The sequence below is a fragment of the Alexandromys fortis genome, unplaced genomic scaffold (assembly GCF_014885135.2).
Source record: "Alexandromys fortis isolate MF-2015 unplaced genomic scaffold, M_Fortis_MF-2015_v1.1 scaffold_3, whole genome shotgun sequence".
In the NCBI taxonomy this organism is placed as follows: Eukaryota; Metazoa; Chordata; class Mammalia; order Rodentia; family Cricetidae; genus Alexandromys; species Alexandromys fortis.
The window spans coordinates 32,906,302-32,978,390 of record NW_026067909.1 but is presented as its reverse complement, the minus strand read 5'-3'; positions in this window follow the sequence as shown (position 1 = coordinate 32,978,390).

Here is a 72,089-nt window from a genome sequence, read left to right as displayed (position 1 = left end):
AAGACCAAAACCACTATTGACAACTTATGCTGGAGATGTTGTGGGGTAAAGGAAACACTCCTGCATTGATGGTGGGTGTGCAAGCTGGTACAGCCCCTTTGGATATCAGTTTGGTGATTATTCAGAAAATTAGGAAACAACCTACATCAAGACCCAGCAATACCCCTTTGAGTATATACCCAAAGGATACTCAATTGTGCCACAGAACATGTGCTCAGCTGTGTTTATAGCATCACTGTTTGTAATAACCAGAACCTGGGAACAGCCTAAATGTCCCTCAACCAAAGAATGGATAAAGAAAGCGTGGTACATTTTTCACAATGGAGTACTACACAGCAGAGAAAAATAATGACATCTTAAATTTGCAGGCAAATGAATGGATCTAGAAAACATCATGATGAGTCAGTGTCCACATTATTAAAGCAGACAGATTCTTTTTTTTTCCAGCAGCCAGCAACTGTCCATAGCTCCTCAGCTGGAGGTCAGGACTTGGAAGTCATTCCCCCTCCCATGCTGGAATTGTATTCTGACTTAGTCGTGTTTACCTCTCCTGCAGGAAGCCACAGCACAGCAAACCAAGTCTATGAATGGAACAGACTTGTCGTATAGAGAAGGCCATGTTTTACTATGATGACAGTATTTACACTGGTCCCCAACCTGAGACTCTTACAATCTCTGCACACCCTCTTCTGTGATATTACCTGAACCTTTGGGCAAAGGGGTGTGAAATAGAAGTCCCATTTATACCTGAAAGCTCCTCAGATAATTCTCTGCACTTTGACCATTTCTAAAATACACAAGGGAGCTTTTCTGATGAGGACGGAGAAATGCACTCATTTATGGGTACAAAGATATCATTTACAGAACTCATTTAATACTAAGCTCATTTGATAAAATAATAATAGTAGCAACCCTGGGAGCCTATGTGCTCCCCAGATACAAATTGTATGGCAGATTTAGAGAGCCAGGTGTACCTTTCCTGCTTTAAACCCAGTCACAAAGTAGTTGGTAAGCCCATAGCATTCTTGTCATCATTGAACCCATGGGCATGGATTGCCAGGACTGTCACTCTGTAGCTTGATGGATTCAGAGCTGGATAAGACTACTGATGACTTTTTTCTTCCAGAAGATACCTGCCTAGCACCTTCCAGTACTATGGACGTTAGCAATTTAAGGTGTTCATATTAGTTCTTTGGAAATGACCTGGAAGCTAAGACAGTGATGACCTGTGAGTTCGGGAAGTTAAGAATCGGCAGGAAGCAGGGCATTAGTGACTAGAGGACTATGGGTATCTCAAGCATAGGGAAAAATGAGATATGACTGGAAATAGCTAAAGATGTTTAGGAATAAAGTCAGGTCAGTAGTTAGAACACTTGCCTTTGTCATTCAAATATAGAGTTCACATGGAAGATGATACCAACTAGAGAAAAGAAAGGTCAAAGGAAGAACTGATCTTAAAAAAAAAAAACAACCCTTTTAATGCCAGATATTTTTAGTACAGAGGTTAAAGGAATGTGCAATGGGTGTGTTATCATAGCTGCTTTGGTAATAACCTTCATAATTTTTGAGTTTAGCACAGGAACCTTGCTCAAGTAGCCTGGGTTCAGATGCATCTGAAATCTAATTCCTGGACATAGGAAGTTAAACAGTTCTAAGAGAAAAACTACAGTGTAACCCAGGCGAAGAAGCAAATGGAACAGCAAAGGTGTTAAAAAAAAAGATGTATATATAAAATGGACATCAACGTCTAAGATAGACAGTCACCTGGCATCAAGGGAAGATAGGTTTTCTTCATAAAGTTATGCAATCTCTCAGTATTTACTTTCTATTTTTGCTTAAATTTTCTTCTTGACTACCTACCTTGTCCTCTCCGAAGACCTCAGTTTCATAACTTAGTGAAGGTCAAGAGATCCGTAACACTGTTCATGGCTGATTTCACTCCCTCTGTGACAGCACAAATTCTCCCATTAGAAGGATTTGCTTAAAATCTCAGATGATGGAAAGCATCGTTGCAATTGAGAAACTGGGACAAAGCCAGCTGAAATGAAAACAAATGGGCCTTATGGGAGCCAATTAGATTTTAAGTTGCTAGTGTGATTGATGACAGAGAATGTGTTTCCAAAGACAGTGGTGGCATTTGGTTTTTGGCAAAACTCGTTCTCGTACAAGTGTCCTTGACACTCCTCCAGGTATTCTCTTCTTGGAGAGCTTTTGATTTGATTTTAATCTGTTGGTTATAAAAAGTGTCTTCCATTGATAGAAATAGAAGATGCAACCTTCACTCCATGCAAGCACTACTCTGCCCTAAGTAAGGTGTCTTAGTTTTCTGAGGTCACTGTGCTTGAGAAGAAGTGTCTCGGAGCTGGAGTATAGCACCTAGAGGTCTTTCTTCAAACATCTCACTCTCTAGAATGGTTTCTGGCACTGGATACAGACACACTAGTGATCAAGCCACCAGTTTCTCTATTTTTGCTAATAACTAAACTATAAAAGGCAGACTGGAGAAACCATTTTAGTTGTCTGCTGATGGCTTAGCTGAGGTAGGTGGAATGTTAGCCTTCACCGAATCTGCACATCAATCAAAACAGAGTTGTTCATTCTGAGCTGATGACTGATGCTGGCTGTTGCCTGAGACACCCACTGTGGCCAGTAGTTAGAGTATTTACATAAGACTTCTCAAAGTTTGTTTGTCTTTCTCATAGATCATTGAAAGGCTCCAAAAATGAATGTCCTGAGACAACATCAGAATCATATAACATTGTGTTACCTAGCTCTGGAATTCACTTTGGATCATTTTGACCTTTTTTTCTAACATAGAGCTGCTTGTAAGATCTACCCAAGTTTAAAATTTTTGAATATATATACACACAGACGCACTGGTATGTATGTGCACACACATGCATACACACTCCATCTATCTATCTATCTATCTATCTATCTATCTATCTATCTATCTATCTATCTATCATCATCATCATCATCATCATCTTTCAATAAAAGCAAACCAGAAAATCAAATCATAACAGGTGTATATCCATGAGTATATTGTAGCATCCTTTTATGTGTAGTACCCAAGATAGAGCCTCCATATAAGCAAAGTTTTTAAGGATATAAATCTCTTCTATAAAAATGCAAACAGGCTCTTCTTTGTAGAGAGCTTTATTTATCTTGTAATAGAAAGACTTCCCATAGGGTAGCAGAGTAGTAATGAAGAAGAGATTTTATTCCTCCTCTGCTCTGGATCTTGGAACAGGAATGTCAAAATCTGTTCAATGATTTAATTGTCATTACACATTAAGGAGGAATGAACAGGTTTCATTTCTCTTTAGTTCCAAGATTTTGAGGTAGAAAACACATGCTGAAGATGCAGCACTGAGCATCTGCATCCATGCAGAATTTGTGTACCTGAAGATGGCCTGGGTGGCAGTCTCCTAGACTGCAGGCTGCTATCGCATTACAGACGAGATTCAGTTTTCCCAGAATGTACTCACAGAGATTCTCACAGCCCAGTTCCTCACAATTTGGCTATATATGGAAGTTCAGATTTCACCCACAAAAGTGCATGTCTGTATTGCTTATAGTACACACACTGTGGTAGTACTTATATCAGCCTTTGAAAATTAATACATGAAACTGTGTAAACCTTAGGGAAGAGTGATGGTGTAAATTGCATAGAAGATAGAAATATAGGATTTTGGCCAGAATTTAGACTGTGGCATTGTACGTGTTTCACAGAAAGATACCTCAAGATATTTCACCTCCCATGATCTTTCTGCAAAGTTAAATTTATGTTCCTATTAAGTGTCATTTCAAAGGTCCCCTCACCTTGAATCTTAGTGTGATGATGCCAGTAGCCATGAATGTATACACTATGACATTCATGGCTCTACTCCTGAAAGTCAATACTTATCTGTCTGCTTTACTTCCTGGAGACACCCACTTGGTAATAAGAACACACAAGAGTAACTCAAGGAGCCTTGATTTGGAACATGTACATGTATCTTAATGAACAGCTAAACTAGTAAACCACGTCCACTGCCAGACCTATAATTACTATGTGCAGATGTGAAGTTTTCCACCTACAGGCTGGCCCAGCTGAAGAAATGTGTAGGAGAACTGAATGGCTCTCTTTCTGAATCCTTTGACTCACTAAGGAATTATGAGATATCTGATTAAGGTTACATTCTGGCTCAAAGATTTGTTCTGACCTCCAAAACTGCTGGAGAAAGTAAGTTACACACATTAAATGCATGTATATATGCATTTAATAAACATGACATATACCATATATCACAGTATTATATATATAAAACAAATACTACATATACTACTCATATATTGAAATCATATACACTCTTATATGACTCCAAGTGACAAGATTACAAACTTTAAACAAGATACACACACACAAACACACACACAAATACACACACACATTGAAAAGTAAGTTGAGGCAGGGACATCAATAAATGAATGAATCTTTGTAAGGCAGACATGCATTAACTGTTCCATATTATTTTAATTGTTTGGCTGCCCAGTACTCAAGCCAGGGGCTCCTACTTTCTGAGCTCTAACACTTTTAATACCGGCTATACCAGTATTCTAGATAATTCACTTTAGGCAGAGTGCTCTTAAGAGGCCCTCAAGTGTTCCCATGTTTTCAGATATAGTCTGTCTCTTAGTTATGTCTATTGACATAACTACATAGTCACCTTGAAGTCTTTCTCAGAAATGCTTAAGTTATAACAAGTGAGCCTCTTACATTTAAAATCTCAAGTTTTGTAAAAGTCTAGTCTAGAACGTATTTTTGTTTCTCATCATCCTTCTTAGCTTCTATGAACTTTCTTTTCCAAAGGTGTTGCGTTTAGATGGTGCAGCCGGATCCCCCATTCACAGCCTCCCCAGAGAACTCATGTGATGACATTCACAGCTGTCTACCCCCAGCTAATGACTTCCGGGTTTATGAACGAGAACTGATCTACTACTGGTAATGGCTTCAGACCAAGGATTTCGGCACAATGAATTCATCCACTAAACTTGACAGAGAGAGAAATTAAATTATTATTTAATCTATGCATTTTTGTGTTACTAAATGATGACAAATATTTTCAGGGTTACTCTACAGAATATGACCTCTCAGAGTCTTTTATGCCTTTGTCTCCTAGGGGTTAATGTACTCCATAGGATGTTATTTTATTGTTCTCTTTGACACCTATGGAGCCCAATACCATAATTCTAGCCGAGTTTTGATCGTCTTTCCATTGCAAACCAAACACATCTAATCCTTCAGGGAGCTAAGTAGTGACTATGATTTTGGAAAAAATAAAGATAAAAAAATTCAGAGTTATTCTGTGACAGGTCAAAACACTGAATCATGCTTGCTTTCAGAGTGTACTTTTGTCTTCTGCTCTGAAGCCATGCCATATGCAAACTTACTATATAAAAAAAGTATCAATCCAAAATGCAGTGACAAGAATCACACAATCTATATAATAATGGTCACCAAATGTGAAAAGACACGGATAACGTATCTGGAGTCAGCAAGTGAAAATATTTGGTCAGTAAACAAATAAATGTCAGAAATAAAATCTCTCCATATGAAACGAACATAGTTGACAAAAAGAAAGTGAGCCTTTAGAAAAAAATTAAAACCCAAACCTTAGTAATAAGGGAGGATAGGAAACAAAATACGTTTGACATCTTGGAAAAATGTGGCTACTTTTTTCAGAATCACTTGTCAGCTTGGGCTTTTGGGGGAATTGTTCCAATAGCATGAAATGGGTTTCACGTAACCAACACAAATAATAGGTACAGTTTGTATATGAGAGAAAAATACAGCATTATAAGACATGGGTACATAGTACCTTTCCAAGAGAACAGACCACAGGATCTCTGTATATCCACATCTGCGTTCACCTGGGCTGTGCTGGCTAGATTTATGTCAAATTGGCATGAGCTAGAGTCATCTGAAAGACGCAAACTGCAATTGGGAAAATGCTTCCATAAAATCCAGCTGCAAGGCATTGTCTTAATTAATGATTGATGGGGGAGGGCCTATTTCATTGTTATGGTTTCATCCCTGGGCTGGTAGTCCTGGTCCTGGCTGATGAGCAAACCAGTAAGCAGCACCCCTGCATAACCTCTGCTTTTACCACTGCCTTCAGCCTCCTGCCAAGTTTGGGTTCCTGGCTTGAATTCTTGATATAAACAGTGATGTGGAAGTGTAAGCCAAATAAACTCTTTTCTAAGTTGCTTTGGCTATAGTGTCTCATCACAGCAATAGTAACACTAACTTAGATATGCATATTTATGTTTGCAGGTACACTGGCAGGCACATGCTGGAGAGCAACCTCAGGTGTCATTCCTCAGGACACCTCTATTTTGTTTATCTATCTATTTATTATTTATTTATCTATTTGAGGACATATCCCTTTTTGACTAAGTACATTAGGTTGGATGGCCAGGGAGTTCCAGGGTTCAGTTGTCTTTGACTCCCCAGTGCTGCTGACTTTATACGTGCAGACTTTTATACCTGGTATTTTTATGTGAGAAAAAATGACCGAAAAGGGTCCTTATTATTGCACATTTGGCACTTTACTAACTGAGCGTTTTTTCTAGACTGTCTTTACCAGTTTTTATAAGTTGTACAGTATACTTTAATATAATTAAAAATAGAAGAAATACTGATTCACCCTTGGTAACCTAATATAGACCTTTATATTACTTTAACCAAATAAAACCTAGGAAAATAATTCATCATAACTTTGCAAGTGAACTTGGATTTTTTTTTTCTAAAATCAGTAGACTGAACCTCCAGGAGCATTTTAATCTCAGCCTATTGAAATTTCAATAATATTTTAAGTACGGAACAATTATAATTCCCTCCTAAATCTTTTGAGTTTGTGCACAGGGAATATAAAATGAAACTGCAGATAGTTCTCAAAATTGGATTGGTCTTTATTCTGCTCTGTAGACCAAAGCCAAGAAGAGCTGAGCTTCTCAACCTGAGTATTAAATGATTATGAGGATATCTTAACAAAATAAGAGAATAGGAAACCACACGTCTTTCCAAGGGTTAGACATTATGCAAATGCATTTCAACTGTCCTCTTATTGCAGAAATACAAAGACCAAGTTGAGGTGGGGAAGGAAATAGTGGTGCAGTATTATTTCAAATCAAGAGGGTGCCCTCAAACCTATTACGTCCATTTGTGTGTGATGGCCTAGCAATTGCCTCATTGTTTTTTTTTTTTTTTTTTTTTCCCCCACACAAAGCTACAGGAGGGAATGTTGAGGGGTTGTTGGTTGGTGACAGAATCTCTGGTTGAAAATATTCTTTTTTTCAACCCCCTTTATTTTGTGAGTAAACACAGGCCCAGGTCTGAATCATTGTTACTGAATGTACGACAGACAAAGGGGCACTTAGCCCTGAAGTTAAAATCTTTTTATAGGCAACTGTTCTATTACAATTACTTTGACTTACTCCTTATAAGTTATCAGAGACTTATAGTTCTGGAAGAAGTAAGGACAATACTTTATACTTGGCTTGGTGAACTGAAGGAGTGATTTGATTTCTTCAGCGGCAGACTTTTGTGGGATTTCACAGTTGTTCACGGGATATTATTTCTTTCCACCTGCATATAAGCTCTCTGAGAGTGGGGAACTTTCTCTCCACCACACTTGCCATAGAGCAATGCTCAACAGAAAGAATATATTCAATGCATTCTTCCTGAATTACTGCATAATATGAACTATATTGGAGATAATGGAGATAATAATATTCATCTGAATGACACAGGTCAGAAGAATAAACACAAGTGATTCCTTAAGACTTCCACTCTTACAGGTCTTTGTAAAGTTATTGAAAAATACTGAAATGAAGTGAAGGATTTGTGTTTTTTAATTCTTCATTTATAGGGAAAAAGAAATAACAACAATACTAAATGATGCAGGTATTACAAGTAACCATATAATTGACAAGGTGTATAACTGGATAAATTTGAAGTAAAAAAAGAAACAAATAAAAAACATGCAAATGTGTATAAATTTTTGATCAACAAAAATCAAAAGATTCCAGAATTCCAGCAGGATTTGTATTTTATTTTTCTTATCATGGTTTGTTCTCAATCAAGTGAGAGAATAGGATTTATAATAAAGTTGTTCTAGTATGGTATTAAATTGGGAGAAATCTAGTATTAAGAATAGTCAGCAGACAATTGATAATTTTATAAGAGTAAATCAACTGACATTAATAGATATTTAACAATATAAAAATAGGTATTATGTCTGAGTGAAACTCAGATGATGCATATATTTCAGATCCACTTTAGAATTGTGAAACCTCACCTATCTTAACCCAAAGGATCGTTCTTCCTGAACCTCTCAAATGATGAGGTTATTAGTCCTCTCTGGGTTGTTACTCTTTCAGTATTTTCAAAATGTCACAGCTGAGACATTTTCCTGAAATTTGTTCCCTTAATATGTTATTTAGCAGGAAACTTTTCAGAAAAAGAAAAGGCACACATATATACATACAGAACACACTCTGTCTTCTCTCTCTCTCTCTCTCTCTCTCTCTCTCTCTCTCACACACACACACACACACAAACACACACACACACACACACACACACACACACACACACTTGAAGCTTTTCCTGCAATCTAAATGGTGCTTCAGATCTGAAAATGTTACCATGACGCCCAACCAAGAAACTCACTGAGAAGGAAAGACAACACACCTAACTGACCATGAAGAAGGCTCATGCGAAGCTAAGGAAATAACCCTTTCTTTCCATAATATGAAATTGTATACCTCGGGTCATCTGAATAACATATTTTATTACCACTGAGTATAGAAATGCAGTAATATGTCTGCTATCCCTGGAGAGCCAAGTTATGGATTAATCTACCAGAGAATTAGGCAGCTGTTCCCTTAAAGCATCCTTCTAGCTTAGGATCAACAAGACTTCATTACTTCCCCTGCTGGTGCTAGGAAAACATTGCTACTGCTGAGGTCTTATCTCTGTTTTTTTTAGAGACTCAATTTCCTGAGGTCGATTTGCCTTGGCAGTCTTTTTAGTTACAAATAGAATCTACTCTGGCCATACTATACATAAGTTGTCAGTTCAACGAAAAAGATGTCTTACAAAACACGACATTGCTTTCAAAGAGTGTGGTCGTCAAAATGAAGCAGCAGGCTAGTTTTAGAGACATCAAAACTACCTGCGAGGAGCTCAGTGAACCATTCTGGTCTGCAGGCAGGTTCTATTCTTCTGAAAGTACATAGTTCTGTCCATCAAGTAAGAGATATCCTGCTTGAGGCTACCGTAAGAAAGGAGCTAGTAATATTCACAGTGTCTGAAAAGCAAGAGTTGCTTTCATAACAGTCTGGTAGATTGGAAGCACAAAGAATAAGACTTCAAAATTGATTTGACTTATGTGGGATGAACACAGTAGAAACTGCAGTGGTTGGTTTAAATGATTTTCAGGTGTTATTCTTGTAGATCTTATAAGATGGTGCCTGGTTGTAAAGACCTAACTATCTCAGTTTGTACAAATAGAGCAACAACAATAATGGATACTTATTTTTAATAAAGTTACAGTAATAATGATTTTTTCTATAAGTGCCCTTAAGGGAAAAGAAATAAATTGTCATACTAGAAAAATAATTAGGAAATTAATTTTCGCCGAGCAGCTAAATGAAACTTCTAAATGGGGAAGATAATGCATTTCTTGACATGGATCTTTAAAAGACACAGGCTGTTGTGGGGAAATTGGTAAAATCAGGATGGTAATCGCACACATAGCCCTCTGGCAATATTTATTGGTTTAATGAAATTAGACAGTTCAGTGTTAGTTGGGAATATCCAACATGAGTTATGGCTTATTGTAATGTAAATAACTTATTAATTAGATCTGCCTCTTTTTAATGAGGTCAGGGTAATAACATGTCAGCAATAGAAGACAATGATAATTAGCCTTCTCCATCAAAGAGAGGTTGACTTACATTAGATTATTTCTTCACAGTAGAGCCTGGACTGGGACAAAGAAGAATGTGCCCAATGTTTCAATCCTCCTTCCTACTGTTATTCTTCTCTTTCTTGTGTATGTTTTATCTTTTAAAAGTTTTAATAGCATTTAGCTAGGAAAAATTTTCAAACTTGGAATGATAGTTCTCATTGTTCATATAAAAGACCAATGCTGTTTTGAACCAGTTGTATCCCATGCAGTGAGAATTACTGAGGCTAACTTTATAAATGAAGAAACACGTAAAAAGAAAGAATAAAATTCCTACAATCAAATCCTAAATATTCGTAATAAAAGAGATCTAATCCCCCATGCTTTCTTCCCCTGGCATTCATGTGAAATAATATATAAGCAATGATGAGGAAAGGAAACATTTAATGGTAGTGGCAATATTAATAGAGTTTCTAAAACCTGTATTCCCAGCTCTCGTATTGATTCTTTTCCTCATCCATAGCATGATCCCTGTGCTGCCTCTTATTCTTTTCAATAATTACACCAACCTTACAGGATTATCAGAATCTTATAGCTTAAACAAAAAGGTAGCTGAGATTTAACTTGTGCATCTAACCCTACGTTATTTAAAGCCTTCACATCCACAGATTAAACCAACTTCTGATCAGAATGAGTCTTTCAAAATAGTTGCTGCAGCTGGGGATATAGCTAGGAAGATGGTCAGGGGTTAACACTCTTGCTGTGAAAACAAATTACCTGAGTTAAAACCACAGTATGTATAAGAGTTGTGCTTAGTTATGTGTAATCCTAGCAGTGGTTTATGACTGGGAGAATCCCAAATAAGACAGACAACCTAGATGAAATGGTGAGCTTTGGGTTCAGTAAGAGTGTGGATTTTTTTTCTATTATGTTTTAAAACAGTATGAGAGAGATGTTGGCAACTGAGAGCCAGAGGCCTCATGGCAGATGGAAGACAGATACACAGACACACCACACAGACAGAGCTTGAGTATGGCGGTCATTGAGAGAAGAGTAAAGGGGAGCGAAGAGAGAGAGAGTGACACAGAGAGAGACAGAGAGACAGCAATCTGCCTCCTCAGAGAAATGTCAGAAAACAAAGAGCAGGAGTAGGTTCTACTTGTCTCCCAACAAATGGACCTCTGTGTCTGTGTACAGAGGTAGGGCACTGCTTGTCATGCGCAGAGGAGTAACACATTGTGCCAAATTCCCAAGGGGCAGTGCCAAGGTGTGCCTGGATAATAACACATTGCACATTTGTTTGCTTGCTTTTTGGTTTCATGATATAGCTCAAACTAGCCTAGAACTCAAGAAAGAGGGAGCTAATACGCTTTTGTTGTTGGTAGGTTTCACAAATGGCTATAACCTTGTTGGGAACATTTGAAAAATAAGACATAAACTTATGTAATAAGAGAAATTCTAAAGTAAATAAATGATCCATGCTTGCTAACTACAAGTTACCTATACCTTCTTGCAGTTCAAGAAACTTCTATACTGTGTCTTCATTTTATACAAGGTAAATCTATTTTTTTTTCCTGAAATCTGAAGTCACATCATGACTTTAGTGTTCAGGGGGGTGGTGTAGTGAGGAGGCAGGCAGGCCTGCTTTTCGTCTCACTGGGCTCCCACATGGTTAGCTTTATACCCGAAATAACAACACACAGATTGTATTCATTTAAACCCTGCCTGGCCCATTAGTTTCAGCCTTTTATTGGCTAATTCTCACATCTTGCTTAACCCATTTCTAATAATCTGTGTACCACCACAAGGTGGTAGCTTACCAGGAAAGATTCAGCATGTCTGACCTGGTGGCTGGTTTCATGGCATCTGCCCCAGAGAAGAGAGGCATGGTGATTGCCTCACTTCCCTCTGCTTCCCAGCATTCTGTTCTGTCTACTCCACCCACCTGAGGGCTGGCCTATCAAATGGCCAAGGCAGTTTCTTCATTAACCAATGAAATCAACACAAAACAGAAGACCTTCCCACATCAGGGTGGCACATTGAATGTCATTCATACTCGAATAGTTATCTTTAAATATAAAGATTATCTCACTATATTGGGAATCCTTGTTTCATCTGAACCAATAGGCTGTTTGTATGTCATTATATTTCCCATGTATAACATGGACTTCATTGTGTTGTCTGTGAGAGGAAAACTTCCCTAAAATTTAAATAAATATAATATCTGTTACCTTTTCCCACACACGTTAGTTTTTTTCAATGTAATTTGGGCTTGTTCCAAAGCCATCTTCTCTTCAACATCTCTGCATGAACACCTCAACTTAATCATGTCAATCATCAAAAGTGAAGCTGAGAATCCCTTCCATATACACACCCTGCTTTGACATTTCCACATTCCTTCTTAGACATCTGTAGCTCACTCCCTCAAGACACTCCCTGGAGTCCTTCTCTTCATAATCAAATTAGCTTCAGGATCGCATCCAAATGGTGTACTTTGTTATTCAAACACCTTTAAAGACCCAATTACATGAAGAGAACAAGATATAAATGTGTGATAATTAAGGGAGTTTACCAGTTTTCCCATCAACTTAATGAGAATTTTTAGATAAATATTTAAAAGGAAGGAACCATCAATTGAAATAGAAGAAAGAATGTTCGCTTTGCTTTGATGAAGCATTAGCAATGAGTTTATAAATGTAGTTATAATTATGTAATTATGTAGCCATACTCTGCACTAAATGCCACTCTCTTCATCCTTTTTATGCAATTATTATTATGGTTTTTACATTTTAACACTCAATAATAAAGATGAAATAGCTAATGGATATGTAGTGTTTCTTATCTTGCAACAAAGGAGACTATTTCTACTTATCAGAAACTAGAAGTTCATGGCCTAAAGAAAATATGTCTGTGCTAAGCACACAGAGAGACAGATACCCAGATTTAATTTAAATACTTGGCTAGTACAGGAATTGCTGTCTGGCAGACAGTTCATATGTTTTACAGTCTGTTCAATCTTCATTTTCAGATCATGCCAGCAGAAATGGTTAGCAGTGGGCATACACACTAGGCCCACAATGTTCTCTCTTTATTAAAGGTTGCAGTGAATGTCAGGAATCAGTCTCATGCTCGCAGATTCTTACCAGAGTGAAGGAAAAAAAAATGCCTTTTGGTTCTTGAGGAATGCAAACAGATAAAGAATCAGGACTGGACTTGAGACGAACATTGTAACTATTCTCATAATATTTTTAATCCTATGAAATTTTTTAGGCAGTTTCCCCTTGTCCATAATTTTAGCCAAGTTTGTACCCTGTAAACCACTAACAAGTCAATGGGATGACCACACTTCAGCCTGCGTTTGCAGGAATGGTTAGAGTTTCATAAACATTGGATTGAAAGAAAAGTCAGATTTCCATGAGGATTTTATCCATTTTAAAATTATAAAATAACGCCCTCCATTTAGATGATGAAGACCACCAACTAGGTCTCACTTTATGTTGCCAGATTAATTGATCTTTATGTGTACTTCAAAATGTAGTTCTTTGTGTCACACCAGNTTTTTTAAAAAAGAACAACTTGTCTCAGGTATTTCACAGCTTCAGCGAGGGTTAGGTCATAGGGAATGCCAGGAGCTCTGTGTGTGTGTGTGTGTGTGTGTGTGTGTGTGTGTGTGTGATTTACTAGAATGGCAAGGGGAGGCTGCAGTGGTCTGTTTTTACAGTTTAGCAATACATATATCATAAGCCTGAAAGGGGCAGTTGAACAACTTAATACAGCACGTGTGCCTTAGGCTAATTAACTTCAAACACAGTTAGCATACACCTGTGTGTCACATGACCTTAGCAGTGCACACTTCTGAGGGAGCGGGCATGCTATTAAGTCTCATCATGATGGAACAAGATGAGGGACTGCGATGAGATCAAGATCAGAATGAACCATACTTAAGTTCTGTATATAGGTCAACTGTTTCAAGCCGTTATTGGATATCTTGGCACTATACTTAGAAAACATTTAAAACTTCCTAGATAATTTGTATACAAAACTATGAAGAAAGTCAATTAAAATAATTAACAATGATAATTTATCTAATGCAAATCAACAAATAGTCCTCCCCATTTTAGAAAAACACACAAAGAGAGGAAAATATGATCTGTTTTTGTTTGTTTATTTGGGGATGTTTTTGAGATGCCCTATCAATAGTTTAGGATGCTCTTGAACTAATAATAGTCTTGAATTCAGCCTTCTGAGTGTTGGAATTATAGGCAAAACCCATCATGCCCTTCTCAAATATGAGAAGATTTAAAATTTCAAAATAAAGCAAAAAAAATGAAGACTAGCCAGTGTTATCATATTGAAAAATATGGGGTGGGGCCTGAGGAAAACCTGAACAGAAACAGTCACAATATACTGATAATTTCAGTAATTTTTTTCTAAATATTGGTGAAAGGCATTGGTATGTATGCAATGCTACAACTTTCATCCTTGAGAACCTTTCTTATATTCCCCTGAGATGTAGTAAAATGAAGGGATATCTTCAGATATTAACTATGAAAAAAATTGGTTTTATGTTTACATCTTCATGTGTATTCTTTAGATAAAACACGGTCAGCTATTGAAATTTTACATTTTAAAATTCCAGAAAATACCTTAAAGAAAAGAAAAACTGAATTGTGTTTCTAATTTCAATTTCAAATTTACTGACTACTTTCCGGAAGGAAAGACAAAAGTGAGATAAAAAAAAAAAAACAGAAGCAAAATACCAAGAATTCGGAAGTTCAATGAACTAAATAACTGAAGTTCCCACCCACAAAATGCTTACTTAAGTGGGGAATAAGAACAGTTCACCAGGTGGGAACCATCCAGAGCCACATCAATCTATAAACAGTTTATAGCTACCATAGCAATGTTTTAACTTCAGTTAAAATTGTTGAATTATACTATTGGATATTACCAAATTGGTAGAAGCAGTAGTTTGAAATTTTAGTTATCAAGGTCTGTGAAATTGAAAACACTATGACATTGGTCTTGTGGTGAACTAATGCTGGATGTTGAAGGAGGGCCGCTTGTTGGTTCCTAGCCACCTGGCTAGCTTAGATCCGAAATAATCACACCGAAACTGTATTAATTAAATCACTGCTTAGCCCATTAGCTCTAGCTTCTTATTGTTTAACTCTTACATATTAATTTAACCCATCTCCATTAATCTGTGTATTGCCACATGACAGTGGCTTACTGACAAAGTTTCAGCATGTCTGACTCTGGTGGTGGCTCCATGGTGTCCCCCTGATTCTGCCATTCTTTTCCAGCATTTGGCCTAGCTTTCCCTGCCTACTTAAGTTCTGCCTTGCTATAGGTCCAAAGCAGTTTCTTTATTCATTAATGGTAACCACAGCATACAGAGGGGATTCCCACATCACCTCTCCCCTTTTCTGTTTAAATATAAAGGAAGGTTTTAAATTTAACATAGTAAAATTACATATGGCAAAACAGGAATCAAACAAGAATTACAGATATAATATTTATATCCACTTTACCTTTTATCATAACTATGGAAAACTATAACTATAAATTCTTCAACTCCATCAAAGACACCAGAAGGATATAATATTATCTAAGTAAACAGGAAGTACATTGTAAGCAAATTCCAAAACTCTGGAATTGACAGAGGCATTTCTCTGCAAGGAGTGTCACCCAAAGATTTCTGTACAATTGGGGCATCCAATCTTCAGCCTACAGGCCCATAGTATCCAGCAGACATCTCCACGAAGCAGGAAATTCCAAAGACATTTCAGCCTGTATTGGCAGTTTGTCAGTCATTTTCTTCTGTGTCCTGCAGAATATCCTAATTATGCATTACATTTTTAAATGAACTATACAAACACAATACATTAACCAAGATCAGAAATAAATATACATATAACAAAATTGACTTTAAATTTGTATCTATAAACCAAGATCCATACCAATGCAAATTATTTATAATTATATCACATCCCCCTTTAAATGTAAACAAACATTTATAGACAATATTTGAGAATATGGGCATGATTTCTCCAATTATAGAAAATATTTGGGAATATGGGAGTCCTTTTTCCCTTTATAGACAATATTTGGGAATATGGGCGTCGTTTTCTTCGGAGCTTCTGAGCCATCTATGCCACTTTACAAGGTGCATTCTGGCTTTGCTCTTTCATTGTCCTAAGACCATTTTCACTTGACCTCAGTAGTGTGCAAGCCTTGTAGTGTTAAAGGAATATGCAATCCCGTGCAGCTGTAGGTTATAATTATTGTATATTCAAGGAGCAGAACATTCAAAATTCATACTTAAGAAAGACGGCTTGTAGTTTGCTATCAAGTGAAGCAGAGGTTATTTGGCTTTTTCTGAGTTTATAAATTACCAATATCAATAACAATATACTCTGGTTACAACACAAATTTCTATACTCAAAAATCTATTCAGAACAATAGGCCATATACACTTTTTAAGGAATTATATACTAAATTGGCTATGTATTTATGTCGGTGAGATACATTCTCTTTATCTCACTTTTCCCACTACTTAAGAACAGAAATTTAACCTAAGTCAAAAAATATGGTCCTAAATCAGCATGATTCCATACCGAAAAACTTCTTATTTAGAAATATGTGCTATAGATAAATATGTAAAATAATGACCACCTTATAAACAAGCCAAAATGCATCTCCCTTTGCATGTAAACAAAATATAGAAATACAGAGGACAAAATATAAAACAAAATGGGGTTATTCTGACCCAGTCCAAAGATGACCAATAACAGCGCGAAGCCACAAAGGCTTTCAATACAAAAAGAAGAGTGGATTTTCATTTTAGCAATTAGCAATTAAACCTCCTAGTAAAATGATATCACTTTAGCATTCTTCATTGTAAGAAGGCACTCACATCAAACATCAAGGAGTCACATAAACTATTAATAATGCACTTGAGTGAACTCAAGTGGAGAGTGTAAACACAGCAGACCATGGCAGCTACTTCCCTGAGTGCGGGCTGATGGCTCTCACAGGACACATGCAAATCAATCTGGGAAAAACAATTCCTAGCTCTCTAGCTCTAACTGTGTGATAACTTTTAAACAAACGGGGTGCTTCTGTGCCATTATTCCCAGTGTGTAGCAGTAATTCACAGTCGAGAGCAAAAGACACAATCATCGAAAAGATGTTTGGATGGAACCGTCTTATCTTCTCAAACTGAAGACAGACAGTGCGGAGCAAGGACAAATCTGGGATTAGGAAAGTAAGAAAGACTGTGGTGCTCCCTTCTGAATTTAGCTCCCTGCCATGAGATGGTCTTCAAATCAGTATGATGCTGTGGAGTAAGTACAGAAGATACTCACCTAAGAGGAAGCTGGGTATCTATGGGACGTTTTGAGGCTGCAGCTGACAGATGATGAGAGCGAGGTAGATGCCACTCTTCATCATGAGCTCTGTCCATTGGACCAATGTCACCTAAAAGTCATACTTTGCCATCACCAAGGCGTTTTTAGTCATGCCAGATTACATCCCTTGCTGAAAGCAAAATTGCAATATAAATCCCTGTGAGAATTAGAAGATCTAGAAGTACATACAAATGAGCTCTTGACAGAGTTAAAAAAAATAAAGCAAAAGATGGACATATAGTACCCTTTTATAATATGTTCTTTAAATAAATATAATTGGACACATACTCTCATGCTCATGTGAAATTGATATATACATAAATAGACAATTTTCATTTACTAGATTGTTTTGGTTCTCATTACAGTGATCATCGGGCAAGAGGCCATGTTATTAGCACTTAGCACATACATACAACTCTATCCTAAAAGGAAATAACTCATCTGCATCCCGGGATTCACTTAAATCACATTTTCCTTATATCTTCTCAACCAAAAAATATGGTAAGAGAGATAACTTCTAATTCTTATTTTCTGGCAACATAAAAACTGCAATATAATAATCCTGAAGTATTTAGTTTACAGAAATTTTTTTAAGTATAAAACAAGGTTTGGTTTATTGTATATTGACAGAACTTTCATTTGCATAATTTAAAATTTATGTGATACTTACGAGTAAGCAAGAAGTCAAATATACATTTGTTGCTTTTTATAATTATTTCTATACTTAGCGCTACTCCATCTAGAGAGATTAGGAAAACAGACAGCATTTTTCAAAAGCGCATGGGAAATATTAGACATCCCTTTAATGAGTTAAATCACCCACTAAACCTTAATCCATCTACTTAGGATCAAAGTGTTCTGATTTTCAACTGTGATACCTGGTTTCCATAATCCATGCTCTTCCTATCTGGTTTCCAGGACTTAAGATGAAGGGATTCAGGACCTGTTAATGCTGTTTTGGAAAGAGATGAAATCAGGCCTTTATCAGCATCTAAAAGGTGGCCTACAACTAATTGGAAATTCTTGCATAGAGGAATTTTCTTTAAATAGCAGGGACTTGAGAGCGGAGGATCTTTCCTCCTTGAACAGCTGTAGAGTTTTAGCAGAAGCAGGGTCGCCCTCTCAAAACAAATGCGTTAAGTGCTAATAACATCAGCAGCTTAACTGATAAAATCAAGCTGAAGGGAAATAAAATAAAAGTGTATGGGCACTGTGTGTGTGTGTGTGTGCACGCCGCGCACAAGCGAAGCTGTAAAATCAGTGAAAAGTAGTCCTAGCCTAGATGCAATTGTTTATATAGGATGTTCAACTTTTCCTTTAATCATAATTTTCAGGACCTTCCTGTCTAATATTAGACAATAGAGTCTAATTGATTCCAGAATTCTTAGAGGTGAATTCTATCAGACTGTAGGTAATACATTAGTTTTATTTGATGTTTAGAGGCAGAATAAAAGGAAATAAAGACAGAAGAGAAGCTTCTGTTATAGAGTACTTGAGTTTGGAACCGTGACAGGATGGTTAGTCTACCTTAGCTTGTTGCTAAGTTCTCAGGTAGGTACAGCAGATGCCATTTAACCCTCGGAATATTGGCATTTCCTGCAAATGAAGCCACCTAACCTTGTGAAGTCTGCTTGTTTTTTTTGTATTTGATATCTTACATTACAACAGTCTTACTAAAGTCAGAAGAAAATCAGGAAGCATTGGAAGCTGCTTGTGTTCTAGACAAAGCCCTGCGTGCCAGCCATGGCTTCGTCTTCTTTGAAGAATTCTGCCTAGGGTACCTATTTTAGTTTTATTTCTGTTAATGTGATAAAATACCCCAATCTCACCCCCCAATAATACAATTCAGGAGAGAAAGAGTTGAATTTTAGCTAACAATTTCAAATTACAGCTTATCAAGTGGAAAATTAAAGGCAGGAGGTACAAAAGTAGATAGTAACTTCATATCCACAGTCAAGAACAGAGAAATGAGTGTGTGCGTTCTTATTTGCACTCTTGCTGCTGTTCCTCTATATTATATCCCACTCTTCACAGTTTCTTATAACATGACTTTGAAATATTGAGCATGGCACCTAAAATGAGTTTAGACAATTTTCAGGAGGAGCTAAGATTGGGCTACCAGTGCCTCTGCTTGGCTTGCAGCATGGTTTCTTTCTTTCCAGACAGCATTTAGGGCTCCTTGGCATCTCCTTGTACTCTTTGTGATTAGAAAATTTTAACCTTGAACATATGACCATATAATCAAACTGTAGCTTCATTTTCCTTCATTTAGGGATGAGTGGTTTTATGATCTCTATCTTTTTTTTCTTTATACAATTTCAGACTGATACAAAGATGAGAGAAGAAAAACATTATTCCGCTAGCTTCTTTTCCAGATAGAGGTGGTCATTATTTTTTGGTTTAGAGGTGAAATTCTTACAGAAATGGAAATTATTTGCTCAGTGGGACTCAACTCAAAACAAATAGTCTGCAATTAACCGACTTTAACAGGGATGGAAGCAATTAATTCCCAAACATGGATGCTTCTATTTGAATACATCATGGAATGGTAGTGCGGTGCTCTTAACTGCTAAATTACATTTTTTAAATACAAAATTCCTACCCTACCACCTTTTGAAGAGATCAGAATTCAATGGTAGGTTATGCAACTACTCTAAAATTAAAGCCTTGCTCCGGATACTCAACATGCTGGTAGATGATAGCTAAACTGCTCTCATTCGCCGCCTCTGAAGACCTAGTACATTAAAATGCAATGTGAAGGACGTGGATTTCACTCCCAAATTGCAGATGTATGATAATATTCCATTTCTGTCGATTCTATGGTATCAATTTAATTTTGAAGTTAATAATATTCTTGATTACAGAGTCCTCTGAAAGCTCTCAATTTCCCCCCCCCTCTCTCTCTCTCTCTCTCTCTCTCTCTCTCTCTCTCTCTCTCTCTCTCTCTCGTGTGTGTGTGTGCACGTGTGTATCCAGGCCAGAATCTAGGGAACAGTAATATAGTAATGTTGTCCTAGTTACTATTACCTCAGGCTACTTTAAAAGGTCTCTATTCATTATGTGCCTTAAGAGACTGATATTTAGTTCTGAAGAGGTTGGAAAGTGGAAGCACAGGTGTCCGATATCTTGCAGGCATCTTCTTAGTTTTGCACGAAGCTGCTTCCTTAAGTGTGTCCTCACCAGATAACAAGCAGAGATGTACGATAAGCTTCCAAATCTTTCAAGTGGGGTACCAATCCTTGCTTTCCTTCCTCAGAGTTTTGCCTCGTAGTATCAAGTTTCCAAATTCAAAGTATTAGTAGAGAATGGATACAAATATCGAATGTAATACAATCTTCTTTGGTTATCTGTTTATAGAGTCATAACAAGAACTGCTACTGTCCCGAATTCTATGTTTACTTTCCATCTTACGGATTTGTCTATTTCTTCCTCATATTTGATACCTCATATTTTTGTGAATTTCTCTCCAGTTTCATTGTCCACGTGTTGTCTTTCCTATAGATCCCTACCTTTGCCCGCTTTGCTCAATTTTTTCATTTCTTTCTCTCTGTGTGATGATTCGCTCTCTCTCCAGTCACCTTGCCTCCAGCTCAACTTGTCTTATTATAGAAAATGGCCTCCTTCCTTTTCTGTCTTTTCAAATGTTAAGATCATCTGAAAGCCTAGGGCTCTGAAAATCTGTGAGGAATATTTGGGGACAAATTATGTGACCTACCTGATCAAAGAAATATAGAAAATGCTCAATGAGGAAATGAATTAATGTGTGTGAACAGTATCACTCACCATGGAAAGTAATTATCTTTCTATTCTACAACCGCTTTCCTATGACGTTGGTGTCTGCCTGTCATTGCCCTGTGTCCTGCAACACAGTGCAATGAAGCTATCAGAATTGACAGCATGGGGCAAACTAGTCCTGTGTAGAAAGTGGGGAAATTGAAATAAAGATATTATATGAATATTCTTTTCTTTTTAGATACTGGGATATGTATTATCAATATACCAGGCAGTCCAGAATCCTGGGTATTGAATCCCAGTGCAAACATTACCTCTTTATGTACAAATTCTATTAGCACACAAAAAAGTTATCCTTAAAGCCTGTTTCAACTATTTATATTTGGATAGACTCAGTCCTTCATATTGACTAGTAATGATCTCATCAATGTCTATAAACACTTCAGAATCAGAGTACAGAGGAAGAATATTAACTATGTCCAGTAAACCAGAATACTGTCAGATAAATGATTCAATTTAATTTGACTGAAGTTTCTTCTTATTAAATTTAAAACCATCCACTAAATTTTGGCAAAGAAGGTTTATGCCAAAATGTTGATGATGAATGTTTGTTTCCTAGTTACCTGGCCTATCTGGTCTCAGAATCCTGACCACCTGTATTAGGCACGGGTTCTATCTTAAGGCCGTAATTCCAATCACATAGTGGCTGGTTCTTCTGACAAATGCTGTGCCACTATTGCACTGGCATTATAGAATACGGGTTTCAGTTTGGTGTTTTTTTATAGGATTTCTATGTGTGAAAACGTGTGTTTCTCTGTGTCTAAATGTATTTCTTGTGCTTTTCCTTTGAGTCTTTTTCTTCTTTTTTTGCCTTATTCTGCTTCTTTATAATTTTTCTCAGATTTAATTTTGTTATTTATTATTAATAACAATAATTTCTATTACTTTTGAATACCTGTTTTTATTCTATGAGAGATACAAAAAGGGGCATGGATGGAGGAGTGGGGAAGAATCTGAAAGGAGTGCAGATAGGAAAACTGCAATCGGAATACATTGTATGACAAAACAGCCAATTTCAATCAAAAGGCAACCCAGAAAATAAAACAAACAAAAACCAAAATGTCCTTATAAGTAATGAGAAATTCTCATGTGACTCAAGTTTCACTAATTTTATCTGAGTACTTATTGATATATACATATTGCTTCCTTCATTTTAAAGATTTTTAAACAAAATTTGCCTCTGTTACTCAACTGTCTTAACAGTATAATTTTATACACACACATATATGCTATACATATATAATAAATATAAGATATATTCAAACACTAAAAGTGTTGGTTTAATGTTTCTTAAATAATCACCAATGTTCAACCAGAGGCATAGAAAAGGAAAACACAGTTGGGTTTTGATAGAAAAATGAAGATCAAACTGGAGATAAGTGTCCTAGAATGAAAACAAGGGTAGTCTGTGAGATGACAAAGGCACATAAAAAACGTTTGGTAATTTATGTACGTTGAATCATGCAATCACCATAAAAGGAAAGCCCTGTTGTATCAGTTTGGGGAACACAGACATGGGCATCAATGTGTTTGAAAAGATGTCAAGTTCTTGTATTCCTCGTTGGGTATTTCTGACTTTCAGCTTCTCATGACATGCTAATGCCTGTCTCTTTAACACATTCTCCCATCAAGGTAGAGCATGGACTTTGTGCCACGTGCAACAAGTTTCCTCATCTGACTCTGCCTGGGATCTTCAGTATCCCATTTTCATCCTGCATGTATCTGATACACACACCCACTACCGGCTCTAAGTCATCTTCCTCTGGTGTCCTCAGACACGAGAGTCCTGCTATCCTCATCTTCTCAGCTGTGCTATGAGCAATTTTCAAGATTCACCTGGAATGTTTCCTCCCTGTGGGAACATCTTTCCCCTGGCTGTCCGAGCGTAGCTATATTCTTTTTCCACAGTTTCCCCCTCTGCCACCATTACCCATCGTGTGGAGTCATAATTCTTCCATGTCGTTAAGGTGTCTCCTGTGAATGGAAAAGAAGACAAGTCCTTCATCTTCTACGTTTTAATATACATGTGGCAAACATCTGTTTAGCATCTGAGATACAGGAGATGTTCAGTAAATATTTCGTATCCTAGTGATTGATCAGAGTAAAAGTTGAGACACTCTCCAAAGTGCTCATGTGAGAATCAATGAAAAGAGGAAATATTTTTTTTAATCAAATATCTTGTTTGTTCTCCAAAATGTCATTTGTTCTTACTCAAAGAACAATGTCTAATTCTTGTCTTTGAACTAATGTTTCTGACTAAAATATATTCTAACCTGTTAAATCAGAGCTTTTTTTTTCCCCTAAATGATACCTTAGGGAACCTGAAACTTATAACTATGCTTATATATTCCATTATTAGCGAACACTCTACACATGGTCTTGTGTAGTGGTAAACAGTAAAGGGGGAGGTTGGTGTCTATTTTGCAGAAGAAATGTCAAACATTTCCTTCACTCTCATAGATGTGACCATGGCAGAAAATGACTGGCCGCCTCATCATGCTGTGAAGGCTCTGACAGCGGGAACCTGGCTCCCACTCTAAGTTTTTGCACATTTTTACTGATTTAATGAAAATATTTTAAAGAGAATCTGTTCTCCCTTTTTCTCACAAAATGTTAGATTGTGAAGCTGGGCACCCATATGAAGACTCGTCTTTCATGTACATGATAGGAAATTAAACTGGACATTCACCACTTCTGATTTTTATCAGGGTTTCAGTTCTCTGACTGCACTGCTCGTATATTTAAGTGAATCATGGGTCCAACTATTGGAAAACGAAGGGCTCCCTGGGGAAAAGGAAGAAATTGCAACTCTCTTCATGAGTATCCCAGGAAGGGTTTGCTTTACTGTAGTCAGCATAGAAAAAACTGATTATACAAAGGAAGCTGTTGGACATTTCATTTGAACATTCTGATACATTATTCTAGACAAGCCTGCTGTCTAACAGGGTGAGCCATGGTCTGAATACACTGGGTCCTGCTTCTGAGGGAATGTCGCCTCTCACCTAAGTCAAAGTTGACAAGCATGTACCCAGAAACTCCTTGTAATAAAGTTAAAACAGCTCTTTAGTAACCAATATAGATGCCTTGGGCATATCATTCAGATTATAGATGTTAGTGATACTAATGATATGAACGTCAATGTTCAAAACTCCTAAAACCTGTTTATGTCCCAGAAAATATACAATGAACGATGTTTCCTAACAGTGATACCACTCTACTGAATGGTGGGATTATAGCACATCATTTTTGTGTGTTTTATGTTCAACATAACATACATACATTCAGCAATTTCTCACAAGAATTTTCAAAGTTACTTCATTTGGTCCACCTACTTCTAAGTCCATAATGTTCTCAGGTAGCAGAGGAGTCTCAAGGACTCATTTTTCCTGTAAACTGACCAATGAATCTGCCTTCTAAACAGATGCAACAACTAAAACCAAATCCTCTTGAGTGGAAGTTTGTATCTAATCATACCACTGCCCCTACACAGTTAGAATCAGGTAACCACGTGTCTTAGATCTGCTGATATGGTACATAACGTGGACAAGGAAGCTAGGACACCAAACATTTACTTCTCAAAGTTCTGTAGGCTGGAGGTCCAAGATCAGTGTATCATCAAATTCCATACACGTGTGAACGATTCAGTCTTCCTTACTCTCTGGGGGTCATTTTCATGTTTCTAGATTCTTAATCATACAAATGAAATTTTTTTCTTGAATGAAGTAACCATTCATAGCCTCAAGGGATGGGGACCCTTTTTGAGAAGTAGGATGAGTAAAAAGAAGTGAGGTATGAGAAAAAGAAAGAAAAGAGAAGAAAAACTAACAACCACACCCCAGGAAAGTCAAATAATGTCCGCATTTGTGCTAAAAGTGTCTAAGACGGCAGGACACTGAGCCTGTGACTTTGACCGCACTGTCTTCATGCTTTAGGGAAGTCTCAATGTGGAGAGCAGAAAAGAGAAACATTCAGCCAGCATTGGGCACTGCTGTAAATCCAGCAGCCATCACAGGTGGATGTTAGTAATGATGCTTCTTTACTGGACTGTATCCAGAATGCATTTGACGGATGTCAGTGACAGTTACTGATCTCAACAATGAAGTCATACATTTAACAGTGATTTGGAGACAACAGGAAAATAATCACATGTGCGACTGAAAACAGGAGGTACAATCACTCATGGAGATCCAAATTGAAGATATCTTCAGAGAAACCCAGAAATACAGCAAAAGAGAGAAAGCAGGAAAGAACCAGTAACTACAGGATGATTCAGATGGAGATATCCAATACTCCTAAAGAATTTCCTAATTTTATGTTTCACACAGCTCCTTAATGCCCCTGCACAATCTAATTCTGAGGACTTCCTTGTGGATCATTCACAGTCATGATATTCATAACTGAAAGAACATAAATGAACTTACAATACTAAATGAATCACACTAAATCAAGGTAATTTCCCAATGGACAGTCCATTGGTTTGGTGTCTTCAACCGGACACTTAAGAATATTTTAGATGCATTTAACTTTGCCAAGAGGATATCATGCCATGACATTATGCAATGGTCTGTCATTTTCTGCACTCTGATGGTAATCTTACTAGACATTGCTGATCTACTTTTAGGTGTGGCATAGGCATTGTGGTTCTCATTCATTCTTGATATTGTGGACTGTAATTTGAGTGTCACTTGTGATTTAAGAGCTAATTCTCTAATTTTGAAAGGCTCACAGATGTTTCTTAATCAATATAATTGACTCGCTAAATCCTAATATCTTGTATGTGGTATAGTACCTCTGTACAATGAAAAATTTCAGAGATATCATTACATCTCAATTTCTATCTCTAGGACCTTACATAGAATAAACACACAAAAATGTTAACATGAAACCATTGTGTATATATGGCGATATGGGCTACAAATTGATAAACAAGGCTCTGGAATAAAAAAAAATCCTAGGTTCGTGTTTAGGTTTATTTTTTCAAAGGCAGGTGCATAACACCTTGAGCAAAAGTTTTTTTTTTAATTTTAATTTAATCTTCATTAATTTCAAATCTTAGGACATAATACATTTTCCTTCATTACTATACTATTAGTTATAAATCCTCATCCTTTTGTGGAAAAAGCCTTTTATGTTATTAATTTTTCAATGAAACAAATACCAAAAGAAATGGGATCCCATGGAACCTGGTAATCCAGTGTAGAAGACTAAAATCCAGCTGAGGACTAATTTTGAAAGTTGTGGTAAACAACAAGATTCTCAAACAGATGTGAAAGGGGAAGTGAGCCAGTGTGAGAGGCAGAGCTAAGGCAAAGAGTAAGGCAAAGATGAGGAAACTCCCATTTAGACTGTTCTATGGCATATCTGGGATGGAGACTTCCGCAGCCAAGTCTCGCTGGCATTTTACTGTCATGTCTATCCAGAAAATAGCTTGTTTTATCAGACACAATATTCTTGATAAATGTAGATAATTTAGTGATTAAATAATGTTATGTACCTTCTGCTTATTTGTAGACATAAGTTTATCCATCATAAACAGACTCTTTGCTATTGTCATTGAGGAAAGGGAAAAGATCCAAGAGATGCATTCTATCCAGACGATGTTGCGTTCGTAGAAAATCACAGGTGACATTCTACTTCCATCCCAATGTTAATTTTTTATTTTATATTTTAAATGTTTTAAGCATGCATCTAAAATACTGTTTACACTGTTTGCTTCACACTCCCGTGCTTTAATCCTACCTCTGCCGGATCCCTACGTGTCTCTCACGGAGGCCACATCTCACTTCCATGTTTTTCTTCCTTTGTGATTGTAATCTCTGCCACTCCTCCATCCACCGAAATATGACTAGTTCATCAGCAACTACATCACTTAAGACACCGACTTCCTCTCCTCTTGAAGTCCTTTCCATCGAACGACTGTGTGTTTATTGGCTCAGTCTGGTGTGCTGCTCATTCGGGCAGCACAGTCATTGTGAGGTCTTGAATGCCAAGGCCACGTCGTGCTCATGGCCAAGTGTGCGTCACAGCCCTCTTGCCCACTGCTCTCCTCTTGCATTCATTCTGTCTCTCTTTTCCTATGCTTTCTAATATGTGGGGGACTGTTATAGGTGCCCTTTTAATATTAAACAATAAACAATCACATTTTCTCAACATTTTGACTAACCATGATCTCTTTATTAGCCAATTTGTTTTCAAAGAGAAGAATCTTTTATTAAGGTGAGAACTTCACTAGTCTAATGTAACAGACACTATTATTTAAGAGACAGTTTGACAACATCTCCTTTTAGCAAAACAGAAGTAATTGTTTGTCTTGTAGTATCTATGACCTTCTGTGTCATGGTCCTTCTACAGGACTGGATAGGAATTCTGTCTTACAGAACAGGCTCCAGTACAATCAGCAATTAATTCATTATCCAAATAACATTTTTTAAAAGTACTGAATAAGAGGCTATAAAAGTGACTGAGGGGTTACAAGTAGTTGTTGTTCTTACAAAGACCCAGCATTCATATGGCATCTCAAACCATCTGTAACTCCAGCACCAGGGGACCTGATGTCCTCTTCTGAATGCCATTGGCACTAGGTATGCATGTGGTACAAGATCATACATAAAACTAACATATTCATACAAGTGAATGAGTAACTTTCATAGAAAAAATTACAAATAAAAACAATGCCACACCTCTATATAAATGAGTATCTGTACATTTAAAGAATTTCTAGAGAATTAATTTCAGTTAACAGGAAGAGACACAGTGTGGTCTCAGCTCTGCATCTGTGTCTTGTGACTTCTTAAAACTAAATAATAATCAGTCACAGAAAGGCTTACAGATGGTGGCTATATACTCAACTGCCTTTAAGTGACCAGTGGGAAGATTTATTCAACTTCACTAAGCTGATTGGGTGATTAGGTTGAATGTTGTTTGGGAAATAATATTGTCCTGAAGACATGGAGAAGAGGATTCTGGAATTGCCTTAATGATCCACTGGACTCCAAAGGATTGCAAACAATAGCTCTGAGTAAAGATGTGCTATCCCACTCTCCTTATGACCACACAACTTGGGAAAGTAATAAACCTGGTTGAGATCAGTTGCAACTTTGGAAAATCTAAAAGTCAAGAGCTTAGATTTAGATGGAGAAAAATGTTTGTAGATGGGAGAATATGCGATTTTTAGGTCAACATTGGACCTTCTGTTTTGAGTCAAAAGTCAATCACATTGATACTTCAGGTCAACATATTTCATTCTTGTAATAAAATTTCAATCGACATAAGTAAAGACTTCTAATGAATATTTTAGTTTTCCTAGATATAAACTTACTTGTTATTAGTTTGCATTAAAATTATGCTATATAAACATTGGGAGTAATCACAATTCTTACTTGGCTCATAATATTCCTGAATATTGTATTAAAATTTCAGTTGTTTGTTAATAAAAAACAACAACCAGGTTTGGATCCTTAGCTAGCCAATACCAATGTAAACACCATAGGTCTTCACAGTTTTGGTACCAATGCTTGCTGTGCAGCCATCCACAGGAAACATTTGCAGATGAAGGCAGCCAACCTACCTGTGGAGTGTTGTGGCAGGGGGCTAAGTGGAATCCCCAGCAAAGCGAAAAGATCAGGCAGCAATCCAGGGATTTCCTTGTCATCTACCTACAGGGCATTCATCACCCTAATGGATGGAAAAAGAATGTGTTGCTAATCCTAGCATTCAAAAACCTCTGCATTTATTGCTGTGCTCAATATGGGAACCAGGATAGTCTTGGAATGGAAATAAAAGTCCTAACAAATCAGCAGATGACTGTGGTCTTGTTGCATTGTAATTGCTGCTTTAATATTGAATAATGCATGATTTGAGTCTAGATACATTTTCTCATATGCCCAATAGTAGAGTCAATGGAGTTTTTTTTTTTTTTTTTTGTAAGCCTTATTTCCGTAGGCAGTGGGTGTCAAAAGGTTTTAGCTTCTCTTCCTGAGCTAAGGTAGGTATTCTCTTCTTGCATTCTTTCTAGTCACACTGTACTCATGTCTCTTCCACTACAGTAGGAAATGATCTCGAATACCTAGGGTCCTAGTGGAGCACAGACTGGTCTTTGTACTATCTAGTCCGATGTATTTCTCACATGATGATGGCTTTCTGTATCTTGCTAACATATTTGATTCAATTAGATGCACATGTATTGATCCCCAGGCCCATTATGGAGTGTGATTCTGAGGTAGCACACATTTAGCTTTGTTAATAAATGATGAAGTGTCTGTGTACAGATGTTCTTTAAGTAGTGTGGCCACACAAAGATATAAAAGATATGATCTTTAACCCTGAAGAAATCACAATGTAAATAGGGAGGCAATAGTATGGAATATGAATTTTTATTATATAGCCATTTGATCTTACGTCAGCACAGGGTTCTACCACTGAGCTAAATCCTAAGTCTCTGGCCTCTCACTTAAAAACAAATGGAATAAATTTCATGATAAAAGTGGTATATGAGGCTCCTCTACGAAATGTATATTTTTCCGAGAAGGCTTTTTCAGAAGGTGCGATTTAAATTGGGCTTTATAAGCCATCTAGTTTACCTGATTAGAGAATATTTAAGACACGTGTAAGGAGATGAAGTAGAGAGTGTGAGTATGGTGTCCCAGGCCTGAGTGCCTTCACTTTGGAGGCTGTGGTAAGAAGACTATGACTTTGTAGCCAGGTTCAGAATTGTAATGACTTCGAGGTTAGTAAGACTACATAGCAGACTCTGTCTCAGAAAAAAGAAAAGCACAAAATTGTGAAAATTGTGGAGTGGGAATGTTCAACAGCCCTAAGCTTGATTGCAGGCCCTTTTCTGAGATTTATGGAGAATGCATTCTTCAGGAAGCTTAAAGTCTACAACTAGCAGTCTGGTTTCCTGGCCTTATTTACTTAGAGATAGATTCATGGATCAGGGTGGGCAAACAGACTCTAAGTGATACATCCATCCTGAACTCTTAATGGCCCTTCCCAAGACAAACTTTCCCACTTAAGTTACAGCGTCATCTTCAACAGTCAGGAACAAGCTGAAGAAACGTCATTTTCACTGAATCTTGGAATGTGTATGGGGTCTTATCACTTATTATTCCCTTCTGTTTGTACAGAAAAGGAAGGTGGGTGTTTCATTGTATAAAATGATACCACGACTTCAGCTACAAAGTGACCATGACTAATGATACAGCTCTCAGGAACTCTACTAATGACTGGAAAAGTAAGTACTTCTGAAACTTGGTAAGAATCAAGACAAATACCATTCTGACATACTCAACACCCTTATTGTGTCCCAAATTGAATACATAATAATAATAATAATAATTTGTATTTAGTTTACTCTCTGACAATTTCATACTGCCCTATAATACATTCTCATCACACTCATCCCTCTCCCCTCTCCTAAGCAAGTGAACCCCAGCTTCCCAACACCTCTATCAACAACCCTCTTCACCCCTGAATCTCCAACCCTCTTTGAAGTTGTTTTGCTTTGTGATTTACTGGGTTTAACTAGAGCCACTCCTGTGAGCCTGAGGAGCTGAGTGTGAAGCTGCCACTGGAGAGGATATGTCATTGAGTTTTTCCCTTCCTTTCCAACAGCTGTCCTCACTGATCCTAAGGCCCTTTGGGTGGTCATGATCTGATCTCATGAGCCACATCTCTGACTAAATCAGCATATTCATTTTATTAAAAATCCATCTATTGGGCTAATTATTTGCCCAATATTTTATGCTAATTGTATTTTAAAGATTAAATTTTTCAATCATCTCTGAAAGACAAAACTATTTTAATATACACAAATTAATATTTATGATTCTTTCCTTCTTTCATGCACACAGCCTCCGCAATGGTGAATCAATGTTAATATTAACAAAACAGTGTTTAGGCAATTATCAGATTACACCACAGATGAAATATGTTATTGTATCAATTACACCTTTGCTTCAAAATAAAATAACAAATTAAAAAGAAAAACAACATGTTAAATTTGGGACTTTTCTTTGTGAGTCTCTACTGTGATTTTTTTTCTTCCTGCGTGTGTATGTGCATTTGGTGGGTTCTGTATGCATTGGTGTGTGAAGTGGGCTACACACATCCATGAATGAACAGATGCCAGAGGACATCAGATGTCGCAGTCTGTGCCTTTCCACTTTATTCTGTGACTGGGTTTTTGATGAGCTGGGTGGTACATAGATGTCAGGAAGTTCCATTGACACCCTATCTTTGCCCTGCATCATACTTGGGTTACAGGTATACCTATTCCACTACTTGCTTTTATGTGTTTCCTAAGGATTTGAACTTAGATACTCATGCCTTTACAGCAATCTCTGTGATGATCTGAGCCTTCTCTGAACCCACACGTGTTCACTTTATTATATTCAGCTTAATGAGAATACTTCATGTATGAAATGAAAGTTCATTTTGCAAATGAAAATGTGGCCCCTTGTGGCATTCAATCTGCCTCACCACATTTAGTTTTAAACATAATTAAATCTCAATTGGTCACATAAACCCATTTCCTCAGACTTTATAAGCACACTCTCAATACTGCTTATTATACATACTAGTTATATGCAAGACTATTCAATATGATTTAGACACATAAACCATGAGGACCTTCAAAACACTGTTCACTTATCTGAAAATTAACAAACCCATAGCTGTGGCAGGTGCCAATTATGTAATAGTGAGCAATCAGAAATAATTTTCAATTACCACCCATTATTATAAGGCTGAGGAAATGGCTCACTGGGTCAGGACACTGGCTGTGCAAACATGAGGACCTGCTATCAGTTTCTCTACTCCTCTGAGAAAGTCACAGATGTCCGTACACTCCTGCAACTCCAGCACTGAGGTTGTGGTTTGTGAGAGATGCTGAGGCAAAGAAATCTTTTGAACTTGCTGGCCTCCTTGCTAGCTCCAGGTTCAGTGAGACATTCTCTCACAAGAACATATCGTGATAGAACAGGAAAGCTGACTTCTTTTTTTGGTCTCCACCGCCATACAATCAAAATGTGTATACATCACACACATGTACGTGTGTGTAGACACACACATACGTGATGATGATAAGGAAAATTACGATGAAGAAAAATAATATACTGGTGCTATTTTTTTTTTGAAAATTAAAATACACACACGTATTAGAAAAGACTCAACCCCAGTCACTCTGCTGCTTAGATCCTGGAACAACATTACTCCCAACACCTCAGTGAGTAATTTTACCACTGTTTAGAATTGCTTGGCCAAGCCACGCAAAGGGATGGATCAGATTTTAGACAGCTTCATTGTTTTCTAAAAGCACGCCACAGATGAACAGTGCTCCTAGACTATCTCCAGTTCCCAGAGGACAGAGCTCTCTTTTCCTTGTTTCCCACTTGTCCGTGTTATGAACTTTGACAGCATTGTGTGTACATCTCTGTGGAAATCAGAGAGGATGTCAAGGGGTTATTGTTTGGTACATAATGTCTCTAAGATGAGTTAAAATAGAAAGCATAAGGTTACATATCCAGAGGGGATAGAGAATGTGTGTTCTAATCTACACTGTAGCACTCAAAAAGGTAACACTGATAATCCAGAAAAATCATTATTCCAAGTATATGTGTAGATACAACTACTTATGAAGAGTAGTTTTATATGGTCTCGCTTCAATATTTTATATTTCCAGAATGTCTAATGTATAATGCTATTATGACATGGGGGAATAACAGCCAGTCAAGAGATTAGGCCCTTTTCTTTATTAGTAGACAAAGGCAAGTAAAAGAGTGTACAATAGTTAAACCACAGTGAGTTATTGCAATAATTTAGTGACGAAATAGTAGGACTGCGTTAACTTGAAAGTTAAAGAAAAAAGCCTTTCAAAAAGTTAAACATAACATTAATTTCAACAGTAAGGACCACAATTATGAAAAGGGCTGAGTTCCTAGAAGAACTAGAAAACACCGAATATGAACTACAACATGGCGGGTGAATAGGAAATATGAGAGTGGGCGACATGACCATGCAGGAAGCTGGAGAAGCGATTTCTGCCATATCCAGACCAGAGAAGCCTATCTAATGTGTCTAATTCTTGCATGTAATGAGAGTCACTGAAAACTTTGAACAAGTAAGTGTCATAACTAATATCTGTGTTTGTGGATGGGCCCCATTGGTATATGAAGCCTAGGTTTGAAAAGAGAAGTCTAGGAGCTGGAGTAAGAGAGCTGGCATTGCCACAAAGGTGAGAGGAAAGAGGAAGTCAACAAAGAGTCCCACATTTCTGCCAAATTAAGTGAATAATTAACATGATAATAAATAGGGCTGGGCGGTGGTGAGGCACGCCTTTAATCCCAGCACTAGGGAGGCAGAGGCAGGCGGATCTCTGTGAGTTCGAGGCCAGCCTGGTCTACAAGAGCTAGTTCCAGGACAGGAACCAAAAGCTATGGAGAAACCCAGTCTCGAAAACTCAAAAAAAAAAAAAAAAAACATGATAAAAAATAATAACAAAACCCATAAATGCCATCTGTAGAAACATGGCATATTGAGAAAGACAAGTGAGAAGGAAATTTAAGGGCTTTGATTTTAAACACTAAGAGTAGAGGTTCCTCTGAAGCGTCCCATGGGCAGTTATGAAATTATAAACAAACCTTCAGAGCAGAGTTGAGAGCTAGAGATTGTATTCAGGAAGCATTCACATATGGAATGTTTGTAGTGGCAAAGGCAGCAATTGGATTTCATATGAGACTAAATGTACTACAGAATTCTGTTTGCATTTTTGCATTCATGATACACGATATAGCAATTAATTCTTGCAATAAGAATTATCTGCAAGAGTAAGCTCTTGAAGGCAAATAGGAGATGTTGATAGCGGAGCACTTCAAGTGAATTCTGAAATGAACAAATGCAAAGTTTTCTACCAAATAGTATTCTGTATATCATTAACATGCCCTTAATGTAACTGTGAGCACATAAAACTCAGGAAGTGATACTAGAAAAATAAATATGCCATGAGAATTCTCAAACATATAAAAAGAATTTCATAAAGCTGGATGGTAGCTCAGTCAAGAAAGTGCTTGCAGAACAAGCACAAGGGCCTGAGCTAGAACCCCAGGTCCCACCCTCGTAGTCTGGGCATGTTGAGCTTGCTGTGAACCCAGTGCTGGGGAGGCAAAGACAGATGGACCCATCCAGCTTTCTGACCAGTACACCTAGCTTAATATACGAGATCCCATCCAAGTGAAAGACCATATTCCAAAGCACAAGGAGGATGAAATTTGAGGAATAACATCAAAATTTTACCTGTAGCTTCCAAGTGCATGGGTACATGCGCACGTGCACACACACACACACACACACACACACACACACACACACACACAGAATAACTACAAATGTAATGAAGATCACTTATTAAACAAACTTCATTTTTGTCAAACAGTTAAAACATTTTATAATACTTATTTTAAATAATAGTTTACTTATCTGTAAATACTATGAAAGATAAACTAAAAATAGAAGGGAAATGAATGACAGAAAAATATTTACCATTTTCTAAAGAATATAGAATGCTTTTATTTCTTAAAATATTAGGGTAAAAATAAAAGTATTCATAAGACATAGGATATAGCCATATACTCCTGCTAAAAATTATATTTTAAGTAATAAAGTGATTTGATCAGAATATGAATTGTTCTTCAGAAATTAATTTTGTCAACATCATGAACTATAATTTAATATTATAAGACATACTAGTTAATGTTTGTCTTCAATGAATTAATCATGTCTATCCATGAAATGTTCTATAATTATCTGAAACACTAGAATGCATTGCACTCTCAAAGACATATTTTATGATTTTGAAGGTGTTCATAAAAAAGCAAAACTAAATAAGCTTAATAAATACTTAGCTATTTTATTATATTATCTGGTACCTCAAGTTCATATCTGCTTGAGAGGGTTTGACATTCTAGAAGACAAAGTTCTGGGTGGGTCTCAGCAGATATTCATACTTGGTTTGACTGTGGATGATGCCTCCTTCAGCTTAATAAAGCGAAGAAAAACTTCCAACGTGGCAATGGTGCTGTAACATGTACTATGAAGTAAGAAATGACTAAGATCACTTTTAATATCAACAGTCATGCAAGTATCATGACTGAGCTTTAAACAGACTATTCATAGTCACTGACAGAAGGTGAATACCAGTACAATATCACAAAAAGAAGCTGCTGTCATGTTAACTCTCCAAAAAGTTCCAGAGAAGACAAAGTATGCTTTCTGAAGAGTGTCTGCAGTATATTGAGCCAGAGTTTTATAAACCAGAACCAATGATTAACCCCTGACTAACACCTAGTCAAGAAGAAAAGTAATTGGAAACAGCCTTACCCTTTTAACACCATCAAGGAGTATTTTGAACTGTAACAACAAAGGTATAAGATCTTCTCATCAAAGAGGATGTGCTGATAACTTTTCTTACTGTTGTGACAATATACTCAACAGAAGGAACTTGAAATAAACAAAGGAAAGAAGGAAGGAAGGAAGGAAGGAAGGAAGGAAGGAAGGAAGGAAGGAAGGAAAAAGGGAGAAAGGAAAGAAGAAGGAAGGAAGAAGGGAAGGAAGGAATCAAGGAAGCAAGGAAAGAAAGAAGAAAGAAAACTTTATTTTTGACTTATAGATATATTCTATCATGCTGGTTGACAAGGCATCAGAAATGTAGAGCCCCTGGTCACCATGGTCTAGCTAGTTATGTTACATCCATAGAAATCAGGGAAAAGTGAATGTTGCTACACAGCTCAATTTTTCCTTTCCCCATTTTATTCAGCTTGGGAGTTTAGATCATGCAATGGTACTGCCTACATTGAGAAGGTCTTGGCTTTTTAATCAAACCTCTTCTGACACTCTCTAGAAGTATGTCTCCTAGATAATTATACCTGAAGTCATAGCAGAAATAACCTGCACAGACAGTAACCATAAATCCTAAATCATTCTCTCTTTGCTCTTTGCATAAAATATGTGGCAAACTTCATATTAAATAATAACTATTATATATATGTATATATATAATGTTTGCAGAGTAAATACTTTGGCATCTTTCTATATACAATTAAGGCCATTTATAGAAATAATGAGTCTCTCTTTTGATAATTGATGATCTTAAAGTACATTATCAAGGACCACTTTAGTCCTCCTCAGAATCGCTTGCTCACAAATCAAGTGGATAACATAAACAGCACAACATTTTCAGGCAGGCAAGAGAAATTCATGAAGATGACATCAGTCACTCATAAATTTTGTCAACAAAGGCATAGTAAATCACATGGATTCCTCAGTTCATAAAAATCTACGTTGAGTTAAGAACACTTTTCTGTTCTCATGAAGAAAAGGCTCCAGAGCAAAGACCCATCTTGCCTTACCTGCCAGGCATATCTGAAATTATATTTGTGCTAAATGAATCAAAAGAGAAGTGTGGGCTTGAAGAACGATTTTAAGAGACGCCCTCATTGCATCTGTATGAATATGATATGATCAGAGTCCTCCCTGAAGTTGTGAGCAGCAGGGGCATGCAGCATCTACAGCAATGAACAAATGTCAGGACTGTGTGTTATCATATACAGAGGCATTTGAGTGAAAGAAGTCAAGGGCTCAATATGATACTGTGTGTTTGTGGGTCAATTTCTTCTGTTAGGGATTTATATTTTTATAATTTTTTTTTAAAATGGATGAAAGAAAAACCTCATACCCATGGCAAATAGATACCACATAACACTAAATACCAGTAACTTTATTTGCACCATTATTATTTTATTTAAAAAATGAAATCGGTAAATGATAATTAACTTAAAAATAATAAAAGTACAAATATCTAATTTTATTTTTAGAAGTGAGATGATGTATGTTTGATTGCAATACCTGTATTTTCAAGTTCTACATCAACAGTGAAAAGGTGTTACCATGGTCAAAGAGATAGAAAAGCATTTAGAGTAGTGGGATGTGATTTAGAAACCTGACTCATATAATGAGCATACAGTTTGTGAGGTACCTAACTCCATCTGTAGCTCAGGTAGCACATAGGTCAGCAAACAGCCAAAACATGGGTGCAGGTCCTTAGAATCCTTTGAGTTATCCAAGGGACTCTTTCTTGTACTCAGTATTAGTTATAAAAATGTTCTCGGTGTAAAAATATTCAAATAAAAAGTCAGGATTCATTCCATTTCAAAATTTACACAACCATCCAACATAATTCACTTTGGTGGGAAGATGGGAAATCATGCAGAATTCCTGGTTGGCATAATTTGTGCATGGACATAAAAATTAAATTTTTTTAAGTGTATGGGTTTTAAAAATCCCAAAATGATGGACAGGTTTAAGCAATCAGAATAGGCAGACTGAATGACCTCCTAACACTCCTTTCAAACTAGAAAAACGAATATTCTGCAGCAATGGAAAACAAGCAGAGGGGTCTACTCAAAGAAATTGCTCCATCCACCCTCAAATAAAAACCCTCGTTGCTTGCCTGCTTGATATTTTGTTATTTTTATTTTTAAATGTTCATTACCATACATATAACTTCTTTCTAGATTTTAAATTTTAACATAATCACAGTAATACATTATATTTAATTCATACAAGTCCAAACAAACTTTTTTTCATGTTATGTACCTTCTAACACACACACATACACACACACACATCGCACACACACACAGGTGGAATATAAGAAGCACATCTACAGGATTTGCCTTTTTTGTTTTATTTTGGTTTTCTTTGTCACAGGATAAAAATATCCACCAATTTCCTGGGGTCATTCTTGATTGACAGACATCTGACCTCTGAAAGCCCAATAAGTGGTAAGAGGTGTTTTTAGGTAATTCTTACTATTTCAAAAGTTGGCCTGAGGACATGATCAATAGAAAAGGAATAATTGATGATAGTTTGAAAGAAATTATTGAATCAACATTTAGGGAAATTCTCAACCTTATTTTTAAGGCTGTGTATTATTTTTATGTTATGCAGATTTTTGTTTTACTTTTTCGTTGTTTGAGAGTTTCATATGCGTGTACACTGTGCTTGTGAAAATTTACCCATACAACCCATATCCACAGCCTTTAGTTTCCTCAAAGAAAGTCCTAGCACTTCTGCTTTCCAAATTCAGGAGCACCATTCCTGAGTTTCACTATTCTTAACTCACTGAGTACACATGATAGAGCCATCCGCTGGAATGCTGGCATTCTGCACATTCCTGAAGAAAACTCTGCATCTCCTAACAGACATCAGCTGTCAAAACAAAACAGAACAAAACCCAACCAGCCAACCAATCAAACAAACAAACAAAAAAGTCTCACTATGGCAGCAGTTATGGATCCCAATCCTACCTCTGATAAGTACTGAATCTTGGCTGACTTCACCTTGTTCCAGTCTTGTGTGTACAGTCATGGACACTGTAAAGAAAAACGAAATTTTCAGATAGAGATGGAACAGATCATTCTGAATAAGTTTACCCAGACCCAGAAAAGCAAGTGATGTCTATTCTCTTTCAAAAGCCTATCCTAGCTTTGAATCTTTAGAAACTTCTCTTTAAATTGGAGACCAATGGAAGGCAGGGAACTGGATAGTGGTTATTGTGATAGCCTTGGGGGCTCAGTTAGGGGAAGGAGGACAAAATATTTAATTTTTTTCAACAGATGATACAGAAAGTAGATACTAAGGAATCTGAAACACACCTTGATCACTAAGAAAATTCAACTGTAAACTCTGATGTCAATATTGTACTTCAGAGATTTTATTGATAGAAAGTATAACATAAATATATAATTTTCCCTTCTTTTACATCCTTTCTTGTTGATAGAAATTATAACATAAATATATCATTTTCCATTCTTTTACATCCTTTCTTGTTGATAGAAATTATAACATAAATATATCATTTTCCCTTCCTTTACATCCTTGCTTGTTGGCTTTCAAATTCATGACCTCTTTTTACATAAATGATTGCTACATACATATATATTATGAGGCTATTACACTGTTTGTTTATTTGTTTGCTTGTCTCAGCATAGTTTCCATGCCTTAACCGAATGTTACTTTCCTTCCTTCCTTTCTTTATTAACTTTTGACACTGCTGTATTAAATGATAACACTATCAAGTCTGAAGGTTTTATTTATAAATACAATGTTTTCATTATGTCCCATTTTACTATTTTTCTAGCCTATACCATAAATAATTTCAAAATCCACTTATAAAATGATTAGTCAATACAAAATAAGACTATAAAGAAAGCCCACTTGACATGGCATTTCTAATGAATTACATGAATCATAGATGATAGGTTTAGAAATAAGAAAGCAAAAAGCTTAATATACTTATATCTGAACATGACTGTGATCTTTGGACAGATGTCATGCACCATGTGGATATAAATTTGATGAAGGTTGGGTTAGCAGGAAGCACAGGTGAGGGTTAACACTGATCCATAGGTAACTACTGTCATCATAGTGTCTATAAAATGTCTTGTGATGTTTCATGATGATTATAACAACTCGGTGGTTAAGGGTTTTAGAAAGGAATACCTGAGTATCTTGGTTTATGTCTCCACCCTCAAATCAAATCAAAAACAAAAATAACCCCATTTTGAATATCACACCAGAGCAGCTAGGACATGCTTTGTTTAGACTCCATGTCATTGGACCTTCCCCACAATGGTATGTTACTGAAAAGTGGGTGAGTCTGTGTCTCCATCAAGCAGAATGTCTCCCAAACACAGGTGATCAAATAGTCTGTTAAGACACACAGTTAGAACGTGATTGTCATTAAACAAATACTACAGGAGACACACTGTTTAAGCAAAAGAAGTCTCAATTACAGACACCTGCCTAAATGTTACAAGATGTAGTTTTGTTAAACAAAACTGTCATATGTAAGACATTGAATGAGATTCATTATGTTTTTGGTAACAATTACAGAATATACAAGTGCTGTATTTTCTTTTGAGACTATCCCCCCCCATCACAAACAATTATATTGTTGGGCAAGGGCTGGACCCTGGGGTAGAGTATGGCCTGTCTGTTTTACTTATTCCAGATCTGTTGTGGAAATATTGCCTTAGTGGCTGTTAAATAAAGGTCATTTGTCCATAAGAGAAATGGTAGCTTCATTTATAGCTACAGAAATAAAAATTAAATATTTCTCTGCTTGTGTATTTGTTGTTGGTAGTTTTTGGTTTAAACAAAAACACTTACTTGTCTTTACCATGTCTCCTTATTTAAATTATTTCTTAATGTTGCAAGGGCCGTAGAATTAATCAGCTCCATCTGCAGACACAAAAGAAATGACACAGGGAACAAAAAAGTCTAAGGACAAAACTCTGCTTCCTTTCACAGGCAATAGGGGAAATTAGTGTCATCACTAGGTTGAAGACATAAAGAGACTCAAAATTAAAAATCCTTTGAATGCTTCCAACAAGATTCCTATAATCAACTGGAAGATAAGTAATGATCAGAGCCCTTTAAAACAGTATTGTTCACTCCATTAGAACTGTTTAAATGTACCCTACTATTCACCAGAAATTATACAAGATTACTGCCGAAACCACGCTATTGTTTCAGTCAGGCACCCAGATGTTTTAAGGATGGCTCTCCCAACCAACAGAAGGTTAAAAGCCAAGGTACAAAACCAGCTGAGTTATAAACCTTAATTGCAAGGCATGTTCTACCACATAGGTGCTCAATTGTTCTGACAAACAGATTTATTCTGAAGAGCTGAAGAGAAGTGGACTTGAGAAACAGTGAAGGGCAGATGGTAGAATGGGAAATCCCTTGCTAAATGGAATCAAATTTCGGATAATTCTTCAACTGAACACTTCGATAACCCTTACTATATTTGTATGGTATTTCTTAAACTTATAAATATTTCTGATATATATATTCCGTCCTATTCCAGATCTGGTAGGATGGGTCTAAAGACACAAGCACTTTGGAGGGCACCTCACGGCTGTTCTCAGGTTTACACAAAAATGATTTTGTTTAGTAGATCATAGTCGGATAGAGATCACTTGACTTAGGTTAACCTCAAAAGATTTTTGATGTTGTTTGCAGAATTACAATACAGACTACCAAGGAGGAGCTGCTATAATAAAAAGAGCAATGTTGAAGCGTGGTTTCGTTTTGTATTTTAGAAGTATAGTTCCAGGTGGTAATGTTAGTCTTTGAGAAGACGGTGATGGTTTTAGTCAACAAATACCTTTCACTGAACAAAAGTGCTCTACAGATTCTCGGGGGAGAAATGACAGTGTGTGTCTCTGACCTATGCAGTACTTAATCTTTGTAATTTTCCTTCTAATGCTGCCTTTAGACTGTGCTCTATTCCTGCTGTTGCAGTCTAAGAGAGATAAATAAATTGAGATACAGTGGTACTCTCATGAAGGTTAACATTCACTTAGCCATTCTGGTAATTAGCAACTTAATGTCTGTGAAATTGTTGTTATTAGATTCTATTCAAAAGGATACAGGGTGTTTTTCTTTCTGTGTCTGGATTGTTACACACATAATTTTCTCCATGTTCACCCATGTTTTCAGAAATTGTAAAATTTACTTTTTTTCTGTGGCCAAACAGTTCTCCGTTTATTCACATTATACACAGCATTTCTCTGTGTATCTTTGGTTGTCCTGGATCTCACTCTGTAAATCAATCTAATCTCAATCAGAGAATTCCACCTGCCTCTGCCTCCCAATGGCTGAGATTAAAGTCATTTGCCACCATGTCTGGCCACTCTATTTCTTTGTTAAAGGACTCTCTCTAATCTTTTCTTTTTCTCTCCAAAGTCTACATATATTTTTAAACACAGTGTAGATGATTTAATAGTTTTTTCATCTGAATCTGTCTTTATTGTTTATATCTATCTTTTTCTGAGCACATGGGTCTTTGATCTGCTAAACAGCAGGGCTGGGATTAAAGTTGTGGCTTCAGTGCCTGGCGCTGCCCCCCTCTCCCCCCATTCCTTAGCTTCCTGAGAGTCTTTCTTCATGGTTGCAGTACAGGAAGGAGCCACGTTTATTGCCACAACTCTTCAGAGTTTCTAGGTACACGTCACTACCTAGAACCATGCTGGTGACAGCTCATAAACATCTTTTAACTGTTTGGTGCCAAGGCCTCTTAAAAGAACTGTGAGGTTTTGGTTACTAACGTTGAGTCAGGAAGCCTCTCTTAAAGGATTCGCATCTCTGCTTGCCTCTAACAAATAGAGCCAACCCTAGAAAATGTTGTTACCAAGAAATGCTTAACTTTGTTCTTTGTGTCTAGAATTCCTTCCCAAGATTTTTCAGGTTTTATATGGATATAGTTATCAAATATTGGGTGTCATTTATTTACAAAAGTTTCTGTCCCGAACTCTCCTGCAGAGATTCAGTCCAAAATAAACACACAGATGCTTATAATAATTATAAACTGTTTGTCTGATTTCTCAGGTTTACTACTAACTAGCTTTTATGATTTAAATACATAATTCTTATCTATATTTAGTTACAGGATTTGGTACCTTTACTCAGTAAGGCATTCTCATCTTGCTTCCTCTGTGTTTGACTCTGACTTTCCTCTTCCTAGAATTTTCCTAGTATGGTGGCCCCACCTATACTTCGGGCCCAGTTATTGGTTAATCAGTATATTATTGAACCAATATGAGTGAAGAAACTTTACAGTGTATAAGAGCATTGTCCCCCAGTAGTTTCCCTTATAACTCTTGAAACAATCAACAAATTATAGTATGATAAGAGAAACTCTCAGTTGAGTGTTCTCTAGCAAAAGTGCCATGGAACTTTCTAAGGCAGCTGTTGGGAAGATGGTATTGGAAAACTAAAACCGCTGCTATTTAGTATGAAAAAGGAACACATTTTGTTGGGAACAGTTAAATTGTTTTTTCTCTTGTTCTATACCACAAGCTATGTAAACAATGGCGAAGAATAGGTTTAGCACAGGTCTTCACATAAAACCTTAAAGTTTTGATTTTTATGTTTACATATAGGTTCAGATATCTTCTTTAGAAGTAAGAGGGTATGCACACATCTGTTGAGAGCATGCCCTATCAAGAATAATTGCTATGATAGCTATTGTTTGGACATTTTCACTATTATATATGCACAGCTCCTGACTCCCAGTTATGTGGGCAGGATTAGCTTAGTAAGATAAAAAAGAAAGTTAAAACTAAAAATGAGGAAAGGGAAATTGTATAATTGGTTAGACTGCCTTGTTATTCCCAGAACTGAAATCACTTTCTCTGAGAGATATCTGTCTTAATGAATTGCATGAAGAGCTCTCCCATTCACCTTTATTGAAACTGGAATCCAGATGTATCAAATGTCTAAGTTGGTAGCACAATTTGCATGCCTTGCTTTGACAGCCAAACGCTTCTGCACAGAGTGACAGCATTCGATCATCACACATGTCATGCTTTTGTATTCACAGACGAAATAACTTGACTTTGTCCTCTACAATGAGGTTTGGAAGAAAAAAAAATATAATAAGTAAGATAATGAGAAATGTATTCCAGTATTAAGTTGCCATTTAATTACTAGAGTCAAATATCAACCTCACCTCCAGAGAGCAAGCGCCGTGCCATTTCCAATGTCTGCATGCCATTTTTTTTCCTTTACTTAATTTTCTAAGGAATACGAAACATCTGTCTTTTCCAGTCTCTTCACAGTATTCAATCCCATGGACAGATGTTTTCAAAACCACGTTGTCTGTGAACATTTAAAGGAATAGTATATTTGCATAAACTCTGGGAATTCCATGCTTCGTGCTTTCCATACTGTTTGAATTTCTTTTCTTTTCTTTTTTTTTCAAATCAACATTTTTTTGTTCTGTACCCATCATTTTGTTTTACTCCTCATAAAGCAGACATTGTGTGCACACATCTGTTAAATCTGGCCTGCATTTATTACAGTTCTGTTCTTCCAGAAACAGGAAGGATTAATTACCACAGACCAGCTCTAGAAGCACCCCCGTGTTTCTTAACACACAAAATTAATTCAGAGTTGACAAAACTCTTTCAGACACGGCCTGCTTCCTGCTGAGGGCGCTTTATTAGCATATTTTTTCCCAGAAAAAAAAAGTGCCTGATAGACCCTTTTTACCTCTCCTCCGAGTTCAATTTGTACAGCACTGAGTGACAGGCAGTAAATGGCTTGAACATATCGGAGGCAAGTTGCCAAAATCCTCCCGATAGCAACACTTTGGAGCCTTTGTTCAGAGTACATTAAAGTCACAGAAGGTCCATGTACTGTAGACAGCACAGGGCAGGCAGGATGTTCTCAGTAAGACAAAACAGCAGGTGATAAATGACATTAAATAACGGCGAGCGAGAATTTACCACAGACTAAATTAACTACTGGAGTGAAATGTTCTCAGCTCGAAGGCCATATTAACAGTGAATTTATAATTAGGCGATTATCATTCTTTTTAGTGTTTGAGGAAGTCTATATGTAAAAGCGATGAAGACAGCTCTATTTGACTCTGGAGACACACGACTGGAAGTGGTTCTAAAAGGGCTGCTGAGTAATTCTCCTTTCAGGATTTATAAAGTCATTTATAAAATAAGTACGTGGAAGATGGCTGGACTATTGAAGACCTCGTACACATGTGCATAGATACGTACGCGCACATGCAACGATCTTTAATGAACTGCAGTCTCACTGAGTTGCTAGAAAGTCAGGCTACATCGAATTATGATCTTATGGGTGTTCCCTAAGTGAGGCAGATATTAGTCTCCAGTATGAGCATTAAATTTTGTGTTTGTTTTTCCATTAGAAATGGGGTCCTTGAAATATGTTTCTTTTCTATCTCTTATGGAATCCCTTTATGACAGAGCTATGTCTGATTTCCATTTTGATTCCCCCTGAAGCCTCTTAGAATCTAAAGTATTTCAACTGAGTCTTTTGGTGAGTATGTCAATTTTATCACAGATGATCTTCTTCTAAAATTGTCGTAGAGAAATAAGCTTGGTCAAAAGACCCTAAACAAAACACAAGTGACTAAAAAAAGAAAAGAAAAGAATTAAAAGAAGACAATTTAAAGATTATATTTTTAAAATCTTAAAATCATCATGCCATCCCAGTACTTTTCTCTCCCAGTCTAATGCTGTGTCTACTAGAGAGTGTTCTACATTCTCTTGCTCACCCTTCTAGAAAGGGGTATGAGAGTGCCTTCCCAACAGTGCCCAGAGCACACATGGTCCCTCGGTAGGTTCTCACCATCCAACATCTTGCGTACTTTCCAGACAGAGTTCTTGTGAAACTCGAGCCCTGCATCATTGGCAAGCAAGCCTTGTCAGTCTAGACACACTGTAGTACTTGGTTACAATTGAATTTCCATAATAAACTAGAACCCATTCATTCATAACTTTCTCCAAGATTCCCTTCTGGGTTTTAAACTCTCCAGGCTTGGCTTCAGCCAAAAGGTGAATATTTGGAAAGTTTCTGCTAAAGTCATTTTATCAGATATTGACTTATACGACTCAAAAAATCATTTTCCATATGTCCACAAGAATTATTGCCCAGAAAGAGGAGACCATGAGGAGCTGACTCTTATAATTTAAAGTTTGAATCTGAGTATTCCTCTGAGAGACAAACTCCATAGCTGGAATGAAAGATTCAAATTCAAAACCAAAATGTGCTCATAACCATGCATATTCTACTAAAGCATAAACATGTGTGCCCACCACAGAGAACTTTTCACTGTTTGGGATATCTCCAGATACAAACTTATCATGGTATTTATTTTGTTTTGAAAAATTATAGAGCTACAAACACACTTCATAGAAGGCTCTAGCTTTAAATTATCAATGTCTATGGTCACCTGAAGGAATCTATTTATTTATTATGTATTTATTTAACCATTATTGCCCCTTCCAACAGTACTCGAGGCCACACACGAACCTGCCGTTGCACCTCTGTGTCCACATATCCTCCAGCAAGACATGAGCTATGTGTCATTTAGGTGTCTTCTGTTTTATGCTAATGTACACTTTACTTGCATGAATTTATATGCTTATGTATAAACAGTTTGGTTTAAATAATAAAATTTGACTCTGATATCTTCATCCTGTCCCTTTCCCTTTCTTATGCTCCTGATGCCAACCAATCTTTGGCATCCAACATTTGAGTTTGTTTAGGGACTTTATTCCCTTGTAGACTAATAAATGGGCATTAAGTGATCACTTCTCTAAAAGTCTTTGTTTAAAAATCCATTCACAAGTACAATACTAATTCAACATAAAAATCTATGACATTTGGTGCGGATGGTTCTTTACAAATATTCGCTATTTAACTGAATTTAGGGAACAGACTGTGTCAATTTCTTATTTAATGTCTTTGCTCATAACTTTCTTCATCTTCACAATAGGAAACAAAGAAGTTTCAATATTTGATTGTTTGAAAATTGTAAGTATATGTACTTCATGCTTAATTTCCAGCCATTCTGATTAAAGAAGTATTTGGTAAATACTATTTACCAAAAGACGTCATTCTTACTGTCTATAAATGATAACACTGTCTATCAAAATGGCTATTTACTAAAGAGAGTAAAGTTTTCCCACATGACAAAAAGAAATAGCAATAATTTCCAGTGATAATCATAGTTTCCTTAGTTTTTAATTTGATTATAATTTTCATGTCTATATATGAGTGAATATACTGTGTGTGTGTTTATTCCCATAATTTTGGAGAAAGGGAACTACATATATAAATATATAAAGACAAAATATTTCTTAGACTTTCTGAAACAAATAATTATAAATTACTATGAGTGGGTATGTGTTGTTTACTAAAGTAATTTTGGCATAATTTCTGTGTATTCTCTAGATCAAAGTCAAGTTATTCATGAGTACATTTTCTTAAGTATCATTACCAATCTGACAAGGTCTTGAGTTCAGATGCCCAATACCCACAAGAAAAGCTCCCGAGGAGAGATGTTTCTGTAATATCAGCACATGGGGATAGACTGGAGGACTCTTGGGGCTTTCAAACAAGTCAGTCTAGGGAAACTGGTGGGCTCCAGTCTCAGTAACACACCTTGTCTCAAAAAAATAATGTAGTGAGTGGTTGAGGAAGACATCATCAAGCACTTGTATACAAATATGGACAAATGCAGATTCAAAATTAATTTGAAGGATATTAAGTACCTTTTGTATGGGTTTAGAATCAATAGGATCCATAAAACTCAAAAATGATATTGGAGGAAATCTAATTCTATTTTACTTTATATCACAACCTGACAAATGCACTGTCAGGATTCTGTACAATTAGAACAGAAGAGAAGAATCTTTTATTTTTCTTATACATGAATTAAAATATAATAAGCCATCTTACAATGACTGAGGATCACAAATATATAAATTAAGCAATGTAGTTTCACTGAAATGCGATGATTTCACATCATTTATCTACTTGTCACAAAAGAACAAAACAAAAAATGAACAAAACACAAATGAAACTGAAAGAAAACATAAAAGAACCTTGAATTCCATTTCTTCAAGAAGTCAATAAACTCTCCTCAAATATCTACTTTCCTTCCCTTACTTTAATTACTAGTGTCAGTTTTGACCCTTTACTACCAAAATCCAAATTTTGTTTAAAAATATTGCACTTAAAAAGTATTTATTCCATCTCTATAATGCTACTAATGACTGCATCATTTTATATGTAATACTCAGTATGTTCACTATGTAAACTTATATGTTCATAAGTTTAAGAAACATTTTTCTATGATAACTCACTCCTTTATCACACAAATGTTTGTGTTTCACTTAGCAAACCTTTTAGGTTATCTATCCCAAGTTTGCTTCTCTATATCATTAGAACAAATGGAGGCAGGCTCAAATCTTATAAACTGTAAGTCTCACTTTCTTACAGCGGTACTACACATTTTAGCAACAAATGCTAATCTTTAAAAAATAAGATTCATATAGTATTAAGAACTCAAAATATACCAAGAAATACAAAGTGGTTGAGCAGCACTGATTATTCTAATTTACATTTTAGGCAAATGATGAGATAAGAGCTTTATTAGAAACACCTTGCTATAAGAAATTAGAGTTTAAAATTGTGAATTAATTTCTCAGGCTAAGAAATATAGTAAAAAAATGCCACTGGGGATATAAAGGCTTATTCTCCATACCTTGTGATCCTATGTGTATAGCCAGGATCCTTGAAGAATCACTCTTTTCCAAAGAGAGTAAAAGCCATATGGCTTTTGCAAGTTATATAAGGCAGCTTTGCAGACAGTAAAAGCTTTACAGACAGGATCTGTAAGAAGAAGACAGAAGATCAATATTTGTTGTAAAGGAAGTTACTTGAGATCTTTAAAGACTTCTAAATGAATCCTAAGTAAGAAATCCTTGAGGGTCTATATATGTTATAGGAGAGGGGTATGTCTCTGCCATGGGCTCTAAGAAGGATTCTCTGTGTGAGGGCCATAAAATGGGATCATGAGTTAAGGATGAGTAATGAGTAAACTGGCTTCTTTAAAGTGGTTTATTTGAGGCAGAAATAAGGCAGGAACGTGGACTTCTTAGGAGTCAAGTGATGGGAAGTCCCAAGGAATAAAATAGAGCCTTTTGTGATCACTTAGCCCTCCTGGATTGGATCACACATAAGAGTAGGATTAGCTAAAAGTCAGCAAGGCTGGAAGCCAGAAGTTGGAGCATTACAAGGGAGACATTCCATTAATCTAAAAGTATTAGTTAACCAGGGTCTAGACCAGGGATAAGAAAAGAAAGCAATGGGTAACAAATAGAAGTTGGAGCAGACAAGACAGAGTTAAGATTAGAAAGGGTCTAATTTCAGCCCCATTCACCTTTGGGAAAGCAATGTGAGGAATTCTCATGATAAGCTAGCATCACAGGAACTCATTAAAATTGGTTTCCCCTGTAAAGATCACACACAAATTAGAGGAATGAAATCTGCCATTCTTTCTATTCCTATGACAGAAAGATATTCTATTTGCTTCATACATACTAAACTCAGTTTTCTAACAAAGTAAGGACACAAAAAGAATTTGTGTCAAATCTGTTTACAATGCTGAGGAATTAAAATATTGGTCTTTAATTTTCATGCTAACATTGCATCATACAAAATATATCTGCAGCAAATTGTGCTTGGACAAGTAAGGACACACATGTTATTTCTGCAAGCTCATTTTTAATATGTGGCCTGATCACATAAAGGTGATTTAAATTGTACCATAGCAATGAACTTTGCAACCAAGATATTTATTTCATTTTTCACCATGTAGATTAGCATTTTCTGGTTTTAAGACTTTTAATATGCAGACACAGTCAACTCTAGTCTCTGGCTCTCAATCAAGAGCTTAGGTTACATAGAAGGCAATCTGTCATCAGCTGTTTTCAGTATGTAATCCCTCTTCTATTTTTTCTTCCTGAATCTTGGTTTTCTGAAGTCAATCTTTTAACTTATTACATGACTTCATGAGAATGTGTTAAAGATGCACGTGCCAGACTCTCTAGTGCAATACAGCTTTGTTTCAAGATTTTCAACACTGTTCAGGCATGTAAACCTCCACCAGGGTCTCACTGGGGAACATATATCTCAGGGTCTACTCATCGGGCCCCTTACCCTTACTACTAAAAAGTTTCTCAGAATTGCAGAAGACAGTATTTTATGTGGAAGACAAACAAGCTAAGATCTAAGAGCCAAACTTAAACATAAAGAGCAACCATTCTCTGGAATTCTGTTTAGAATAGAAACTCAAATCATGGAAAACAGGCAAGAGAAGGAAACCCTGGTGGACAGACTGGAGTCACACAGGTGACATCAGTGGTTCGTTTTTTAAGCATTATAAACCGAAATCCTTTACTTTATTATTTATTTTAAATTTTTTAAAATTTTCTATTAGCATATAAAGGGGTCATTATAGTATTTTCACACATTTTCTTCAGTTGTTTCTGCCAAATGTCCTGCCTTTACTTGTGTTTTCCAACTTCCAGTTGTTTGTATCTTTGAGAAAAGATCTAATGTAGCCTACCGTAGCCTTGAATTTGAAACAATTCTTTTACCTCTGCATCACAAATTCTGGGGTTACAAGTGTGAACCCAAAGACCTAAATACAGATGATATCATTTTATAAGTAGAAACTCTGAAAGAATCTGCTAAAAGTCTGTCAAATGATCTCTATTAAAATCAGCATACAAAATACATTAACATTCCTATGCAGTAAAGTGTATTATCAAAGAAATAAAACCATAATTTATACTGTGAAATTTAATACTTATGAGCAAGTCAATAAAACAAAATGAGCTATCTTTCCTTGTGAACTATGAGACACTGATGCTAATGAAAGCAACTGAAAAAAGATAGAAACAGATGAAAACACACATGTTCATAGATTACAAAAATCATTATTTTAAAGATGTGTACATTATCCCAAATACTCTTCAGAGTCAATGTAATACCTATTACTACAGTAACATTTTTAAGAAATCATATTTTAAGTCTAAAAAATAAATCAACACAAAAAACTCACTGCATTAACCAAAATAATCTGCAGAAAGAAAAGCAAAGAGGGAGTTACCCACCTTTCTGACTTCTAACTATATTATAAAATGCTATCAATCAACACAAACCTGTACTGCATGAAACCAGCTGAATAAATCATTAGAAAGAAATACAGAACCCAGAAATTGTTCCACATATTTATACCCAGCTGAGTTTGCAGTTCCAAAAACACATTGAGAAAGATAAGAGTCTCATCAAAAAATAAATATAGGTGGACTGCATATTTAGACACGGAAGAGTAGAAATAGCTACGGTCTCATGGTGTATTCGAAATATCAGTTCAACACCGAGTAAAAATACATGCAACATGTAAAACTATAAACTTATATAAAACTTCCTGACATTGTGTTATAGAATAATTGAGGGGTTATTTGAAATTACAATCAACATAACCAAAAAACAAATAGTTCAAATTGCATGGAGACTAACACCTTACTGCATGCCAAATGAAATCATCAACACTGAGCTTATAGAACAGAAAATCATATTTACAAATCACACATCACCTAATACTCGAAGCTTCCACATCAAGTAATCATCACAACTCAATGGAAAGAAAAGGCAAAACCTCATTTACTATCAGTAAAAGACTGAGGATAAGCATTTTCAATAAAAGGTCCATAGATGTTCAAGAACTGTATGAATAAACACTCAACATACCTAATAATCAACAAAATGTTTTGAGATGTCACTTCTTATCTATTAGCCTGAAATAGATATTATGAAAAAGTGTAAAAAATTCATGTACACAAGAAAAGATAATTTCTACATATTTTGTGTAGGGACAGAGATTATTGTAGTCATTACAGAAAACATTGTGGAGATTCCTCATGAAACTAGAAATAGAATTACCTTATGACACAGTAATGCCACTACTGAGTATGTATCCAAAGAGGGGAAAAACATCAGTACATGGAAGATACATCAATCCTTCCATGTTCTTTCCAGTAAGAGTCACAATAGTCAAGATGCAGAATTGGCTTTAGTTTCCATTAAAGGATGAATAGAAAAAGAAAATTTATATGTAGGAAATAGAATATACCTCAGCATACTAAAGCTACATATGACTTATATTATTATTGTTCCTTTAGTTGTATTTCAAATAAAATTTGGCTGATGGACTGAATCAAACACATTGTTTGAGAAACGTGTACTAGCTTTAATTAAAGATCCATTTTCCCAACTGTATTATGAAATCTATATAATATTGTATAGTAAACATTGTTCTTAGTTTGACTTGTACACACTATATCTGGAGGATGTGTAATGTTTTACCCAGGTGTCCTACTGGAAAGGATATTATTCTTCCTCTTGCAGAGACAATCCACCATTTTCTGTGTGGACCAGAACTTGGTAGATGGGACAGTCATGTGCTCTTAGCTAGAACTACTCGGTAGGAGGTCTCTAGCCAGGGAAGAGTAAGTCTGCTTTCTTGCATGTGGTAAATTTTGTGGGATGTCTGTGTCCCTAATAGCCTGGAATAAATGTGGGTGTCTGGGTAGCTGAAGAGACATGAATGAGCAGGCCAGTGTCATCAGATAGGCACAGTTTTATTTTCCAATGATATTTCCTTGTGTATTGTATTTTCTCTGGTCCAGAGACAAGCCACATGAACAGAAATGAGACAAAACCCAGGTAGTGTTATTCTAATCTTTTGAATTGGAAAATATAATCCTAGAGTTAAATATTCTATAAGGACTTGGAAAGGTCACCAATGACGTCAAATCGAGGTAGACAATTGCAGGTGAATCTAGTGATTGGCCTTTAAATCACCTTCCTTCTTAACTTCTCCAGTCCTTTACAGAACCACAGTTTACCCCATGAGTTGGTATGTAGAAGATAATTCAATCATATATTGGTAAATATGTATATTGATCATCTAGACCTAGAGGTTTGAAAGGCTTAGAATTTGTTACATGAAAAAGAAGATGGATTGCAGAATTGAGTAAAGTAATAAGAAAATCAAAATTTTTATGGAAGAACAAATCATCAGTTGTCTTATTTAGACATTTTATATCAATTTCAGATACACAAATAATTAGCAATTTATTAATCAGTTATTATTTTTGCCTGTCAAGCATCAAGGATTTTAAAGACAATCAGAATGAGATTGAAGAAGTAGTGTATTTCTATGCAATATTTTGTTATGCTAGCTTCTATATGTGTTGAAAGTATTTGGATGGGTGTGGTTTTAAATTTATTTCCTTTAAAACAGTACATCTGTCTAAAATATTAAAAGACAGGCAGAGACTTGCCTGTTTCTCCACAGTTAACACAAGAAACACTGATGGCTTCTGTTGTGCAGCTATTTAAGCTTCAAAGAATACACATATGTCATACAATGTGATAGGCTTTTAAGAACCCCTGTAGAATAGCAGCTTTTACTATCAGAAAATATTTATATGTAGGCTAAAAATAAGTGGGTCCACAATGCAAAGCACTGTTTGCTGGTAAAATCTAAATAAAGAAAATCAACATGCAGTGGGCAAAAGAAAGAAAGAAGTAGACACAATGATTGGCAATGCCTTTTCAGGAGCTAGGGTGAGGGTGTCAGCCTCTTAAAACTTGTGTTTTCTCTCACGTTTCTGAGTTACCTAAATACTATTCATCCATTCTGTACAGTTCGTGTAACAAGCAATATAGTTTCTTCTTGAAGGTTTGTGGCACAAATTCCAGTTTCTGGTCAATGACAACTCAGACATATGTGTTGGTTAGGGGTGTCATTTGTGACAGAGGTTTCTGTCTCACCTGGTCCTGCAGCCATTCAGTCAAAAAGAAACACACAGTGGCCGACATTAATTATAAACTGGTTGGCCTATTAGCTTAGACTTCTTATTAACTCTTATAACTTATATTAGCCCATAATTCTTGTCTGTGTTAGCCACGTGACTTGGTATGTCTTATCAGCAAGGCAGTCTTATATTGCTTCCTCTGTATGTGAGTGATGACTACAGACTGTGTCTTTACTTTTCCCAAAAGTCCTCTGTTCTCCTCACCCCACCTTTGCTTCCTGCCTGGTCACCCCACCTATACTTTTTGCATAGGTACTGGCCAATAGGCGTTTTATTAAAAGCATTACAATGGATAAATATTAACAGGGTACAAGATCATTGTCCCACAGCAAGGAATTTCTTTTGAATAGACACCACTAGTTTTGATGAAGTCACTTTCCCAGAATGCCATGCAGCTAACTAGACTGTACTGTGGCTTATCCACACACGTATCTCTGTTTACCTTTGACCTTGGATTTCTAAGTCTTTGACGCTGATCTTTCTTACAACAAAGTCATCATATCTGGATGGGAATAACTCATGCTGCTGATGTAAGAATCCGACATTAACAGCTACTGGCAGGCTTGCTGACATCTATAGCTCAAAGATGTCATGTAGCTCTGCTTCTCCTACATCTCTATTTCTTTTCATATGAGGAAATGAAAAGATCGCTCCTCGTGCAAATCACTCTGGACTACTGTCTGCTGTAGTTTCTCTGTGTAAATATAAGTGAAGTAAAGAATGAGATGGAAAGCAATGAGCACTGTGTTGTCTCTAAGTCTAGCAGCCCCTTGAATTGGAAGTGAAATGATAAAAGGATGTTGTAGGAACTCCAGACAAGTGACGCTGCTTAACCTCCTCACCACGTTTCTAAACATTTTTTGTGAAAACAAGTACTTGATGGACACACACTAATGTCAATCTCAGTGTCAGTGTGTGAAGAATAGATACTGTACCAGTTTCCCTTAATGGCTGACTGTCAAATGCCCTACAATCGAATATATTTATCTTTCAGCAAGAAAGATTGAAAATAAGAATTTTCATGTAGAAGGACATCATATGTCAACTGATTTTAACAGCAGCATTATATATGACCAAGCAGAATTGTCAGATTAAAAATAGGGTGATGCATAAATGCTGACAGGAAGAAAGGGAAAAAATTGACCCTTGAGCATGAATCTGCTGTGGGAAAAAAATTAAGGATCAGAAGCATAGAAGGAACACATTTGGGTCTTTCTCTAAGGAACACATTTGGGTCTTTCTCTAAGTCACTGATCCTTTCCTAAGTCAATTCAAAAGTGACTCCTATCCCAAATTTCCCATTTATTTTCTCTCTGACCTTATTAGCTATTAAAACTTGCTTTCAGCATTGCTTATGTTTAGAGGAAGATGTGGGGGAAAGTGCCCACTCCAGGCATTATAACCTTGAAAGGCATGCCCTTTTTGAAATGACTGCCCATGAACCGTAACCAAATAGAACCTCTCCATTCTGGAAGTGATCAGATGGGTTCAAAAAGGGTATTTGAAGCTGTGCCAAACTAGCCCGTCATTGCAATTATAAAATGGCAATACCCACACACCCCAAACAGCTAGACTTCCCCTTCTATTATAACCCAGCTGCCTCCCACAGGGAGTCTGATTTAACACGAGATAAAAACTCAGTGCCCTCTCCATTGGTTTGGTGACATTTCCCAGTGACATAGTCCCAGGTAAATCATTTAAAACAACTTGGGACTGTCTCTGAAAATATTGAAGCCCTAGGCAGTGACTACCACTTTCCTGAAACTGGATTGTCCTTTGGGAACTTCAATGGTATGTTAGAAAAAAAAAAACAGAATGGGGAATATTTCACTCAAACATTCATTCATAGGGCAAATACCTACTGATAAAATACTGCATCTGCTATACTGGATAAAGGTCTGTGTTAAGGCTTTGCTTCTAATTCTGTTTTCTCCCGTGGCTTAAGCAGCTGTGCTCATTCAAGCCCCTTCATTATTGTGCCTATTGCGTGAAATTCTCTGGGTAGCTTTCCATTCTAGCTCTTCAAGGTTGAAAACACCCATGTTATAAAGCACACAAAGTTTATGCTATCTTATCTGTTTTCAGCAAAGTTTTGACTTCTCATTTTTGCATTAATCAACCCACAGCACTATGTTTATTGTGCAGAGGCATAATAGAAAGTTATTGAAATAACAGATTCTCTTTCAGGATGGATTGTCATATGTAGGACCCCACAGTGATTCTATTTCCATCTTGACTCAAGGTCAGAAAGCTCAGTCTTATGAAGGCCAAATAACAGAATGTCTGGCCAAAGGGATGGTCACTAGATGATTTGCTTTTCAGTGTCAAATTAAGGGCCTGGTTGCTAGATGTTTTGAGTATTAATAAGATAATTACACTTATTTATTCCTTATATCATTGGTAAGGAAGTCTTTTGCCCTCCCCTTTTGCTTTGGGTATATAAGAGCTATAAGAAACAAACTTGAGGCTACTACACTATTCATTGAAGCTCTCCTGATTCTATTTTCTGTCTTTTGTCTCTTTCTTTCTTAATACCTATTCCCTTTTTCATGCACACTGGAACAAGCCTCTTGGTCCCAACAGTCTTAGTAGTTTAGAAAGCATCATGTTGTGGCTTGTCAAAAATAATAAACAAACAAATAAATAAAGCCTTTTTTACTTCTTGGTAGATAACATGATTCTGAAATGGCATCTCTCTTGACATTTATAGCTCTTTGCATTTTGCTTTCAAGCATTGCAGAAAGGACTAAAGCCTGGTGTGGAATCTCAGAGTCTTTGGAAGATTGAAATAAGAGGAGAATTAATGAGAGTTTGAGGCCGGTCTGAACTACAGGATGAGATACTCTCTCTCTAAAGAAAATTAAAACCTTTTAAAAGCTAAATAATCATCTAGAAATTTTGGGTAACAGCACTGGGACATGCTGGATATAATTCTTCACAAACCATCACTATATCCCAAAGGTTACCGGGTTTACATCTTGAAAATAAGTCCCATCATGGCTTCTTGGGAATCATCCAAGGCCATTAACTCTAAAACCTTTCTTTCCCCTACTTCTTTGGATCCATTTCTCTGGAAATCTCGCTTAGGAAGAGATGACAAATGCCGCCTATGAATTTTGAGGATGTCGATCCCTTTTGTCAGGTTTCACATTTCTCTCAAAGCAAGCATTGTTTTCAGGTTCCCTTCCGTTCTGGCCCTCTTTATCCATGAAGATGGCCTAAAGGTCTTTCCTGCAGTCTTCTATAAATTCATGCCTGATCCCATGTGGAGTCATGCTATTCATCTAATAAACTTACTGTGACGTTTTGTAATTAAATAGATCATGTTTCACATCTCTGTCTGATTAATTTCTGTCTCTAAAGAGCTTCTTATGATGAAATATTTAATGTGAGTCTAACCTCATGCAACTATTTGAGAAACCGTCTAAATGCACACAAATCTACAAAGTACTAGATAAAATACTAACAGAAACTTGAGTTTCCTGCTGTTCCCATACCAGATATTTTTAGCATCAACTTCCTGTCAGAAGTTGCTGTTATTAGCTACATCCAGAAGCCTGGAATAGCCCCATCAACAACCTAATACACATTTTTCCCTTTCCTTATAGTGTGTCTAGCACTGTTCCATCGACTAGGCAGGTTCACAGTTGACATCATTGTCATGGTCATAGAAGTCATTGAAAACACTGAGCTTAGAGAAATTGAAGTTTAATTGTTTTTTTAATAAAGAAAAAAATGATCATTTTTTTTCTACAAAGATATTCCCAAGTTTCAAGCTTTAGAATAGTATTATTTTTAAATAATAGTACATAATAGTTATCATAACTATAATTTATGTATCCCTTCTCATTTTATGGCAAGAACATCTTAAAACTTCTATTTGACATCTATCTAATGTATGTTCCTCCTTCGTTAAGGTTTTAAAACGTTACCATTTAGCGGAATAGTAATATTGGTTTCCACCTTAAGGCCTATGGACTCCCTACACATGGGTTTTGGCCAAATTTAAAGTACCAGGTATGGATTCCCTTCTGTGGAACAAGGGTGAAGCAGCCGGTTACCATAAAGGAAGTCAGGCCACATTTGTACCAGTGGGCACATCTTGCATGTCAGGTTGATACTGGAGCCTGCAGTGACCAATACTGGGTATGACCATAGATGTTCTCACTCTCCTGCCAGTCTGCATAGCAGCTCCCAGTACTGCGAAAGATAAGTAGCAGTCAGGAAGTTTCCCACTCGATTTGATGAGGTTAAAAATCATCAACTATATGATAATATAAGGAAGAAAAAAATTCACCTTAGAAAATGAGCAAAAATCTCATGTTGCATATCCAAAGCACCCTAGATTTTTGAGCAAGCTCAGTTAATTTGTAGTCTAAGAATAGGAATTTAAGTTATTTATATGTTAAGTTATTCATTCTCGTAATTTTTCAAGTTTGAGAAATTAGTAAAGCAGCTCGAAGGTATATGATTGAAATAAGTTGTGAAAGTGTCTTCCTTAATCACCAGTTTGAAGAAATGAATATAAACATGTCTATTTTCACGATACACATATTTACATTGACATAGCTGACTTCTGACAGAAAAATACTTGAACTACTCAGGACCAAGCCCATATACATAAAAGTAAGATAAAAATACATCAGAAAAAATAAATCATCCTTTTCCATATTACCAAGTTAATATTAACATTAGTGGGTCATAAACAAAGCTGGAATCATTCATAAAGGCAAAATAAGCATTTTAATTCGGCATTGGTCATATATATATAAATACAAATAAACATATGCGTATTTGCATATCAAAAAAGTACGAATATATTTTTGATACAAGGTCTTCATATGTAACCTGGTCTCAAATTCAAATTTGTAGCCATATTGTCTTAGCCTCTGGCATGGAAGTAAGTAAGTCTTCTATAAGTGTACTTCTATATATATATATGTAAGATAGTGGTTATTCATCATGAGGTAACATATATCAAAATGAGTCTATAAAAGCAATACCATTGAGATATTCATCTTTCAGTGACAACTTTAGACATTCAAGCAGAAAGTTCATAATAATAAGTTTAAAATTATTTTATAGTAACAAAGGTAGAGCATAATTTTATAAATCATAATCGTCTTATGTATTTTATGCAAATGATCTCAATGAAGGATAATATGAGACATACCAGTGATCCCAGGAACATGGAAAATTTTAAGTGAAATGATTAAATGAACTGCTTTTAAAATTTTAAGTAATTAAATATGCTTTGTGTATGCCTGTCTTAAGTGGCTCATGCTTTGCATACCACAAAATCTCTTCTACTTGGGAGCATTGCTATCTGGAACAAAGACCAAGCAAGGCTGAAACCCCACTCACTTCTTTATGTTGGTTCGTGTGTCTGGATAGATACTGCATGACATCCCAGGCCAGGCATCTGAGGGCAAACCACATAGATTTTGGAATTTTTCTTTCTTTTTGGGGGATAGGGTGTGGGAATTTGTAAATTTTTACACTAGAAATAATTTACCTTACAAAGAATGTACCTTTGGACTTACCACTTTGTTTGGTTCAACTCTGAATTAGCAGAATTATCATTGTAGACATGGTTATATCACGGAGGACAGACATCCACATTTCAGTTTCTTTTAAGTCCATAATGTCTTTGGTTAATATAAGTTATAGATGTAAAAACAATATGGGATACATTCAATTAAAATAGCAATGCTTTGCTCATGCCTTTTAAGAACCTTTTTCATTAGATTTGGGAAAGATACCAGACCATTGGCAAGTTTTAAAAAGTTTTCAAGCTAGGTAAGTTGTAGCCAAAGTAGAATATTCTTACAGCATATAATTTTCTATGCAAATAGATGACACAGAAAAATGACTACATCTACAATAAAATAGTCATAATAAATTCACCTAAAATTCAAGGTAATTGCTTTCATAGAGAAGAAAATCTGAAAATTACTTTTTAAGATATTTGTGAACTAGTATCAAGAATTTATTTAGACTAGGAAGCAATAATTACTCTTCCAGTAACTAAAGTGGCAAGATCTATGAAATTATAAGGTATCAGAATGATATAATTACTAATGATGTTTTATAAATTTCTATGATAAGACATCTGTTGTGTTTAGGTATATAAATTATAAAATACTTAATATTAAGGGAGTATTTTTTCATTTAATATTGAATAAAATGACATAAATGCAGGAATTTTTGAGAACCCAGGAGATAACATACTGTTCATGGTCACACATGTGTCTAATCCAGGTAATGAGGAAGTGGAGTTGGGTTCTGGGACTCATTGACCAGCCAAAATTGTCTAATGCATAAGCTGTGAGTCATGAGGAAAACTTGTCTCATAAAACAAGGTGGATGGTACCTGAGAAATATCTTCCAGGATTGACTTCAGTCCTCCCTTTTTGTGCACATATATGTAAACCTATCTGTCCCCCACAGTAACATATGCATATGTACACACATACACAAATACACACACACACACACGACTTAAGACAGAAGCACAGAGGTAAATGACGATACCACAATTCTAGGCCACAGAGTACCCAAGCATGCATCTGCATCACGATTAGGAGTTTCTCTCCTGAAATACCATATTAAATAAGTTCCTAACAACTTTATTTTATTGAAGATGATCATAGTATATAAACTTTAATGAGTTTGCTTTGGTTACTTGTCATCTAGCAATGTTTGTATTCTTATGGATTTTAAATTGGAGATCACACAGTTTTGTAAGAAACCCTGGCATGACTCAGCTGACCTCATTCATTTTAAAGGCTTTCTAGAGATTTTTGCTCACCTATGTTTGCTTTCAACGCAAACCCTGCATGCACACCTCCAGATGGACTGTGCTTCTGATATGGAGGAGTCAACATGAAGTAAATAGTTATAATGTCGTCTTTGAAAAGGTGTGGAATCAAAACCCGAATAGTTTTAATTCTGTCATCGTATGGAAATCTATTCAAATGCTCATGCCTTCGAACATTTTCCACTGAAACAGTATTTGAATACCAAAAGAATGAATGCCAACGGAAGAGAACTATAGACAGGATTATAATTTCTGGAATTTATTGTGCAATGTGATTTTTATTTTTCTCTGCCAACCATAGCCATATGTTTAACATCTCCCTTGATTTAGAAGCATTAGAATATACAGTTCATATATGCTGTTTTATAATAAATAACATTTTGAAACTAAAATTAAAAACAAGTATTTAGTTAATTGAACAAAAATGAACTATCAAATTTAGCTGTTGTCTACTGACAATATGTATGTATAGTTGTGCTAGAAAAAAATAATTGGCACTGCATATTGAGCAATTATTTAGAGCATATATCATTTGGAGAATGTTGTAACATCCTTGCAAAGCAGGGCCAGCAGCTTAACCCAGGAACTGAGTGCAGAAAATCCTTTCCTATGGTCTTATCAAGTGAGCATTTTTTAGGAAATCAAGAGACAAGATGATACCTGTGGAGACTTTGAGTCACTTCTGTTGCTATGCAGCAAGCTACCTGATGAGAGGCTGCTTTGTGTGAGCAGGATGGAGTGCACAGCATTCTCGGAGTCTGTCTGGGGCAGTGCAGCAGCCTTGGCCAGAGAACACAAGGTCCAGTTAGAGCACAAGGTTTTCTCCACAGGAAGGGAGCTGTCTGATGGAATCACTGTGCAGGCAGGTATGTGCTTGATCATCTGGAGAATAGTGTACCACCTGAGACTCAGGCTTCTGGCCCTAGAACAGGTATATTGGACACTCAATGGGAACAATATTAAGTCAGGTTACATCAGTAAAATCTATGCATAGCCTCCGTTCCCAACAGTATGTCCATTCCATCTAAGATCCCAATAGGCAATGATAGCAGTGGCTGGGAAATAATAGGCATGCTGCTACCTATACAATGTGTTATGGCACCTACTTCATTATTAAAATCTGTGGGGTTTAAGTTAGATGATTATCCATAAATAACAAATGTATATTCATTAACGTTCCAGTTGAGCAAGATTTGTTCAGACACCTTTTACACAGACCTTCTTGTTAGAAATTTTGCTTCCGATATATTTTTTCCAAGTACCTGCCTCTCCAAACACACCGTTGGCTGAAATCTACAAGTGAATATGTAATCACATGCACAGATCTTCCTCCTCTATACAGAAGCCTCTATGGTAAAATTTCCTTTCAATCATTTCTCTGTGATGTCTGCTCATTAAGTAAAGTGACCAGTTGCATGTGCTAAGAAGCATGCTCTTGATGTAAGATGAACATTGAACATTCAATGGGTATAGTTTCCATTTGCCTCCACTCATTCTCTCTGTATATGTGTCAACTCTACAATGACAGCATTCTCTCTATCACAGCTACTAATTAAAGAGCATATCCCCAAAGTGTTAAAACATTGAGCTCATTTTCATGGCTCCATGCTATTTCCATGTATCCTTGTGAAACATCAGAGGATCTGTTGGAAGATCACAAAGCAGGTAATGAAAGAATAGCATTCTGTGTAGTGCGTGGCATATGATATGACCAAGACTCTTTTATTTATTTATTTATTTGTTTGTTTGTTTATTTATTTATTTATTGAAGATTTCTGTCTCTTCCCTGCCACTGCCTCCCATTTCCCTCCCCCTCCGCCAAACAAGTCCCCCTCCCTCGTCAGCCCAAAGATCAATCAGGGTTCCCTGCCCTGTGGGAAGTCCAAGGACCACCCACCTCCATCCAGGTCTAGTAAGGTGAGCATCCAAACTGCCTAGGCTCCCACAAAGACTCTTAACTCAAATATAAAAGAGGAAAATTTATATTCTATACTGAAATATTTATAAAGGGTCCAACAGAACCTTCAGATATAAAAATTGCAGAATATTATTGAAATGTGTTCTGAAAACATAGGGAAAATACACTTGATGATACAGGATGTGATACATGAAATCTAATTTATACTCTCAATCAAGAAATAATTTATACTCTCAATCTCTATTTTACACGAATTATCATGTTTTTCTACATATAAACATCTGTGTATACACAATAGACATATATGTATATACATTTAAAAGCATATATATATATAAATAAAATTGGAGGTGCTTAAATGATAATACTAAGTTAATAAATTAATGGAAAGATGATGAATTACCAAGACGGGATTGATAGAAAACTGAGAGAAAAGAGCACCTAAAACTCATAGACTTGGAAATAAATAGAAAAATTATAATACAGTGGTAGTAATGGTGGTGGTGGGTCTGTGTGTACGTGTATGTGTGTATTTACGTGCTCTTCTGTTTGCTGAAGATAGCATATAACTTTTTGATTTTGTGATTGAAATTCATACACAAGTATTGAAGTCTTTAAATATATCCAGTGAGAACACAGAGAATGCATGAATGTTTTCTCCAGTTAACAGGAGCAAATAATGGTTGGGGTGGCTACATTAGTTATCCAAATTGTAACACTGATGCCAAGAACATGTGCTTAACCATATGGCGCATCTGCTGTAAGTTGGGAATGGTACAAAGGTAGCTGGGACATATGGTCATCCTAAATATAGTGCGTATGTTCAATACATGTACATTTAACATGTAAATACCCTTCTTTGTTTTAGAAGAAGTATACCTCCAATTCAGGGATATGTGAAGAAAGGTTGATGTCATGGCATGGACTCTGGAGAAAGAAGCAAATTCAAACAGGTGGTGAGTTTTATTTTTTTTGAGAGTTCAGAATAAGCTAGTATTTTTATTTTTTTTAATTTTTATTTATTTATTTATTTATTTATTTATTTATTTATTTATTAAAGATTTCTGTCTCTTCTCCACCGCCGCCTCCCCTTTCCCTCTCCCAATCAAGTCCCCCTCCCTCGTCAGCCCAAAGAGCAATCAGGGTTCCCTGCCCTGTGGGAAGTCCAAGGGCCACCCACCTCCATCCATGTCTAGTAAGGTGAGCATCCACGAAACTGCCTAGGCTCCCACAAAACCAATAGGTACAGTAGGATCAAAAACCCATTGCCATTGTTCTTGAGGTCTCAGTAGTCCTCATTGTCCACTATGTTCAGCGAGACCGGTTTTAACCCGGGCTTTTTCCGACCCAGGCCAGTTGGCCTTGGTGAGTTCCTGATAGAACATACCCCTTGTCTCAGTGTATGGGTGCACCCCTCACAGTCCTGAGTTCCTTGCTCATGCTCTCTCTCCTTCTGCTTCTGATTTGGACCTTGAGATTTCAAGTCCGGTGCTCCATTGTGGGTCTCTGTCTCTATAGGCTTCCTCCTGAATATTAACCTTCATCAGGCGATGAAAGGGTGGTGAGTTTTATTGCACCATGTTCGTATCTAGTAGAATACTCAAGAGAGGCGATGTTCATGATTCTGGGCAGCTGTAATGTCTTAGCACTGAAAAATTATTATGCACTTTACACTGTCAGTTAAGCTTGTTGTCAGAGCCATCTAGTTTGAAGATCTGGACACTGAATTCAGAGAGGTGAATCACTGCCTATTCTTATTTCTTTTACACTGCTGTGATAAATATTCCAGCTAAAAGAGAGTTAAGTGAGGAAAAGGTTTATTTCTGCTTGCGTATAGGTCAGATCCAATTATTGAGGAAAGTCAGACAAAAACACTCAAGAAAGCACCTGAAGTTAATCCTAGTTGATCTTCCACAGTACCATCTCTGACCAAGAAACTTAAAACAAAAGGACAGCAGGAATGAAAGAGGATGTTGCTCTATGGTTCCTTCAGGTTGATGATCAGCTAGTCTAGAGAATGGGTACTGTGATGGGCTGAACTCTCTTGTTTCAATTAACAATCAAGATAACCTCCAACTGCCTACAGACCGGTTTGACAGGGAATTCCTCAACTCAGTTTTTCCTCCCAGGTGAGTTCTAGAGTGTGTCAAGTTAGGGTTAAAGCCAAGTAGGGCACTGCACAGAACACAGAGTGTTAGAAAGCAATGAGACAGGATTAAGAATCAGGGGATCAACCCTAGTCCCTGCAGAAGACAAGCATATACTACAGATGACAACGATGCACACGTATTGGATTCTTTTCCCCCTTTTCATCATGGTGAGGTCGTCATATGCCCTCACATATATATGAATTTAAATGGTAGGTCTCTACTTTCCAACATGCCTGGAGATGCTTACATATTTTAAATATTTTGGCATCGCAATTTTGAACAGAAGGATTTGTTTTTCCTATTCTCCAATGAGGGATTCAGGTTTGAATCATTATGATATTATGCTGTATCTGGCATCACTAATAACTGTATACTCTGAAATTTAAGCCATGGTCTGTGGATTCCGATCTTAACAGTTTCCATTACAGTGTATGGCCCAACATACTATTCAGTGTTCTGCTCTCCACATACCAAATATTTCCTTTCATAAAGGAAATGAGACTTTTTATGCCTGAAATTTCCAGACACAATGGTATTTTAAAGCCAAATTAAATAGACGAATCCTGTACATACTCTCGTGTTTCCCGCAGGACCAACGTGGACAGTGCTATGCTTATAGACACACAATCTCAACAGAAGCACACATCGCTTTTGGACTCCGACAAAGAACCAGAATCACAGAATAATATAAAATTTTGTCTACTCCCAGTGCCTTCCCTTCATCCATACATTAGAATAAAATCATCTACAAGGTGATTATTTCTGGTCTGTGATTCATGGAGGACATTTTTGCACTCAGCTGTCAGACCAAGATTTTGCAATAATCTTTATGATAATGCAGAGAATAAAATACATTATAATTGTGGCTGTTTGTTTTTAAGTGCTTTGTTATTTGAAATTTTAAACAAATTAATTCAATTATTTTAACAAATAATTTTTGCCCCATAACTTACATCTTTTAGTTAAGACATTCTTATCAATATAGATCCTCTGCTAAATATTTTCCAGATCTTAATTTTTTCAGAATTCTCATTAAATAAATTTATAAGATAGATTTTGTGTACTTTGATAAATGGTATATAATAAATTTATTTTTGATTACTATAATATAGAATGTCTAAACATTGGTATTTCTAAAAGCAAATTAATTATAAACATGATCAAGATGATCTTTCTCTAAATTTGAAACTTGACATTTAGGAAAAAAGTATTTATTCTTTCATAATTTCATGATATGTATCTATATTTATTATATTTATTTCCCTCCTTGAATTCCTCCAAGATAATCTCTTTCTTTCCTACCCACCCAACTTCATGTTCTCCCTTTAAAAAATTTCCAAAATTTTGGATGTTATACGACTCCTTTTGAGTGTGTGGCCATCCCTGTATACAGCAGACATATCCAGGGTCACGCCATTGGAGAAAACTCATTTTCTTTTCCCAGCAGCTTTCAGTTGCAAATAACTTTTTAGCTTTGATACCCTTAAAACACAGGTTTCATTGTGTCTTTGTGGGATTCTTTTCTGGGTCTGAAGGAACATGGGAAGAAGTGTTGGGAAGTGTTGGTTGCAATGCATTTCCTCAGGATATCAGGATTGACAGGCAGCATGTTCAGCAGGAGATGATAATGATGAGGAGAAAACAGAAAGGTTGCCATCCTAAGGGATTGGACAATGTACTGTTAGGGTGAGCACAAGCGGGGACAGTGTACTATTGCTTCATAACTTCGTCCTTTTGAATTTAATCGTATAGAATAGTGATGGAATTGATTACCGAGCCTTTCTCTGAGGTAGTTTGTAAAGAAAATTTGCTAGACCTTAGCATGGAGTCCCCAAAGATGAATATTTTCCAAAACCTTGTGAAGATATGGTGGACAGTGGTTTGCATTATGCAAATCCTATAGTGTGGGCTGGCCTGAAGCACGAGTTCCATTCCATATGGCTGTGTGTTCTCCAAGATCCGCCTCTCCAAAATGGCTTGGCAAGAATTACTATGAGGTTTGGAAGAGAGTCAACAGGACTTGATTCTGGAAAGAACGATTGCTCCCGGGAGCAAATGGAATAACTGACACAGAAATCAGTTCATTTGCTTCTCAACAATGATGCAGGGCTTGGGAATTCTCAGCCTCTTTTGTATCTGGCAGAAAGATAAATTCCAGCCTTCACAGGCTCTCAAGCTGAGAAAATGTATGTTCCTTGGGCACTTTTGGATAAATCATGGCCAGCACTGTGGGGAACCATAGATAGGAGAGGCAGGACAAAGCAGAGCCCAGATGAGTCCCCCAGCAAAATGCAGGGACTGTACTTTAACTATTTTAAGAGCAAGCATAAGCCCATCACTGCTGCATTCAGACTTCACTTTCTTAGAGCCATCTTCCAGGTAGGTTGATATGAGTGAAGACACTGGTTTCAATGTTATATAAACAGGAATGCCCTTCTAATGGGCTGATGTGCAGAACTAGGTTATACTTATGGGTGAAGACATTCTCCTCTACACAGATCTGAGGTCGATTTTCCTCATTTTTCAATAAATTTGATTGTTACTGTGTCTGCATAACATTTGTCCGTAGATAGCAATGTCATTACATCTGTATGGAGGAAAGAGAATTTATTTATCGAATTTATTTTCTCCTTCTGCCTATACATGACTTCCAGGGATGGAGTCCAGGTTATGGGGCTCACATGACATGTGTTTCAGCCTCTGAGCCATTGAGAGCCAGCATTTAAGTTGTCTTTCTGATCATATGATTTATCTATCAGCAACCTTTCTTTTCCTATGTTAGGTGATATTAAATATTGCTTTATTAATGAAAATTCATGAGATGCTAGATATTTCATGAAATATGGGGAAAGAAAACAAAAAAATATATTAAATAAAAGATCCAGATAATTCACATTTAGTAAAAATAAAAACCAAGCAGATTCTCAGGGGCTGTTCTAGATCTTTGATTAATCTTCACTGTCGTCTATGACACAAAGCAATTTTAGCATTATTAAGAGAGGTGATGATACTCGGTACAAGATCCATAAATACCTATTCTTCCTACAGTTGATGTATAAATATGAGTCACTTTATTTATAATTGCTCATTTTAAATCTCATTTTTCACTTAGCAAGAAATATGATTCAATAGTGATACATGCAATAGAAAAATAAATTAGCAAGATAATGAAAACTCCCTGGGTCTCACTATAAATTTAAGTATTCATTTGATTTCCATAAATGATCTTAAAATTGAACAATCAGAAATCATGCAAGAAAGTCATTCCATAAATCTAGAAATAGAGTTGTAAGAAATTTGTAGTTCACACAAGTCAAGTGTCAAATTGTTTTATGACTGTTTGTTCGTTTCATTTTCCTTCTCTTTTTATTGATGTTCACTGATTTATCTCACAACTGCTTGAGTTGTGCTGCTGTGCACGTGTGTATGCACGTGTGTGTATATCTGTGTGCATATGGGTGTGAGTGCGTGTGGAGGCCAGAGGTGAACAGCGCATACGTTGTTCTGTCATGCTCCTTCTTATGTTACTTAATTAATTTGTTATTTATTTGGGGGACCATATCTCTCTCAGGTCTGAAACTTATATGTTAGGTTGATCTGCTAGTATGTTCCACAGATCCTCCTGTGTCTGTCTCCCCAGCTGGGACTACAGTTGCATCTCATGTGTCAGGCTTTGTAAAAAAAAAAAAAATAATAATAATATTTTTTCTAAAAAGTACATTGCAATGAAATTTTCATCCTTCCTATCCTTCTCCCTTCCACAAGACCACCCCCCACATACATCCTACTGAGTCTATTTAGAAGTCGACGCATTTAGGGATGACCACTTGAAACTGGATAACCTATCTAGAAGCCTATCCCTAGAGAAAACTGATTCTCTCTTCAGCCAATGATTGCCTATGTCTCTTCATCTAGGGTAGGACCATGTGAAATTTTCCCTTCTACAATGCCTGTCAACCTGTTACTGACATTTTTCATGCTTTCAGAGATCCACAAATGATCAAAATACAGAAGACGAGTGTCTGTGACCATGGACTGTGAAGTTCAAATTACTATATCTTCAATGACACCTTGATATCTAAGACTTAGAGAATATCACTGAAGAGGGGCAGAAAGATTGTAAGATACAAAGGACATGGACACCTACTGCTAGGTAGTATCTTCTTGTCATGATAGGGAAGCTACACCCTCGACATCTCAACAAAGTGCTTGTGTGCCGGGCTCTTTCAAATGGATCCAGGTTTGCACAACTGTGCGCTAAGCACTTGTCCCACTGAACTACTGCAGCTGCTTTTTTGCAGTCCTTCTTGGGACTCCCTTTTCAGCTCGGGTCACTTAGCACCTCTTCCCTGATCTGTCCCCAAGCCTTGCCCTCTTACCATTCTGGCTACTGAGACAGACACTGTGTTCTGGCACAATCACGTAATTTCAAAGGATTACATTAGTCACGGTTTATCATCTAGCAGATTCGGAAATCCAGGAGTAAGCAGGCAATCAGGTGGACAATTACCATCAATTTCTTGCCATTTGGTTTATTTGGCTAGAGTAATTTGAAATCCCATACTGCTTTGCACAGAGCCTGACCCCTCCGCAGTCAGTACGCTCACTGTGTGTTGACTATTAACGGCAAGGATAAGTGATTTGTCACAAGAGAACAACCCCCTTAAGACAAATGAGACACATGACTCCTTCCAGGGATGCTTTCTGTCTGGTCAGGAAAGAGTCTGGCGATAACGTGCTATGAGATAATCATTCCTGTGATAAGGGTGAGGATGACAGCTTAACAGAGCTTTGAGAAAGAGCAGATATGCATCGCCTTCAGCAGATATACAACACTGATATTTTTATCAGCCATTTCCTCTAGTATTTTACTCAAAATGCAGTCAGCTGTTAATTTTCTAGGCAGAAAACATTCAGGCGGATAAAGATAATCCACGGGCACTTGAAAACCACTTTAGGCGGTGAACTATTACAGGCTAAGGGCTGACCCTAGGTTCTCATGTCGAATCTGGGGGATTCTGACCACCACTACTTTTTTTACTAAGGGAAAAATTAATTAAGTCGAGTGATTTGGACCATGATGTATAATAAATGAATTCTACTGTTAAAGTAAAAGCTTCGGCTATTCCTCACAGTGCAGTGACAAGCTAGTATCGCAGTTTATTGCATGTATTTTGCAGAGCAGTGGGCAGAATTCTAGACTAGAACTAGAAAGAGCAAGCGCAGGCCAGGTGGAGTAACATGATGGATCACAATGTTGTGTCGAAGGAGGAAGAGACTCTGAATTGAACTTTGTTAAAACTGGGACTGGGAATGATTTCTGTGGCTCTGGCATGTGTTTCTAGCAATCGAGTACCCATAGGTTTTAAGGAGTAGAAAATGCACACCTCACAAAGTAGTAATACTAAAAAGATAGATTTGGTAGCAGAATATGATAAAGGAATTTTTCTACCATGCCAAGCTTGCCACATTTGGGTTATTTCAGCCAGGTCTGCGAGTCTTCCATTTGGTACATATGATTAGTGTCCTCCTTGGTCTCACTCTCTGGTTGTTATTTGTGAAGCTCACAGTGGACAGATAATAAGATACCAACTGACAGATGCAGGACTAGCCTGAAGATGGTGAAGTCATGAGGGTGCCACTATCACTGCAGCCAATAGACCCTAAAGCTAGAGATCAGTTACTGTCTCATGGGACTGATCCCCAAAGACATAAGCACACATTGCTCTCCATGCCATGACAGAAGTGAAGCTTGTTAAGAACTGAGAATTTATTGTAGGTGTACATACATCTGCCCCATGCTGTTACACACTGCCTAAGGCCAGGATGTCAAATTAGGCAATGCTACAATACTCTTAGGTTTGGATGCAGAGAGAGCATAGTAAGAAAAGAAGAAAAAGAAGAAGGAGAAGGAGAAGGAGAAGGAGAAGGAGAAGGAGAAGGAGAAGGAGAAGAAGAAGAAGAAGAAGAAGAAGAAGAAGAAGAAGAAGAAGAAGAAGAAGAAGAAGAAGAAGAAGAAGAAGAAGAAGAGAGAAAGAGAGAGAGTTCTCTTTTTTTTTTGGCATGTTTGCCCTAATGTTGGCAAATTACTTCTGCTGTGACATCATCTCTTCCCAAAAATATGTCCAATAATATAATCATTCACTATAAAATACTTTCAAAAATTCTTCATGGAACATAAACTTACTTCAGTGACTCATATCCTTCTAGAAATATACAGATATCTTCGTATTTCTCTTTCTTGTGTTATTATAGAATATGGTAGGACATATGGAAAACTTAGGATATCACCTGTATTTGATTGTCAAATAAAACATTTTTTCAAAAAATATAGTTGTCAAAGGTATGAACATTTAACTACAAATAAGAGTAAATCTCACTGTTTTGTATGTCCATGGAACCCTTCACAGGCATCCAACATATGCCCTCATTTGTCTCCTATGCTGTTCCTGATACATTTTACAGGAAACCATGAACCTTAGTGTCATTCTGTCCCTTGACTAGCAACCCAACTTACAGTAAACATATGTGAAATGAACTCTTGTTTAAGTCAGCAGTTTTGATGAGAAAAATGTGAAATACTTGTGACAAAAAGAAGATATAAATTAGTTAATAAAAAATCATGAGACCATCTGAGTTTATATATATATCTTATTATAATGTATATAATATCTACATTAGAATTTGATCTAATGATTAATAAAATGTAGGCAACCTCAGATCTAAGTTATTTTAATAACAAATCACTACACAGAGCGTACATCGTTTCATAAAGGTATGATTGCCTATCCAGCTATATCAATATATAGAGAGAGACACAATGGATTGACAAGTTACTGTAATTTTAAAGAAACATAAGAAAGCATGGGCTTTGATATTCCGAGTCAGGAAATACAGACCTCGGTGCCATGCTTTGAATAGCTCTGTGAGGTTTCCATCCATGCACATATGTATTTCCTTTAGGTTAGGAAAATGAAAATCATTCTGTATCAATAACGCTATAATAAAATTTACATTATTTTTCCTACTAACTATTTTATGGTCTTGTTTACTTTTCTTTCCAGGAGCCAATTTTCTCTATCCAAATGAGCTCCTCCTTACTTCTAAGTTTGTGTACTTGTTCTGATAACTCAGGACCAAAAGGCTGCCAGAGTGGGTGATGGAACAGATAAGCCATGCTTATCAATTTTTAAAAATATATTTTGAAAACTTTACCTGCATAAATTTTTGAACTAGAAATTTAAATAGTATATGCTGTTTATTTTTTGTAAATGTTTATTTTAGTAATGTTACTAATGTTTAGGGCTCTTTCTAATATTTTTCTGTGCATGCTGAGTCGCACAGTGGACTGGTCAACGCATGTTTGAGTTTCACACAACAACGTTTCCAGTCTTATGTTAGTGTTTCATAGGAGGCCTAACTCTGAGAGCTGTCAACTGCTAAATCACTGCTTTCATTTAAAAGATCAATCTGTGTACATTGGCCATTTATATTGCTTCTTATGTGAACTCTTCTCATTTTGTCTCCCAATTTACCTATTGGCTTGTTTGACTTCATGCTGTTCAAGTTTTGTGGTGATTTTTTTTTGACTTCTTCATATACTTGAGATATTAAACCGCTGTCAGATACATAGCTGGTATTTTCCCAGTGGAAACTTTCAGCCATAAAGAATGAAGCTAAATCAATCCCAGGAAAATGG